General features: G+C 41.5%; 3 protein-coding genes across 18 annotated transcripts in view; 1 reads left to right on the plus strand and 2 right to left on the minus strand.

Annotated features, from left to right (window-relative positions):
• Nucleotides 1–2,698: 2,698 nt before the first annotated feature.
• On the minus strand, nucleotides 2,699–31,118 carry lost (methenyltetrahydrofolate synthase domain-containing protein lost). 9 transcript variants are annotated; one of them, XM_069324918.1, is made up of 12 exons: nucleotides 31,057–31,118; nucleotides 28,671–28,742; nucleotides 27,213–27,316; nucleotides 21,459–21,572; nucleotides 20,602–20,806; nucleotides 19,332–19,444; nucleotides 16,275–16,465; nucleotides 14,562–14,754; nucleotides 10,336–10,535; nucleotides 8,010–8,238; nucleotides 5,622–5,743; nucleotides 2,699–4,025 (listed from the first exon to the last, which is right to left on the minus strand). In XM_069324918.1, exons 2-12 carry the CDS (start codon nucleotides 28,711–28,713, stop codon nucleotides 3,791–3,793), a joined length of 1,749 nt encoding a protein of 582 aa, XP_069181019.1. In that variant the 5' UTR covers nucleotides 28,714–28,742; nucleotides 31,057–31,118; the 3' UTR covers nucleotides 2,699–3,790. The 9 variants fall into 9 exon arrangements, with proteins under 9 accessions (XP_069181019.1, XP_045599868.1, XP_045599873.1 ...); XM_045743912.2 differs by having other exon boundaries at nucleotides 10,336–10,547; XM_045743917.2 differs by having other exon boundaries at nucleotides 28,671–28,750; nucleotides 31,057–31,117.
• Nucleotides 29,227–30,871, minus strand: LOC123759148 (coiled-coil domain-containing protein 112). The gene has a single exon (XM_045744020.2). It carries the CDS (start codon nucleotides 30,739–30,741, stop codon nucleotides 29,227–29,229), a length of 1,515 nt encoding a protein of 504 aa, XP_045599976.2. The 5' UTR covers nucleotides 30,742–30,871.
• A 22,612-nt stretch (nucleotides 31,119–53,730) lies between the features above and the next one.
• Nucleotides 53,731–72,089, plus strand: part of norpA (no receptor potential A) — a 386,572-nt gene continuing 368,213 nt past the window's right edge. For 6 of the 8 annotated variants that reach the window (XR_006773000.2, XR_011228591.1, XM_045743918.2 and 3 more), the window contains exon 1: nucleotides 53,749–53,868. The gene's annotated coding sequence lies outside the window, so the exon portion shown is untranslated. Of the gene's footprint in view, nucleotides 53,869–72,089 lie in introns of all 8 variants that reach the window. The other 2 variants (XR_011228590.1, XM_045743920.2) reach the window with 1 other exon arrangement.

The following is a 72,089-nucleotide window of genomic DNA, read 5'->3' on the forward strand; positions in this document are numbered from 1 at the left end:
ATTTTTCCAAGTAAAAATGAAAGATGAAAAGTCTGGAACTTTAAACAATAATTTCTGTGGTCACAGTGCAGTGGATGCGAGCGTCAGTGTCAGTCTGGTTAAGTACTGTTGTGTTTGGCTAGTAACTGGATGGGTAATTATGGACATCCTTGTTCTTGGCTAATAGAACCTCAAGTCAAAATATGTAAATTTTATTAATAAACTGTCCCTAACACTGTAATGTATGTGCAGATATATTGTAGAGCACATTTTGCACTTTCACCAACTTTTTTAAATGATGCTGTGCACATTTGTATGTAAACACACAAACAAAAGTGTGTTTCTAAGCAAGCAAGAAAATCACAAAACATGCAATTCAGTTTTGCAGAAATATTGTTTATCTTTCCTTGTAGGTCACCGTTGCACTGGGTAATGTAAATAAACAAAACCAAAGTTTTTGGAAGCCTATATATATCTAAAAATTACACTTACAATTTTAGTAGAGTACTATGGTGATAGGTACCTTTAACTGTGGATTACTGGAAGGTACCAGATTCAAAGAGCATTTCATACACAGTGGAACCTCGGTTGACGAATGCCCCCCTTTATGAATTTTTTGGTTTACGTGCTCAATGTCTTCACAAAATTTGACTCGGTATTCGAGGTTTGCCTCGGTTCTCGAGTTTGTTGATGCATATATGGGTTGATGAGCACATGGTTCTGCCGAGTGCGGGCGAGGTGCGCCTCAGTTTACCAGTGTCTCCTGCCTAGTGACGGCCGCGCTTAAAATGTAAGGCTTTGTCTTCTACTTCTACAAATGTCTTCTACAAATTGTGAAGAATTTAATTGTTTTTGTGCTTTTTTGGTTTCTGAACATGAAAGTTATCATATATCACGCCATAAGTTTCTGAAAGCATTTCAGAGGCCATCATTTGTGAAAAAGCAAGGCTATCACATGAAGATCTTATAAAGCAAACCCCTGGAACGAGTGATGCAGAAATGAAAGCATTTAAGGGAGCAGGGAATGGTTTGAGAAATTTAGAAAAAGAATTGATGTTCATAGTATTGTGAGGCATGGGGAAAAACAAGTGTCTATAGACAGATTCTTAGTAAGATAAGCAAGCAGTGAGCCACAACCAGGTTCTAGTGGCATGCCTGCAAAATGTAGGAGAGTACGTACCCCAGAAATGTCATCACTGCCTGATGTTATAATGGAAGGAAAATTCCCTTCCAAACACTAATACCTCTCCTCCTTCCTCCCTCTTCACTGTCTTCCATACGCCAACAAGAATCCTCAATAAAGGTAAGATATACTGTAGTGCAAAATACGAGTAGTATTCTGTATAACATGTATTTTTAAGTTAATACTTTTGGGTGTGTGGAGTGGATTAATTCAATTTACATTAATTCTTAAGGGAAAATTCGTTTCACATTTTGAATTTTTGGTTGATGAATAGTCTCTGAGAACGGATTAAATTTGTAAACGAAGGTACCACTGTAAATGATTCTCATTTACGAATACAAGTACTGTATGGGACAAAATTAAAAATGAAGCAGGCTGACCTTTTTTTTTTTTGTCCTGTGCAAAAGTATATCTGGACCATAATTTACAAAAACAAAGAATTATAAAAATGGGTGTTTAAAGAAAATCAATAGAAAGCACCAAGCCTGGAAGACTATCTAACACCATCTGTGGCGCACAACAGTCAAAACGTTCTAGATATCACACAAGATGCCAATGCTATATCAAAAGGACATTAGACATTCAATGCCAAAAGTATCAGTCACCAAGGCTGGTAGCAATGGACTACTGACTCAGAAGGACAGTGGGAATGCAAGATTTCTCATCATCTTGAAAATTTAGCTATTCTATGAGGTGCACAAGTGTAAGTGGGACAATACAGGTCAGACAATAAGGTTCATGTCATTTTCCCCCCCAACAAGTTAATTATGTGTAGCCAATACATAGCCTAGCCAGAGCCACTTCCCCAACCTATCACAATGGTGAAAAGGTTATGAGAATAGGTCACATTTTATACTACAGTTTGTTATTTGCAACACACTACCATTTTACACCTCCAACAGTTGTGAACGTTAGTGTAAATGAAATGGTAGAAATCTAAAGAAAATAAACTGGCTTCAGGAGATGGAAGTGACATGACCAGCCTACTCAGCAGTGACATCTGCAAGTCCATTATAAATAACGCTAATATGGCTATGAACCCAACAAAATTGAACCATATTATACTTGTTGAAAATGAGGAGAGGTCAGTACAATACTGAATTTCATTCAATTACCATGAGATGGTAAGGGTTACAAGATTCCAAGACCATAAAAAAGTAACTGAGAGGCTTACATGGCTGCATAAAGCTGTCATGAAAATGTTTATTTCTGAGGGAAGGCAATGCATACAGATTTGATCAGGACAAATCATGAAGCCAATGCTATCAGAAGGCTATAAATAGAGCAGTAGAGTACGAGTGGCAGTGAAAACATTAAATGAAAAGACCTTTCATCACTATATGGGTCAGGGCCCTCCAAAGTGGCAAATCAGGACCAACACGGGGCACATTACTGAGAATCCCGTAAACAAATTATCATGGTAGCAAAAGAACAAATGGGAACGGGGGGTCACAACAGTGGTGTTATAAGAAAAGCATCCATGACCGAGACCTAAATGTCTGTGGATTTTTTTTTTTTTTTTTTTTTTTTTTGAGGTTTGCTCATTGCATGTTATAAGAGAACCCTAAATACTGTACAGGGCATTACAGTGTTAGCCGATTTAAAAGTTTAAAGACTAATTCAGCAATTGAATCAGGACAGAGATCTCGCAGTCCTTTAAAACACACTTGGGTAAAGTGGTCCAGTATTTATGTTACTACAGCAGCAAAATTTCATTATTCCTTTAACCAGAAACCTCCAAGACTTTTAAACAGTTATGGTCAATCAGGAATTAATAAATATCATTATCTAATCTTTTCAAGATGGCTTGTATAGTGTTGTTATTCTGCTTAATTTCAAGTAATAACTTCATCTAGATAGTTCTAAAAATTGTCATACCTTCAAGAGATGAGTATGTTTGGGTAAGGTAAATGCATTAGGAGTTTTATATTATTTTCTGCACGTATGACTTCTGCAGTGCGTGCATTGTTAACATGGCCAGTAATATAAGAAAAAATAAAAACAAGTAGTGAATAGGGAGTGTGAGCACATGTGTGAACTTTCATTTTGTGTGTGCTATACATTGTGTTAGTATATAGGCAAGTGTTTAAAGGTTCACAATATATTCTCTATATTCTCTGATATTCTTGCACTCCCATTCCTTTTCAGAGTTTAAGGTTAATGTCAGTTTTACAAAACTGAAGCAACCTCCCAAGGAAAGTTCATATATATATTCAACAATATATCTTGGTGCAAGTCACAGCTTAAATATAGTAAAAAGTAGAAATATACACTATTTACTAAAATTAATTGAAACTTCTTTATAACAAGTTTTTAAACTAGGATTTTTAGTTGCTAGTACAACTTTTATACTCTAAACTATAGCTTCTGACTATAAATGAATTCTACATTACTGGTGACATAACAAAGCCTCTCCAGTTCATAGTTTCTCTGTCATAAACTTAATGATTGTGTTTTTTACATTTATTGTATATATATATCTGATGCTCCTATTTTTAATGCATAGGTATTGGGTGAAACAAGATAATTTAACGCAGCTTCACACACACAACATTACTTACATTTATTTCCCCAATGCTATCAAACACACTGCCCTCCCTCCCTATCCCCAGGCCTGGCAGTCTTTCCTCACCCCATATCACCATCCTGTTCCTCCCCATCTAACACTTCAGCTTTGTCCTTAGCCCGTTCTACAACCACTGACTGGTCCTGAAGAGTTAGACCATCCAACTTCAATAAAACATCATCACACTCGTCTACTGGACCTGTAAAACGTAAGAAGGCAAACCCACTGCGCCCACGCCATGTGATGTCAACAGGCTGGACCTCGCGACTTTGGAGGGCATCCTTTAGCTCTCGTACTCTGCAATTATGAAACATTCGAAATGTTAGGGAACTCCAACTACATACACTGGGATTATTTCAATTAAATACTGCATTAATTTATTTTTGCTGATAAAAAGAGAAGGTAAAAATATAAATTAAAGTAACAAGCAAAAGAAAATAATAAGTACAAATTTTAACCCTCAAATTATGGCTGTACTCTATTCTTAACAGACCCCATAAGAACATTTTGAAGTACCATTTGGGTCCTACTTGGACACAAATGTTGAAAATTTCAATGTTCCATTGAAGACGAAGAATGGAAATCTTCAATCCATTCCAAAATCCATTTACATCAAACTCAAAGCCTTTCCAATTGCTATTTCATATTCAAAAGACTGACAAGAAGCACCTGTTTAACTACTAAATGGCCCACTAGGCCACTCTCATTGACTACCATCACCCGGCAACATCAACATCACAAAAAAGCAAACTAACCCAACTTCTTCAGCCTTACTTTAACACCTCGGTGGTCCAGCCTCTCCGTGTGTTCCTGACCGTTAATGTTCTGGGCTTCCCAGGGGGCTCACAGACCACTCACCGATGTTTAAAATGCTTACAATCACCTTACATTTTACTGGTGTCAAAATGTTTGTAAATGAATTTTCTACGAAATAGATACAAACACAAAAGTGTACTTATAGTAGATTTTGGTTCTCTTTGTTCGTTCTCGACTATAAACTTGGCGTGATCGTTGGGTCTGTAAAGCAATGCTTAAAATGTTTACAATTATTTTATTTTTTCTTAGTTCTTTTTTGGTAGTAACTATAAATTTGGTGTTAAAATATTTGCACACGAATTCTCTAGAGTAGATGCACAATAAGTGCATATGAATTCTCTAGAGTAGATGCACAATCAAGTGTATTAAAGTAGATTATGCATGACAGCAATGAACACACGAATGTTTATGAATAGCAATCAGATTGACACATTTTTGCATCATCGGAATATTTACTGTCAGAATATGGATGACACTAAAATGCATTATTAAAAAGTGTTACCTGGCCCATGTGGCAGGTTACAGAGACAGTCAGAAATCAAAACTGTTCTGCTTAGTGACTTGTGTTATAACCAAGAACTTAGTGCTTGGTTTGTGCTGAGGAATTATTTTACATTACAGAATGCTCAGCATATGTAAAACAAAAACCCTTTTTGCGCATCTGTTCTTTCAATGGCTGCCTGGTTAGTCCAAGTTTTCAACAGTGATAAGTCTGCTCATTAAGTTTTCCACTACATTTGCATTGCTTTGAATCTGTTACAAAAAATAAGTCTTTGTGTTGTACAAGTATTTATTAATATTAAATAACCACATGGGTTTTTCAGTTCTGTTTTAGTAGTGCACCACTGGTCATTTCTCTACCCTAGAGAATACCACAACATTTGTGACTATAATACTTGGCTCTATACCATTTAGAGGTGGTGGCCTGAAACTAAAATTTTTATCAGTATTATTTTTATCATTATTTTTTTATCAATATTATTTTTTTATTTATTTTTTTTTATTTATTTATACCATTCATATACAATATATACTGTAAACCAATAAGGAACAAAAAAGCATTCTCAAATGACTTGCCTGCAAGCAGGAGGGACCTTTCCAAGAAATACGGCGTAAGTAATAGGAAGACGAGGTTTTCTGGGTACCTGTGATTTACGAGGAACAATGCGCTCCTCAACTTCTTCGTCCTCACAGTAATACTGAGATGAGATTAAATATTATATAGAATTTATAAAAAATGGGTTCAGTGATTACAGATACCAAATAAAATTAAATAAAGAGACTTTTACTATCTTTATCCTAGGAGTGTTTTAACCCTTTTGCTGTGACACTTCCAATTCAGCCCCATAGATTTTCTGAATTTACCCGAGTGCCACCAACACTCTAGTTTCCTTGACGAGAACACGAAGCCGGCGGCTTGTCAAAGGTCCCCGCATTTGCCCATTTCATGGGTTTTACATAAGGCTAAACAACTCAATTTTATTCTAATGTCATTTTTAAATCCACAGTAATCAAATGACTTGCGCCTAACAACAGAACCATAAATAATTTCCAGTTTCTAATAGAAAAAATAATTTAAGTACATATAACTCAACACCAGACCATAGGAACTTCCAAAGACAGAATACAGTACTGTATTATTATAAAATAAAATGTTGAAAATAATGAAACACTTTTTTGGTACACCTTATCACAACCAGGGGGGCACCTAGTAATGCATTTACTAAAGAAGGCAACCAACTTTAATCCGTTCTGAATCAACACTTGACAAATCAGGCCCTTGAAACTTACACAGAGCCACCAAGAGCCAAGACCAGAACCTTACCACCTCATAGCGGCAAAAGGAGCATGGGAATCAACAGTCGATTCAAAACTGAGGAAACTGTTCAAAATGTCAGGGGCAAAGCAAAACAAACCATTGTTCATAAGAAATTAAAGTAATAAACAAGGAAAACAATAGAGGGCAACAGGATAACAACCACGGCCACAACTTGCTAAACCACAATGTGGCAGCTCAGATCACCTGGGATATGGGTCCACAACCCACCTTACTCACATGCTGCCCAGAAAAACCTGAAACCACACAGAAAATAAGCCAAATGGGCAGGAACAGGGATTTACTAAAGAACCGCCCAAAAAAGGATGTTTCATTATGTTCAATGTTATACTTGTAGGCTGGGCTTCCCAGTAGTTATCCTTAGCTTACTCCAATAGCACCTTAGAAAGAATGGCTTTGCTAAAAGAGAAAACTACATTAAATGTAAAATAAAGCTAAAAGAGGGCTTATCCAAGAGAAAAAGGGTAGAAAACCAGGGTCCAGGGAAGAGGAACAAGTGTCATGTAAACTGACTGAGGGGCACACGAGCAGAACGAGAATGCAGAACATTCAATATGGGGAGTGTTGTTAACGTGCTGTTGGACCAACAAAAACTTTAAATCCATATGATAGCCGAGAAGGTATTAGAAAAGAAGGATATCAGAGTGGCAAACCGATACATAAGCATCGGGAAGGCTAAACCAAAGAGCTGGGAAGGTTAGTGAGGAAGGTGGAAGTGCAATCATTTTTGTGATCTGGACTACCATCTGACGACAGGCAAATTGTGGCAAGGGTTCGTTCACCCATTGCCAACTATGTTTGTCTTGTTTACTGCTTTAATTTCTTTCTTAAGAACAGCAATTTGTTTTGTTTTATCTAAAATTTTGGGCAGTTTCCTTAGCAGTTGATCTTTGACAGCCATGCTCTTCTAGCCTCTGCAAGAGGGCCAGATTCTGGTCCTGGCTGTCGGTACGTCTGTGCAAATTTCATGAGTCAGGTATGGGTTGAGAGGCGCCCTGGAACTAGTGCCTAAACCCACAGAAACAACTAAGAAATTTGTTCTTCCTTTGATGATTATGCTTAGTGGTTGGATATATAACTATACTATACAGTATATCATATGAACACACAGTCTAGTTTTGAGTTAGTCCATATTTTTTATTAGAAAGTTAAGACTTTTTCAAAATGTTTTTTGTTAATAACACTGCTGTTTAATTTTTAAATAACCACCGAGTTTATTTTTTTACTACAACTGTAAGAAAACAAATATGAAAATTTAAGTTTTTAGCTGTACAGTATTTCCATCTTCAGTCAGGAGAGGGCTGAAAAAATGTCACAGCCAAAGGGTTAATCAGAAGACCGGTTTAGTTGTTTAAAAATTTATAGTGTAATTTTAAAAATTTTATGCAAAGTAAAATAACAGTGTCTTAGCTCTGCACATGGATACATAATCTAGGATAGTCTCAGAAGACTAAATTATAAGATACGTACTTTTCTGTCATAACATGAGCTCTTCTAACATAAATCCTTTAACTTGTTACTTAGCTACAATATTGAAATATTTGTTAAATTAGGTAGTTCAAATATGGTTTTATGAACAGTGATAAAGCTATTTGTCAATTATTAAAACGATTCAAATTGATACTCACTCCATCTCTGCCATCCTCATAGTTTTCCTTGCTCACAACTTTATCCTTGGCTCGTTCTACTACAACCAGCTGATCTTGCAGAGTTAGTCCTTCCAGCTTTAATAAAACATCTTCACATTCCTCAGTGGGACCAGTGAAACGCAGGAAGGCAAATCCATTGCGACCTCGCCATGTTATGTCAATTGGTCTCACATTTCGGCTCTGTAGTGCATCTTTAAGTTCACGTACTCTGTAAACAAATATTTGTGAAATTTTATATTGCTTACCCCATACATAACTTGGATGTGTGTTCAATGCAGCCGATCATGCATAGTAAGGCATCCAGGAGATGGGTGGCTTGCCTCAGAATACAAAGAGCCACATAAGGAGCACATGAGTGGTTAAGAATATACAGTATGATTACAGGAGCATAATGAGTTATGATGATGATCATGAGGATGTGGTGGGGCATTAATGGTGACAGAGTAATCGGAAGATGGGGTCACCACGACCATAACTCGCATCCTATAACTACCCTTAGGTAATTACCTATCAGTCACTACTGGAAAGTGAGATCTAGCTCAGGTTTTTGTAGATTTTATATTTTAGTTAAGTGACGAAAGTAGCTTCAGGTACTTCTCTCAATATATTCCACTTGCTGACCATCCATACAAGGCATAAGAATTTCACTACGGTTCAACATGTATCCAGTTTCCACAAATGGCTCCTATTCCTACTTCCACTCAATAATAATAATAAGACTCTTCTTGTCTACCTTGTCTAATAACCTCTTAGTGATCATTATTTTTGCTATTTCTTCACTTTTCTAATGTTGTAAGAGTAAGTTCCCTACCTGTTCTGATGGCTGAGCTTCTCAATTTTGTTACTAATGTAGTTGCAAGCTTTTGTATTGTCTTGGGTTTCCTTAAGTAATTCAAGAAGTGAGACTTCCATGCCAGTGTTGCATACTCCAGTAATAGTCCCACATTAGGTAGTACTGCATATATGGACTTGAAAGCCTCCTTTGTTTAGATTTTTAACCAAAACATAAAACACTTGAAATGTTGCCCAAAACGCTTTGCATAATAGTGGCCCCACTATTCAGTTCCACTTCCATATCCTTTTCTGTTAATGTTTCTTCAAGTTGCCTTTTCTTGATAGTACAGTATAGATTCCCGCAAGCCTCCCATCTTCGTTATTTTACACTTGTTTGTCTTGAATTCCAGCAGCCATTATCTGACCACCCCTTATGTTTGTTAAAGTCTTCTTGCAACATTAACAGTTCTCTTTAAGCCATTATTCTCCTCATTAGCTTTCCAACATCTACAAATATGTATAGGTACAAGCTCACTCTCTTTTTGGAAGGATATTAAATCCCTGAGGACTTTTTTCAAAATTTTCCATGGGCTGCGTATCTGTCCCTTTTCTTTAGTCGTAGAACAACATATGCCATTTTCTAAACTTTTGGGGGCTTTCTGTTGTTAGGTTGAAAGCTCTATATAGTAAGTAGCACAGAATCCCTGTAGTAACATGGTGACACATAGTCCAGTTCCACTGCTTTTGTTGTACCTAGTTCCTCCAGGTGCCTTTTTACCTATTCTACAGTAACTTCTATTCTATCTAATATTGCTTATAGCCATCTGTCACCACCTCTCCTTGGATTTCAATCTGGTTCCAGTTTGTAGACCTGAAACCTCTTGACGAGTTCTTCACACACATTTTGTGTGTGTGAAGAATTCAACAAGACAATGACATATCCGTCATTTTCCATGAGTGTTACTCCCGCTTTCTGCAGACTGATCAAGTTGTTTCACTGATAGTTTCCTCTGTTTACGGGAATGCAATAGCTTAGGCTGATCCTGTTTAAGTCACAATGCTGTTTTCAAACTGTTGATCTGCAGCTTGTCTGATGTATTCATTTATGGCTTTCATTTTTGCCTTCCTATTTGATTCTGTACCCAATTCCCTATACTTTTTCCAGGCAATATCTTTTACTTTACCTCCTTTCAATGTCTGTTAAACCATGGGTTTAATGGATTCAGTTACAGAATACAGTTGGGTTGTACAAGGAAGTACTGAAGTAGCAGACAAGTGGATCAGCTACCTTCAGCAATACACCAGAACAAGCTGAATGCATGAAAATATAAGTCCAAAAATATAGCCTACTGATGGAGAGACTGGTTTCTAGTATTACAGAAATATGCTCACTTAATAAAGAAGTTCGTACAAGAATCACCATACTGATTGGCAGAATGCCACTGATACTTAAACTAAATAACTTTGATTTCAGAAACTTTAAAAGTTTCTGTTCTAATGTATAGCAACCATATATACTGTTCATATTTACCTGCAAGCTGGAGGAACTTTGCCCAGGAATACAGCGTAAGTTACGGGAAGGCGAGGTTTTCTGGGCCGTTGAGATCTGCCACCTCCCATCTGCTCCTGACCCTCATCATCCAAGTCTGCAGACCCTAGACGATCATGCTCATTGGTAGCCTCTACAGTCCTTCTCACAATCCGATTCTTCTTGCTCACATTAATTGTGACCTTTGTTGGATACTAAATATGAATGAACAATCAAGTAATCAGATCACAACAAATCCAAGCTATTACGTTTACAATGTGCTTTAACCACCTTCCATCCAGTGGGGGCATTCATACAGGATTAGCATTAGCTTATTCTGACCAGTCCTCTATACACAAAGCAGAACAAAAATTTAACTTTAATTTCTAAATAGAAAATTTTATTTATGTTCATTTTGAGGTCATCACATCAAAAATTGAATTTATATATTTAAGCTAACGTTATATTTAAGCTAATGTTATATTTAACACAGACATGCATCACAGACATGCAGACAAGCACATAAATATACAAACATGCCTATTTTACACATATTCACAAGAGCTTAATGTGGAGCTCAATGGTCAAGTCACCAGTCATCAACCAGCAAGTATCTCTCATGCACCACACATGGCTCAGCTCTCGCCTCAAGTGTAGCATAATACTAAATCAAGTATAATATCAAATTCTTAAAATAATTTAGTTTAACATACACACCATGTATGGTACTGTAATGGGCCTGTATGGTACGGTATTGTTTAGCTGTTAAGAGCTTTTATCATACCAGATACACAAGGCTAGTGTAAAGGAAAAAGGGAGGGGGTGAGGTTAGTGAGGTAAAGGTGGGAGGGGTGAGGTTAGTGAGGTAAAGGTGGGAGGGGGTGAGGTTAGTGAGGTACAGGTGGGAGGGGGTGAGGTCAGTGAGGTAAAGGTGGGAGGGGTGAGGTCAGTGAGGTAAAGCTGGGAGGGGGTGAGGTCAGTGAGGTAAAGGTGGGAGGGGTGAGGTCAGTGAGGTAAAGGTGGGAGGGGGTGAGGTCAGTGAGGTAAAGGTGGGAGGGGGTGAGGTCAGTGAGGTAAAGGTGGGAGGGGGTGAGGTCAGTGAGGTAAAGGTGGGAGGGGTGAGGTCAGTGAGGTAAAGGTGGGAGGGGGTGAGGTCAGCTAGGTATAGGTGGGAGGGGTGAGGTCAGTGAGGTAAAGGTGGGAGGAGTAAGGTCAGCGAAGTAACATTAATGAGGGTGCTACTGGACAACTTTCATGACAGCCAGGACAGGGTAAACTACCATACTGGAATAACACAGATCTTTTCAGATAACCCTTTTAAGTAATACTGATCCTATGTTGGAACTTATAAATATAAAGCCTTCACAAGGGCAATTTAGCATAACAATAACAACCAAATAAAACTACTGGTCTGTCACCGGTCTGTCCACCTGGTGAATACCCCCCCCCCCTGACTGTCAGCAGATAGCAGTACCCACACAGTACCGGTCTTATGATCGAAGCCACATCACACCCATCCCGACTGGTCCCAGTGGTGGTTGGTGCCCGGTGAAATCTAGCCTGTCCTGACAAGTTTCTGTGATGGTTGCTAGGGCATTATGTTTTATTTGAAATACTTATGTATGAGAAGTCTTTTGTGTATCTTGCCACTTTAAACTGGTTGGTGACCCAGTCAGGTGCACACTGCCAACCTGTCCTAACTCTACATGATGCTGTCCAATGGTACCAGGATCTTACTTAAGGTATCGTTCAAGTGTGGTAGCTCAGACAATTATCTCAAGTGGCTGAGGACTGCTGACCTTACCTTACAGAATATGGCTCCCAAAAGACAAACAATTTAACATAAACGGAAAATGCAGCATCAAAAGCAGGACCTTGCACATAAGCACTAGCTATACTACATTGAGCACTACATTATTTATACACCAAAAGCATTATCTCCACAATAAAATGAAAATCATTACCAATTAAGCCCAATTTTGACTATTTTATCCACTTCTCTCCTTTCTGGTTACAATTTTAAACATAAAAGTAATACCTCAAGTATTACTCCTGAGAGTTCCTTCTCTTACAACCTGGCAGAGATCCAGACTTACTTTGTGATATCTGATCATCCAGCTTCTTGTAGGACAAACTCCCAGACAAACTCCCAGACAACCACAAATTGACTGGTCAGGCAAATTATAAAGAAACTTGTCAAGCCCACTTGCTTGACTAAAGAAATCTTGAAGCCATTCTTGAAGCTCTCCACTGATGTACAAGCTAGGTTTTCTACCTTAATAAGACCTCTTCTATACAAGTACTTTTCTTTGTCCACAACTTAAGCACAAAAACAGTACAATATAATAAAATACATCTCATAAATACAATTTGCATCTTATATGTGCAATTAACTTTTCAAGGAGTTAGTACATGCTCATGTATGTACCTGGACGAGGTTCTGGACGTTCTTCTACTCCCCAAGCCCAGCCCGGGGCCAGGCTTGATTTGTGTGAGCTTGGTCTAACGAGATGTTGCTTGAAGTGGCCCGCAGGCCTACAAAGCCACTATAGCATGGTTAGTCCAGCACTTCTTGCATAAAACTACCCAGCTTTTTCTTGAAGACTTTCACTTTTGTTCCGGCAATATTTCTTATACAATAATTACTGGGAGGACACTGAACAACCGTGAGCCATTGATGTTCACGTGGTGTTCTCTGATTGTGCTTATGGCACCTCTATTATTCACTGGCTCTATTCTGCATTTCCTTCCATATTGTTCACTCTAGTATGTTATTTTACTGTGCAAATTTGGCACCTGGCCCTCTAGTGTTTACCCTGTACATGTATATATTTTTTTATACCAATCTCATCTCATTTCTAGAGTACATTTTGAGAGCTTTAAGACTATCCCAATAGTTTAGGTGCTTTATCGTGCTTATGCATGCCATATCTGTTCTCTGCATTCCCTCTATTTCAGCACTCTCTCCTGCTCTGAAGGGGAAAGTGAGTATCGAGCAGTACTCAAAACGGGATCGCACCAGTGATTTGAATAGTATGAGCATTGTGATGGGATCCCTGGATTTGATGGTTCTCGGAATCCATCCTATCGATTTTCTAGCTGACGCTATATTTACTTGATTACGTTCCTTAAAGCCAGTGAGAACCCCACAGCCAGCAGGGAAGTGATAGCAACACTGGGCCAGTCCTGCCAACCTCACTATGCCCACCCCTGCCTCTCCCCTCCCTCTTAAACATTAGGTCATCAGGCATCATTATTCCGAGATCCTTTATATGATGCTATGCACATTTTTTATTGGATTTTGTTCACTGTATTTTCTTTAAGGTCTTCATTTTTAAAATACCCTAAATACCCTAAGGACCTGGAATTTAGTTGAACATCATGTTACTTTTTGCTACCCAATCAAAAATTTTATTAAATATCAGCTTGTAGTTTTTTAATGTCTTCTAGAAAAGTTACTTTCATGCTGATTTTTGTGCCATCTGCAAAAGATGACATGAAGGTGTGACTTGTATTTTTTTTCAATATCTGATATGAAATAAGGGAAAGCAGTGGTACAAGGACTGTGCCCTAAGGTACAGAGCTTTTTAATGTGCTTGGACTCAATTTTATTTGATTGACTGTAACTCTGAGTTCTCTTTGACAGAAAATTTAATATCAATCATCTTACTTTACCTGTTATTTCTACTGACCTCATTATGTGGGCTATCACTCCACGGTCACATTTATCAAATGCCTTTGCAAAGTCTGTGTATATCAGATCTGCATTCTGTTTTTCTTCTAATGCATCAGTGATTTTGTCATAGTTATGAATCATCTGGCAATAAGCTCATTCATGTTGTAAATGATTTAGCAACATACTCATACAGTAAGTTATGAAAAACTTGGCAACACTGTCAAGTAATTACCTAAGTGTAGTTGCAGGATGAGTGTTATGTACATCACTATTTATGAATCGCCTCTTTTGTCAAAATTAACTTTGAACATTTCACAGGGATTTAGGAGTGTCTCCTCTCCCTAATACCCATCTGGGCTACAAAGACCATGCACAAATTCAAATCTGAATTATTCAGCTCGTGCTGGGATGCCAACCTATTTACCAACCTACACTCACTATCAATGTGGTTACAGAAATCACAAATAAGATTCGAAAGTCTCTCTTTCTCAGATCATGTTTACAACCCGATATTGCCTAAACAAAACTTTGTTTACATTAATAATTCTCTCACCTGAATATTTTTTTGTCCTTTGTCTTCACTTTCTGATATATATCTGCCCCTTGCTCGACCAGCTCCTCTACCTCTGCCACCAACACGTGCTCCACGGACCCCTCGACCACCACTGCGCCCACGACTACTAGCTCTCAGTTCTTCAACAGAAGGAAGGTCTACTCCATTTGCTAAAGTCACATCTTTTCCTGCACTGAATAAACAAAAATTAGCGAGATATTTTTCAGCATGTATATAGTTATTATTATTATTATATACTAGTTACTACTCCAGATGTTTTGATTGTCTATCTCCAGTAGAGAGATTTGTAAATAAAAATTAAATAACAAATCTTAGGATAAGTAAAATCCAAACCCATGTCTTGCAAACTTAAAAATGATCTAACAAAGTACTTTTTGCGAGTAGTTAAAAAGTAAAGGTTGAAAAGCTGAATAAAAATATTCTCCATTCGATATTGTGATATATATTTACACATAAAAGAAAACTGTCTCATTCCAACAGATAAGCAAGACAAACTCATATTTTTACATTGGGTGAAAGTGAATTCTTTCTTAAAACTTTATTAGACTTTTAAATTAACCCTTCGACTGCGACTATAGAAAAATGATCATAAATACCCGCCTCAACGAAAATAATAAAAGAATTTCCAACAAATAATTTTTCAATATGGAATTATAAATTTGTATGCAACATGTAAGAAAAACCCAAAAATAAGTGAATATTTATCGTTTCACTGGGTGGAGGGACTCTGGAAGGGTGTGTGGTGGCGGTGTCTGGTGCCCGACTCTGCTGACACTTTCTGTGTTGTCCTTGGATGTTTCACTGATTGTTTATCACTTGTTTCTCTTTATTTACAATAGTATGTGTGTTGAATAACTTGATAGATCATGTAATTCACATAACAATTCTTTTAGTGGACGATTGGTTTACCTGGTATAGTCTATCACAACCATAGTGAAAAGAATATGAACAATGGTGCCAATTAGGCCATATGTCATTGCCCAGAGCCCAACATCATTGAATATTATGTTCATATTCTTTTCACTACTCTATACTGGTTGTTATGGAGTATACCAGGTAAACCAATCATCAATTGAAACATTATCATGTGTTATGTGAGTTATCAAGTTATTCAACATACATATTCTTGTAAATAAAGAGAAGCAAGTGATAAACAATCAGTGAAACATTCAAGAACAACACAGAAAGCGTCAGCAAAGTTGAGCACTGAACATTGACAGGCGCCAGACACAGGCGCCACGTAACCTTTCAGAGCGCCTCCACCAAGAAAATAATATTAATTTATTTTTGTATTTTTCTTACATTCTGAAAAAACTCCATCTGCACACCATCACTGCAAGGGCAGTGATGGGTGGGCAATGATGGTGGGCATATAGGTGGTGAGGTGGTGGTACTGGTTGCCTCACAGATATTAACATTCTGGCCATGTCTGCTGCCCATTAAAATAAAATAAAATATGTTCTCACAACCAAGAATACTTTACAGTTATAACCATATAACAATAATGGTTACCAATGGGCTACAGTGCCCAATAATAAAAGGAACCTTATTATTATAACCATATAGGCACTGACGGTTTCACACCAGTATTGTACAATAAGGCTCTCTAGAGATATCACACAGAAACTTGTCAAGTTAAAAAACTATAAGATATTTCTACGGGGTTAACCAAACACAGCATTATGTACATACTCGCACTCCTGTTCACGCAGGACCCTCAGGATGGGAACTTGTCGAAATTTCTCTGGCGTTAGAAGATGCCAGTAGATGCCTTCTGGCTTTGGTAGATTGTGATTAACTTGGATCACTTCGCATGGAGTAACAATGAAATCAATTGGAACATCGTGAGGACCAAACAGACGGTCAGGAAGTTCATCAAATACCTAAGAAACATATAAAATAACATTAATAAAATTAAAAAAAAAAAGTTATTAGTGTCATCAGTGGTTACATTTTTGTTATAAAAGAATGTCTGATGATTCAAAATATTTTACCTTTTTGTGCCAATCTTTTTCAAGTGTTTTATGTAAACATGGGAAACTGGCTTAGGCAGTCACAGTGAGACTGCAGGATGGAATCTGCATCAAGTCAATAGTGCCAGTTCTGAATACAGTATATATATATATCAGTGGTTATAGTATCTTCATAAGAATAATTAGTAAATCTACAATAAAATATTTGGTAAAATATCTGCACAGATATCAATATACTGTGTAATTGTCTATTATCAGCTACTTTACATTATAAATTAAAAGCCTATAATAAATGTGGTGATGTTCGTCCTTCGGATGAGAAGATGACCATGACTTCAATATATCAGGTCGAAGGTCGGTGGCTGTGTGTCATATGATGGAGGATGAGACCAATCTGGGTCCGGAAGGCTCGCCCACACTTGGGGAAGGTACATTTGTGGGAGGGTGCTACTGCAGAGATTGAGGTTGCCTCTGCAGTCCATCTATTTTCTGCCACATGGGCCCCTGTAGTGACTTTGCTCTTCAAAGTTGGACGGTACCCAGCAAGCGACTCCCAAGTATTGGTGTTATGTCCAGGTCTTTGAGGGTCACCTTGAGACAGTCCTTGAATCATTTCTTCTTTCCCCAACAGAACACGTGCCCTGGCACAATTCTCCATACAGCTCCTGTTTAGGCAATTGGCTGTCAGGCATTCTGACAATGTGGCCTGCCCATCTGGCTTGCGTTTTCTGTAGGAGGGTGTAGATGCTGCGAATACCAGCCCCTTTCAGGACCTTAGTGTCTGGGATTTTGTCCTGCCACCTGATATAGAGATGAACAGGAAGTCTCATATGACAGTTTCCTTCACCTTTACCTTTGTAACTGCCTGGAGGAGCCTGAGGTTGAACAGTCCACCGTTAGTCCTGTATCTGATGGGTATTCCATCCTCGCAATCACGGATGGCATCAGTGAGCATGGCCGAGAATACCATGCTGAACAATGTTGGGGCAAGAAAGCAGCCCTGCTTCACACCTTTCGTCACTGGGATGTCTTTTGACTCGTCTACATCATCCAGTACTTTCGCCATCATGCCATCGTGGAACCGCTAGACAATCGCAGTGAATTTGCCAGGACAGCCAAACTTCTGCATTATTTTCCACAAGCCATCTCTGCTGACAGTATTGAAGGCCATGGTCAGGTAGACGAAAGTCACAAAGAGGTCACTATGTTGCTGTTGACATTTTTCTTGGAGCCGGTAAGCAGCAATTATCATATTGACAGTTTCGCGTTCTGAACAGAAGCCGTGTTGGCTTTCTGGGAGGATACCCTGCTCAAGGAGTTGAAGAAGACAGTTGAGCAGAATACGAGCCATGACATGGTAAAAGAATTGCAACCAGAAGTTCTACTGAACTTACTTGGATCCTGCAGCCTCTCTAAGACACAAACCAGAATTTCACACAATTCCCCCATGCACTCCAGCTATGTCAATAGGCCGTTCTACCTCTTTGCCCTTACTTCATTACACAGAAATCACACTAGCGTGATGCATCAAATGAACAAATCCACTTGTGGATTTGTTCATTTGATGCACCACGCTATTGTGATTTCAGTGTGTAAGGAGTGAAATACCCCGGTGACTATCACAAGACCGACAGTTGCCTTTCCTATTGTGGATGTGAACTATGCTGGCATCTTTTAACTGTTGTGTGACCTTCCCTTCATTGCATATAGACTGGAAGAGCTTTGTCAGTTTATGCATCCTGGCTGGGCCTCCTGTTTTGTACACTTCAGTAGGGATTGCATCTGATCCTAATGCTTTGCCACAGAAAAGCTGCTTGATGGTCTACCTGATTACTACTACTTGTGGGAAGTTTATTAAGGTCCTGATTGATCTCCATTTGAGGTAGGCAGGCAATGGCCTCATAGTTAATTGAGGCAGGACGGTTAATGACCTGATCAAAGTGTTCAACCGATCTGACCAAGATCTGCTTATTCTTTGTCAGCAGTTGAGCGAGTCCCATCTGCACTGAAGATAGAAGCAGAGCCAGGTCTGTTGTACATTTATAGCCTTCAGAGCATCATAGAAATGCTTGGTGTCATGACACTGTGTGTAACCTTGAATTTCATCTGCCTTCTTGCTAAACCTGCATCTCACAGTTTCCTTTGCACCATTCTTTGAGTACTGGCAAAGGCATCTTTTTTTTCCCCCCTTATGATGTAGGATTGTTCTGACGTGCACGAAACAGGTGATCATTTTATTGCAATACCTGTATCTTGTTGTTTTCGATGAACCAGGCCTGGTTTCTGCAGGTTGCTGGTCCATGGTGCTCAAGGGCAATAGAGTAGACGGCATCTCTGAAAGCTGCCCACCTCACCTAAATGCTGTCCAGGCCATTCTGCGTTGTCTAGCATCCTGATTTCCAGTCAGTGAAAAAACCCTCAGCAACTTTGCTGCTAATAATAATAATTGTAGATGTCATGTAACTCACTAGCTTACTTATACCTTAATGCCAACATAGATCACTTCTCCTGTCTCATCTTACCAGACAGTTTCACAACACAGTCTCTGCCTCTGCAGCCTGCACTCCTAAATGTTATTGCACACATTTCACATTACTAATATCATTGCCCCTCTGACTGCATTACTTTTATATTGTCTTGATCATCCTGTTGTTTTACCTCCACCGCTACCTCAACAACACAACAGCCAGGATGGAAACATAAGCAGAGAAATTCCTGATTATGAGAGAGAAATTACTAAAAGGAGACTTGAGTTATACTAAATTTAGAACCATACCTGACAATCATGAACAGTGGTGACAATAGGAGTATCATCATCCACTGCCTTCACTGCTCTCATCATGGCATACTCTAAGTCAGCAAAGCCTTCACCTTTGCCAATTCTTCTTCCTAGAATAAACCCCAAAACTAAATAAGCAATCTTTAAATACGTCAGTCACCTTACAAAACCATACTATAAACATGTACAGTTCTCACAAAAACTAAAATTTAACTACAGTCTGACTTTAAACTACCACATAATATAAGGAGCCTTAAACATAATTAATATACAATAATAATTTTTTTTAATATTCATTAAAATACAAGATAATGTATTTTGCAGGCGATGAGTCACAATAACGTGGCTAAAGTAAGTTGACCAGACCACACACTAGAAGGTGAAGGGACGACGACGTTTCGGTCCGTTCTGGACCATTCTCAAGTATTGCACAATCGACTTGAGAATGGTCCAGGACGTTGCACAATCGACTTGAGAATGGTCCAGGACGTTGCACAATCGACTTGAGAATGGTCCAGGACGGACCGAAACGTCGTCGTCCCTTCACCTTCTAGTGTGTGGTCTGGTCAACAAATGTATTTTGACTGAATTCAATAATCCATAATTCAATCCAGCATGTGACCAAGATGATGATAGGTTATGAAATTTCTTGTCATTATTTCCTCTCTCACTAAAAAATCTTCCTGGTATGTATGGGTGTTGCTGTATTCATAATGTTTATTTTAATTTTATTCACTTGGTTCCTTTGGTATGAAATGTTGGGATGTCTGTTAAAACATTCCTTCTTGTTGAGTGAAGTTTTGCAGTTTTGGGTGGAAAACTTTGTGATTTTTAGAGTGATATTTACTTGTATTTAGAATATTTCTGTAGTTTCTTAGGTGTTTATATTTGCATATTTCATTAGTTCCCTCTGATATCCCATATTTACATATAGTCAATGCATACGTATATTTAATACACACCTCTATTTTTATTAAACTGGATACAGTACTCAACTGTAAAAATAGTTCTTCATTTATTTCCCTTCTATTCCTTAATTTCATTGCAATTCATAGTACTATACCTTTCTCATATGCTTTCATTCATAGTGTTGTATGGCACAGGACCTGGAAATGCCAACTATTTCCAGAATTTTTTAAATTAAGCCTAACATCAACACTAATATTAAGAAAATAGCTGCATTACGCCATGTATTTGCATGCATGTACTGTATAATACAACAATATCTTGCAAACACAACACTGTAGGTTACTGTAGTATGTTTTACCTGTGCGAGATACCGCCACTGACCCAATAACAATGAGATCAACCTTAATGCCCATATCAAGACCCACAGGCTTGGAGTGTTTCTTCATTCCTTCCGTTTGGGCCATAACTCGGAGATTTTCTTTGTTTTCAGAGGAATTTCCATCCATACGGTTAAAAAGGCCACTTCGTAATCGTGGAGTGGGGACAAGCAGCACTTTCCCAGCCTTGAAACAATACAAAATATACAGTAAAATTAAAATCTTAAATATTTTGATAATGTGCACATTGAAGAACTGTCTGGTAATTACATATGTAACATATGGGTAGTAGATATTTTGTCATGTCATATTTTCAGTCAGTCAGGCTATGTACTCTAGGATCTCTCTCCCTGACACTAGATCTGTCACCACCATTTAAGTCTATTTTCATTACCCACTCCAGGATATAATTTTTATCTCTAGTACAATCCTAATCATCAATTACCTTAAGTTTCCATATATTTTTTTGGTTAGCCAACATCAGGTGACAAATTAAACCAATAATAGTAACAAATTGCATGTTGACAAAGTGTACATTTTAAATATATTTAAAGTTAAATTTATGTTATTTCAATACATTATAGCTACACAACATATGTCCAGGTATATGCATTTTAAACTTGAAGAAAGTGTTGAAGCACTTTCAAGACTTTAAAGTAAGTGATTGTCATTATATTCAAGAAAAATAACCTACTTCACTACTAGTACAGTACTAATGGGAAAACATTATCCAAAACCAGCACTGTATGCTACATGATGTCAGGGAATGCAAAAATTTTCTCCAATCTGTCCTAAAATCAAAGTTCAAAAGAAATAAGTCTGTAAATGAAACACTTACCTCTAGAGTTAGGAACCTCACTTCTTCCTGAGGTTTATCTGGATTCACTTTTATAGTATGAGCAGAAGTGAAACATGGAAGATCACAAACTCGATGACCAGCCTCACCAGCACCCTGCAAATATACTATATTTTGTATCGAAACTAATGCTAGTATAATTATAACAAGCCAACCAACAGTCCTTTATGAAGAAAAGTGAACCATACAATGTTCAAAAAACTTCAAACCCAATCTTCAGTGTAAAAAAAAAAAAAGTTGGATGTAATCAAACGTCATTTTCTGGGTGGAACCTCTTTGGCTCCCTGCAGCTTATCCAGGCTGATATGGATATATTAGACTTTGGCATCAGTCACTGTGAATGGAGTTCTTAGGCCTACTGGGGGACCACAAGCCAGAACCTGGCCCCCTCAGAGAGGCACAAGGAGCAATGGCCTATAGAACTGCTCTTGTAATTTGGAGCATTCTATGTCTGCCATCAACTGGGTCAGGCACCCAGAAAGGTAAGCATCCCAAAACAAACCCCCAAATCTGGTTAAAACTACTACTGAAAGTCAAACGAGTGGACAGAACTCCCCAAGACAAACGAGCAGACGAGCATGACGTCACCATGTGCCGCGCTGCCGTCTGTGCAGCTACCCCCTCCCCGGGAGGGGGAAGGAAGAGCCCCAGACCCCTCACGCTGGCTACCCACACCCCAGTTCTGAAGTTGGATGTCAAAAACACTCGAAAAACCACGGACCGGAGGGAGGGAGGGTTGCCGGGGAGCCTCTGGGTCTCACCCAGAAAATGGTGTTTCATTACATTCAATGCTGGTTTTCTTTAGAGAGCCCTTTTGGCTTCCAGAGCTACATAGCAAAAGATGTAAAACAAAAGGGACTTACCCAGGAGACAGTCGGCACTCACTCCTCAACGCAAAGTCGAGACAACTGGCTGCATCCGCCGACCAAGGCGACACAGGCCCAACTAGGCCCAGGCACATTGACTAGGTAGTGCACAGCCAGGACCCCGTTTGACCGCCAAAAACCCTGTGCCCGAATGTCAGCCTAAGACATGTTACCGAAGACGGCAGCAAGAGCAGCAAATTTACGAACATCGTAGGCACGGAAATAGACCACAAGCTGGCTAGACCGAATAACCCTGCGGATGACCTGGGAGGCTCGAACCCTGGAATAGGGAAGAAGGGAAACTGGATCAATCCAAATCGCGTCCCAGAGACAGAAGTCGTGGCATGCAAATAACGGCAGAGAGCAGCAACCGAACACAACACATGATGTACCCCTGGCCTGACCAACCAAATATCAACAACCCAGACCTCTGCGCCGGAGGAGAACATGAAGCTCTCTAACCTGACCCCAGAGGCCAATGCCAACGGGAAAAGAGCCTTGGAGAAACAATATGGAACCAAAGGGGCCACTACAAACTGAGGGGGAAGAGAGATAAGAGAGCACCCTGTCCAACGACCAGGACGGCTCAAGCGGTGCACAAACAGGCCAAAGGTGAAACAACGCCCAAGACGGCTTGCGAAATGATGCAGAAATGACATTGAGGCCAAAAGCAAGCTGCAGCTGCTCTGCCAGTGCTGCACGATACGAGGCAACAGTATTCAGCAAAAGATGACGGTCCTGAAACAGCCACAAGAGAAAGGACAACCTTAACAGAAAGTAAAGTAACCCTACGAAGAGAAAAAAAAAAAAAAATACGGAAGGACCGCCAGGAAACTTCATACAGCCGACGAGACGAAGCACGCAGGTGGGACACCATTAACGATGCCACCTGATCCCCATACAGATGGTGATAGATCCCGAGTCAGAAATACCAGACCCGAAGACTCAAGGAGAAGATCGAACCAGCTACGTAACGAACCGGACCAATCTGCCGAAAAAGGCGGAGCCGCGGGAAAACCCCTGGGTTCGGACACGGAGCAAGCAGTGCCTGAAACCAGGGCTGGGCCGGCCACCAAGGGGCCAAGGGGACTACTCTCCCCTGGGAAGTCTCCAAGCGAGCCAGGACCTGGAGCAACAGCTGAACTGGGTGAAAGAGGCACAGGTAACCCCACCTCAACCAGTCCTGCCGAAAGGCATTGACCCTGACAGCCTCGCAGTCGGGGAAGGGTGCCACCCATCACCACCGCAGGCCATCGGAAACAACCCGAAAATCCCACAAATCGTCAGACCAGGTTTGAGCGAACAGCGCGAGCCCCCCCGACCCTTCCACATCACCCCGTCAATGAGGCAAACTGCTAAAGGGCCGACGCCTCTTGCGAAAACCCGTCTACGCACAGAGCAATCACCGTGCCGACCAGACGAAGTCGGGTCCAAAGGCGGCGCCAGCCCAGAAGCTGGCACCAGTGGCCTACAATGACAAAAGGAACCCCGAGTCCAAGCATGACCCCTTCGGCAGGACCCCCCCCCCCGAAGAGCCCCAAAGGACCAACAAGTCCGACATCAGACAACAACTAGAAAAGGCTATCTTCTTCTCTTGAGGTTATCTTGAGAAGATTTCGGGGCTTTAGTTTCCCCGCGGCCCAGTCCTCGACCAGGCCTCTACCCCCAGGAAGCAGCCCATGACAACTGACTAACTCCCAGGTACCTATTTACTGCTAGGTAACAGGGGCATCAGGGTGAAAGAAACTCTGCCCACAGTTTTTCGCCGGCACCCGGGATTGAACCCGGGACCACAGGATCACGCATCCAGTGTTCTGTCCGCTCAGCCACCGGCTGCCTGCAGAAACTGCCCAACTGCAGACTGCAAACAGCAAGGGACAAAAAGACAACGAAAACGTAAGAACCAGGGCCAAAACAGATTCCAACAAGGAAGCGAGCACCACTTGCCGACACGCCAGACGCGAAGCGAAAAAATGTGACACCACATCCCACAGGATCGGCGCAAACAGCTTCAGCAGCAGCAGACGATGAACGCGCCGCTGAGGCCAACCCGCACACCCAGGAACAGCCCCAAGCGCTTCCACATCCTCCTCAAGCTAATCCAAAGACAGATCCAAGAGGGGAAAAGAATCGCAGGACAGAAGCCAGCAGGCCACGAGCGCGCAAGTCCTCAGCCACAAGTGCAGCCGAAAGGGAGGGAACCTGCACATAAAGCTAAATCATGCCAACGTCCCCCTGAAAGACAGAGATGAACTAAACACACATTGAGGTGCTCAAATTCGTCCTCCGGGTAAACCTGGACCACCGTTAACGCCTCATGCCACTTAAGCGTACTGGTACAGCAGAAAGTACTCTGAGCACCCAAAGACAACACAAGGCAGTCCATTATCCAGGACAACTCTGAACCCTCATAACAAACCCAGTATGGAGGCGAAGATCCAAACCTGAAAGAAGACGGATCCATTATAGAGGCATAATCCGGGTCACGCAGGGGGTAAGTCGCAATGGCCGCCCATACCTCAGAAGGCGAGACGCGGGAAGCCGAAAACCTCCGGAAAAATGGAACCGACGGACCCGAACCCGGGGAGGAGCCAACACCAAATCCAACTCGTACAGAGAGGGAGTAAAAGAAAACCCCAATCCTTGTAACAGTAAGCCCTGCTCCTGCTTGATACCTGCTTGATGGGGTTCTGGGAGTTCTTCTACTCCCCAAGTCCGGCCCGAGGCCAGGCTCGACTTGTGAGAGTTTGGTCACCAGGCTGTTGCTTGGAGCGGCCCGCAGGCCCACATAACCACCACAACCCGGCTGATCAGGAACTTCTCTTAGAAAACAGTCCAGTTTTCTCTTGAAGATGTCCACGGTTGTTCCGGCAATATTTCTTATAGTCGCTGGGAGGACGTTGAACAACCGCGGACCTCTGATGTTTATACAGTGTTCTCTGATTGTGCCTATGACACCTCTGCTCTTCACTGGTTCAATCTTGCATTTTCTTCCATATCGTTCACTCCAGTACGTTGTTATTTTACTGTGTAGATTTGGGACTTGACCCTCCAGTACTTTCCATGTGTATATTATTTGGCATCTCTCTCGTCTCCTTTCTAGAGAGTACATTTGGAGAGCTTTGAGACGATCCCAATAATTTAGATGTTTTATCTCGTCTATGCGTGCCGTATATGTTCTCTGTATTCCCTCTATTTCAGCAATCTCTCCTGCTCTGAAGGGGGAAGTGAGTACTGAGCAGTACTCAAGACGGGACAACACAAGTGACTTGAAGAGTACAACCATTGTGATGAGTTCCCTGGATTTGAAAGTTCTTGTAATCCATCCTATCATTTTTCTGGCTGCCGCAATATTTGCTTCTTGAGTTTATCTTGAGATGAGATAATTTCGGAAGCGAAATATGCTTGGTTATGCTCCCTAAACGTTAGATCGCTCGGAGGGTAGGAAAACCCAGGTGGGGGTCCAATGGGGCCCAAGGTCCCAAGTCAGCCTTTCCCCAACCCCGGGAACCTCCACACCAGGACCCGGGGCAGAGTCGTCCTCCAAAGCCTCGGCCTCGCAAGAAAAATCTGAGGCCGCTGTCATAGGTGAAAACTAGCTGTGCAGTACCCCGTGCCCCTACCAGTGACGAAAACTACCCCTACCCAGAGACAAACAAGGGTAAGAAAAACCCCAGCTGACCCCAAGGGCGGCCAAGTACCGAGCAGTAAATGGCACAGTGGAGGTAGATCCCGAGGTGACTTGTGGAAGGAGACCCCAAGCCCCAAGGGCAGTACTTACAGGGCACCTAGGGAAGGGAACCCTAGGCGCATGCAGCCTGAGTACCATGGAATACATCTCCTGGCTCATGCACCACCTGTAGAGACAGCCCACATCACAAGGCACAGAACTGAAACAAAAACCGGAGCCAGAGGCACGACTGCACCAGACTTCCATCAGCCAAGAACTGTAGGTTGGGTCGCCGGTAGATGGGTCTCGGGCTCCCCCTTCCCACTCCCAGGGAGGGAGGGGGGTTGCACAGACAGCAGCGACATCATGACGTCATGCTAGTTTGCTAATTTTCATTTGGAGAGTTCTGTCCACCTGTTCGGCTTTAGGTCGCAATACTTTTACCTGAATAGGGGTTTGTTTTGGGGCACCTATCTTTCTGGGTGCCTGTCCCGGTCAATGGCAGACATGGAATGCTCCCAACCACAGGGGGGCGGGGGGTGTCTCTATAGGCCATTGCTCCTCGTGCCTCTCTAGAGGGGACCAGGTTCTGGCTCGTGGTCCCCGGTAGGCAAGAACTCCATGCATTGACTGATGCCAGAAAGATATACATATCCATTCAACCTGGATAGCTCCGGGGAGCCGACGGGGCTCCCCCCAGAAAAGCAGTGGTTCAACTACCACTGCCATCAAAGTGAAAGGGGCAGCCCCAAAGGACAAACATACCCAAAATATCATTGTCCCCAAACTTTGAAACCCTATGATGTTATGAAACCAGTAGCCTCACTAAATACTATACAGGGAAAATACCTAGTCATTTCATTGTCAAGATTTCAAATTAGAAACTGTAAACAGCAAACAAAATTAGCTACAAAAGAAGATAATTTTGTCAAATATGAATGTGAAGTTAGTTAGATATTCATGAGGTGCTATATTTACATCAATTGGCAGAAAAAAGGGATATGCAATTATAAGTATATTTAAAACATTTACATTACTGTTCTACATTCTGAATTTATATATTTCTATCACAACACAACACCAATGTCTCAATGCAAAATAATATATGAATTATCTTTATCTAATCAACAATAATGCAAAATAAATATTACACAGGATAAAAAGAATGTCAAGGACAAATTAAATTGTTGCCCATCTTACCTTAAAGTTTGGAATGCGGTTGCTGACAGGTCGTGGAAAAGTTGCTAGATCTTGGTCCTCAATGAAGGACCATACCTTATCACGGATATCATGTTTCGTCAAAGCTGAAAAAATTAAACAAGGACTGTTGCGATACTGTAATTAAATACAAATATTGATAACATATGGTTTCCCCCAGTGTTGGGACAGGAAGCCTGTTAGGCTTACCAAGGTCCCCTTAGGCCAATGACTGACATTCCCCAGGATACAAACCCCAACAGTTGCCTAACTCCTGGATATCTATTTACTCCTTTGCAAACAGATCCATCAGGTGAAAGAGAGCATATCCAAATGTTTTCATCCAATCTAGAACCTTTCAATTTTGAACAAAATGTGCAGAGACATGGGAATGAATTTCAACAACTGAAATATGTGTGAAAACTTTTCAGGAGTTTAACAAAAAAAAAGCATCATTAAACATGTCGATGAATATGTAATGCAGCTTTTACTTTATTAATTGGAGTAGAATAGAATACTGATGGTAAGAAACCAAGGAAAATTACTTTTATCCATGAATGGTATCCTCTACATTAAAGAATGTTGAAGACAGCAAGAGCTTCTATCCTAAGCAAGAATGTAATTGTGAATACAATTTGGGGTAAAGAGCTCCATTGTGCAGCTGTTTGTAATATGAGAGGATTTTACAACTCATCACCCATAAAGAGATGAAATAGGAAAAAATAGCTAATAATTTTATTGTTAACACCAACACTTCTATTACAATTCAATATCCAATATTGAAATTGTTAAATATTTCCAAAATGACTTGCCTCCAATGTGTTATATTGTTATATATAGCAGTTACTGTACAAAAGGTATTGTTACTATCAATATAATTAAATACAGTGTGTAAATTAATTGTAAAACAACCTCCATTGACTCTGATATTGACATTTTGTGCTCTTTGTAATCCTTTTGCATTAACACTCACAGGATAAGCACGGGTTGCTTATATACTAGCTCACTGGAGCAACAATTAAATTAAGAGTACAGTAGTTAAATCGTTCATGACTAACAGTGAACAATGCTCCAGGAAACACACATGAATTTTAGAGGCTCATCACCTGCTATTCCATAAATAATTCCTGATTTGTAAGAAGGCCAAGTTTTTAGTGCACTTAATACTTAAAAAGAGCCTGAAGAGGGCAAGGAGAAAATGTGTGTTCTTAAAGCATGTACACATAAATTAGTAAAGTAAATTGGAGGAGCAGAAATAGAGGAAAAAAAGGAAACAAAGACCATTTAAAGTGTCATGCTCTCCTTATTTCTTTTACTTTCCTTAGTGAATGACTTACAGATTTTATTGCCAATTCTAATAACTATAAATTAATGTATAAGCCAAATAAAATTGCATTAAAAAAAAATCTGATTACATAACATCTTACAGGAAACAATAATACTGTACTGTACTGTACTTACTAGGTATGTCTGCAACCTCTATACCACCTTTTGATGTATACATGACTGCAGCTGCAAGACTTTATATGCAACCTGTTCAGCTTGGAAGGAGAAAGCTGAATTAGATAGAGAAAAGAACGGTAAAAATTATCCTCATCAATTTAAGTAAAAATCACTAATAATTACAAAATCATGTTTATGAATTCCTAAGTAAACATATAGTACTGTATATCCTAAATACAATTTAATATATACACAGTATGCTGATACATACCTACACTCTCCACAGCACATATGGAGGCTGTGTCATTTTAACCACAAATATGTAGTAAAACAAGTGTTCATGTATTTAATTTGGTATAGAATTTTCTTGCAAAGCCTGGGCATGCAATTTTTTATACTGCAGTACACACTAATATACAATATACAACTTTAAATTTAATAAGTTCAGTCATTATATATATATATATGTACAGCACTTCATTATTTAAGTAAACCTAAGGACTGAATTTTTCATGAAATATCTACATTTTGTTTAGTATCGTGTAATAATGTATCCATAATTATTTTTCTTCTTTCAAGTTTCTTTCCTCCACTTGGGGGTTGCTAATCGTGGTATGTTAGCAAGGCTGATGATAGAACTCGCCTCCACACGTGGGGACACTCGGTAAATTGTGTGACTTAACGTTGGTTGATAAAGATGACTTCTACTTTTGTCTACATTGATTTGCACACTTGATTTAATTTTATCAAGTCTCTTCTTTTGCTCTTCTTTTACCTTGATTTGCAATTCTTTCAATTCTTTTTTATTCTTTATATATTGTTCATCTCTCCTCCTAAATTCCCTTCTGTGACTTTCACTATACAGCTGTGCTTTTAACTTTTCTCCTTCCTGTTTTTCCCTAATTTTTTCCTTTGCCTGCTGCTGTTTTTTCTTATGGTACACCTCAAGTTGTACAGCAATAATCTGCCTTTCTTCATTGGTAAAGCATCCACTCTTTTGCGAACAGGCTTTGGTAAAATTCTTCTTTCCTCCAGGTTTCTCTAAACATTCTTCGGCCTTTTGAGTCATAGATTCTTGTTCCTTTTTTATTTTTTGCCATTTACCAAGTTTCTCAAATCTCATTTCCTGTTCTCGCTTTAATTTTTCTTCTTTAGCATTTTTTGCAAGTAATCTTTTCTTTTCAGTTTCTTCTTTTTCCTTCAGAGCATCTTCCTGAGAATGTTTCTTGACTCTCTCTCTTTCGTTTCTCCATTCCAACAACTGATATTTCACATTTTCTCTTTTCTCTAAATAACTTCCATACCCAGAAGCATGTTCCAATATATCTGCCTCAGTTTTATAAGGAAAAATTCTCTTCCATTCTTCCAAGCGTCTTTGACTCGACCTATATCTCTTATATACTTTAACAAACTGAAAATGGTCTTTCTCCTCCCAGGTGTATTTAAAATAAGGAATGACTGGGTTTTTTATTTGTTCAATTTGGTCAGAGTTAGTTTCAAACAGGTCACTTCTTTCAATTTCTTTCTTAGGTGTTGTATGGCTGCTAATGTCAAAACTATTGCTAACTTTACTTTTTAATGTTCTTTCACTTTTTCTTTTTTCTTTTGCAACTGATCCAAATTCTTGACTGAGAACACTTCTCAGTGCAACAACATCCTTCTCAAGCTCGGCTTCCTCCTGTTCCAGATTATTATATGCCTTCTTCCCTTCTTCTTGCATGTGCTTAAACAACCTCTTAATCAGTGCCACCTGGCTGATTAACAACTCAATTTCTTGAATCCTTGGCACACTCACCAGCTCACAACTGTCACATGAAGCTTGCACCACCTGTGTCACTCTAGCCTCCAGGGCACCCACCTCATCCTGCAAATTGTGCAATCTACCTTTCGTAACTTGGCTAGGGTTGTCGTCGAAGCCTAGATCAAAGGCAGATAGGGTGCCCGAGGCCTGGCAAGTCCATTTAGTGCGGTGAACGCCCACACTGTCACCCCCGTATACCATGGTCTCCCCTCGCACTGCCTTCCTCCACAAGCTGTTCACCTCACTCCTCAAGCGAGACACCGCCCCAGTCTCCACCTCACACGCCATATCCACCGGGAAGAAGGGAGGTAAAACACGACAGCCCCTTCCTCTACCTGCGGGGGATTCGATTTCAAATATTTCCAACTTTATTTACATTTTATCAGAGAAAACGGGACCGTCCGAGGTGGTGGCATCCCCCAGGCAGGCCCAAGAGTCCCTCCTTATTACGCCGCCGCCACCACACCTCCTACCCAATATCCCGCACCATATCCCATCCCCACCCAGTCACTGACCCATGCCCAACCCGCCTGGCGTAATGGCCAGGGGTGATAAACCGTCAGCTGCGAACTAGGACGCGGAAAAGATCTGAAAATAGCTCACCCACGTCTCCCTGGTGCCTCCTGATCAGCTGCCAGCAGTCATGTGCGGCGCCAGGGAGCGGGTATCCAAACACAGAAATAGAAACTTACAACATCTGTCAATTTCAACCTTACGTTTCGGGTATTGCTCACATTTGCCGATTATATACCGCTATTAGGCAAATTGATCGAGGTTTGAGTTAGAATGAACGAGTCAAAGGGTCTGAAGACTTAATCCCATAGATATACTCCGAAGGAATGTATAAAAAGCTGCGTTTTGCTATTAAAACGTAAAAGTTGTAAATTTCTAAGGTTCCACTCAGACTGGCAACATGTTAACCTTAGACATATATATTCAGAGAGACTCAAAATGTGTCATAAACCGTAAGAGTGAGGCCTAAGATGTGGTACTGCCACATTCCACACATATATATCCACTGCTGACTTTCCATACCTGACACTGCACTCGCCGCCCGCGCTCTACTCCACGCTAAACTCCACCAATGAAATCTTTCATAATTCATTGTAATGCAGCGGCTATAATAATAATACGCACGTAGCTTTAAGCTTCCACCATGTATAGCAAACTTAACCAAACATATATAAGTTCTTTATATTCATACCAGCGTATGCATGTGTGGCTAATTTGCTTATACTATCCATAAAACTTAACGTGAATTCATATATGATCGGATTGCAAAATTCCAATCGAGACCAAAGCTATGCAATAGAAACATATATATAATTTAAGTATTGACTGACGGTCACTGATCGTAACTCAGTGAAAGTTTGTGTTCAAAATCTGAAGTAATTAAGACTATCTGAAATGGTGACTCCAGCCTCGTTTTACGCTCTTCTTGCCCAATATTGCCCTCATAAAAAAAATATTATTCAGAAACTATATACACTGTTCAAGAGATCACATTCTCAGTCAGTTCCTATATTGTTCGTAGGATTTCGATTTAGCTCATTTATTATGCATCCTATTACCTGCCCCGTGGGTTGAAGTCAGTACTTAACACCCGGAAATTGCTTTAATGCAAGAAGCCTGCCATTCAAAACAATCGGAGTTTTCAAAGCGGCAGGTCAGGAGTCATCAACTCATTCCTTGTAGCAGGTCTGGAGTCATCAACTCATTCCTTGTGGCAGGTCTGGAGTCAACTCATTCCTTGCGGCAGGTCTGGAGTCATCAACTCATTCCTTGTGGCAGGTCTGGAGTCATCAACTCATACCTTGCGGCAGGTCTGGAGTCATCAACTCATACCTTGCGGCAGGTCTGGAGTCATTAACTCATTCCTTGTGGCAGGTCTGGAGTCATCAACTCATTCCTTGCGGCAGGTCTGGAGTCATCAACTCATTCCTTGTGGCAGGTCTGGAGTCATCAACTCATACCTTGCGGCAGGTCTGGAGTCATCAACTCATACCTTGCGGCAGGTCTGGAGTCATCAACTCATACCTTGCGGCAGGTCTGGAGTCATCAACTCATACCTTGCGGCAGGTCTGGGGTCATCAACTCATACCTTGCGGCAGGTCTGGAGTCATCAACTGCATGACGTACACTTGTAAATAATGCCTCTCATATGTTGTGTTGATATTCCTTTATAGTGTGCCCCCTGAGTCATTAGGAAGACATGCATGGTTGGAATATGCTCGGTGAACTTGTGTATTTGTCGTGTTATTTATTTTGTACATAATAAATTCCTGGTTTTTAAATTTGGCTACTGATCATGGTAATTTTTCAATTATATGAATTCGAAACAATAACAACATTGAATTAATTTTAAAGGCATACAGATAATAACAAATATATATACATATTTTTTAATGTGTGTGTGTGTGTATTTTTTTACTATTTGTGTCTGCAGAATCGAGCTATTAGATCTTGGACCCCGCCTTTCTTACCAATCTATGTTTCCTCTATTATATCTACTATTTATTTTTGTATTTATATACATACAAGAAGGTGCATTAGGCTCATGAGAGTACATAACATTGATGTTTTTACATTCTTACAAAGCCACTAACACGCATAGTGTTACGGCAGGTCCTTAATCTAACAGACGATTTTAAGTAGGTCATTTGTAGCAAAATTTGAAGAATATTAACAGGTACATTGTAAGAAAATTTGAAGAATATTAACAGGTACATTGTAAGAAAATTTGAAGAAAATAATAGGTACATTGTAGTAAAATATGAGGATTATCAACAGGTGCATTGTAGCATAATTTGAGGATTATTAATAGGTACATTGAAGTCAAATTCATAACAACCATCTTCTTGAGGTTTTCTTGAGATGATTTCGGGGCTTCAGTGTTCCGCTGTCCGCTCGGCCGACTGGCTCCCATGATATAAGTTAATAGCAGTAATTACAATATTGTAATTAAATTGTATGGCTTAGGCACATATATATATATATATATATATATATATATATATATATATATATATATATATATATATATATATATATATATATATATATATATATATATATATATATATATATATATATATATATATATTTATTTCTGTATGTGTGTAATTACCTAAGTGTAGTTACGGGGTGAGATCTAAGCTCTTGGTGTCCTGTCTTCACAGTGTACTAGCCTAGTCCTGCTTTCCTGAGGGAGGGCGGAGGGGGAAGGGAGCGGTTGAGCTTCGGCTCATTGGTCCCGCCTGCCAGTCATCAATTAACTGGTGTGTATGTACATAGAAAGCTAACTTTCTCTAATCTTATCATTAAGTCTTCTTAATTCATAACGAATTCAAACGAAATTGTTACATTGGTTATATAATATTGATAATAGTAATAAGTAATGGTAATGTCTTCTCACAGATACAATATCATAGGGTAAAAACCCCACACTTGTGTATTTGTGAAATATAGGTAACTAATTTACACCAAGTCTTTCACACTCTCCTGAGTGCTTTGTTTAGGTCTGAGTGTGTGTGTGTGGTACTTGCTTCTCAACGTCTAATGACTACATCTCAACAGCCTCATTAGACGTGGAGATGCAGTCCATAAGGGATATTGTATTCCTGGAACAATTTCACAATTTCATATATTTGTTTTAAAAATTCCTTAGCGTGAGGTATGTCCCGGAGGAAGAGGCAGTCGAGGCAAATTACTTAAACAAATTCAAATGCCAATATAACTTAGCCATTGATGTTAGGCGAGGGGGGGGAAGGGGGGGAGAGCTCAGCCTCCACAGCTAATGATGAGTTTAGTAAGACCAGTTTACACAGACACTATCACCAGTATCTTATCTAAGTAGCCTCGTCAGCGCATCGTTACATTTTGACGATAAATTATATCTAAATTTATCTCTCACTGTCCTGGACTCATGTAGAGATTCCCACCTGTCAACTGGGTGTCTGCCTATATGCTGCCCTAGACACCTGTGTATAGTGGGTCTCACCTGTCAACGTTTTGTTTTACCTCACGTGCAGTTCTGGACACGTGTACTGAGGTTCACTTCGGTTCTGTCCACTGCGCAGCCCGTCATCATGCCAGGCTCATTAAAGCTGCGGCCGTCACCCCCCCCCCCCATGACGCATTCAGCAGTTTTAAAGTACTGTGTATTAAAAAAGGTTTGTTATCATATATAAGTTGACATGTTATATTAAAGGTTTATGTATAGTTGCGTATGTATAGTTAGGTATTTAGGTTTTGTTGGTGATTATTTGTATTTGAAGCAAGTGGTTAAAGGTTAAAGCATTTACCAACTCGTCCTCAGACAACCCGTCCTCAGACCAAGCCCATTCCATCCAGCAGTCGACCCCCAAAGTAGCATTCGTAAATTTTAACATGCTGTTCATTCAAAACAGGAATTTTCTCAAATATAAATTAATTTTAGTAGTAGTAGTAGTAGTAGTAGGCATCCATCAGTCACAGGAGACTATGAAGTTGTGCTCTGGTTGTCGGTCTGGAGTGGCCTCTCCAGGGCGCAAAGTTAGGGTAGGTTGATATGGAGGAGAATCTGTTACCCATGCAGCAGGTCCCCCCTCTCCACGGCGCCGAATGCCTTCAATGTAAAGGCAAACGCCAATACGATTGGTTCCAGCGCCGTCGCAGGAACTGAAAGCTCCGGGGTTGACTTCGAAGTTGGTGAAAAAAGGCACAGGGACACCAAACCCGGAGACCGCCGTGGTCGGGGCCGGAGAAGAACCACCTCATCAAGGGTATGAACGACCCCAGCCTCCCTGGGCCGCACGACCCCTTGGACGGTGGACGTCCCGGTCCCGCACCTACGGGTTCCAGAGATCGTTACAGCTCTCTTTCACCCGAGTCCAGCTTCCTTCAGGCCGGCTTTTAGTATATTGTGCATATATTTATGCCCGAAACCCGAAATTTATGCCCGAAACGCTTTGCGTAATAGTGGCTTTAGGCATTGTATGTACTAGCTATACCTAAGTAAACAATCCTTGTAAATATTTATTGTATGTATGTACCTTACCTAAATAAAATTGTATTGTATTGTATTGTATATAGGCATAGGTTAGGTTAGGTGTTGAGGTTCTGTTGGCGATTATTTGTATTTGTAGTACGTGGGTGAAGCATTTATTTGCTTCATCTTCAGAAGGGTCACCCTTCTGAAGATGTATTATTAAATACGAAAGTACTTAAGGAAATTCCTGTTTCAGTTCTTCCTTCGTGGTCTGACACTCATATTTTTCATCACGTGTTAATTTTCATGATTTACACACACACACACACTATATATATATATATATATATATATATATATATATATATATATATATATATATATATATATATATATATATATATATATAATGTGTGTGTGTGTCACCTCACACACACATTATATAAACACTTACCTCAACATACTTGTGAGCAACATTGATCATCTAAGCATGAGTTCAATGTTGCCATGACGGTGGTGTCTTAAAACAAATAGTTAGTAGTTATTGTCGTTGTTATTACTATAATTATTATTATGGGTTGCAATGAAAAATGTGCGCGCGCACACACACACTCACACACACAGGAGGCACTGAACTACAGGCCAGTGTCCCTAACTTGCATACCATGCAAGCTAATGGAGAAAATTGTGCGAAAAAAGCTAATCGAACATCTGGAGCGAAGGAACTTTGTGACACAACACCAACATGGTTTCAGGGATGGCAAGTCATGCCTCACTGGATTATTTGAATTCTACGATCAGGCAACAAGAATCAGACAAGAAAGAGAGGGGTGGGCAAACTGCATATTTTAGGATTGCCAGAAAGCCTTTGACACAGTGCCACACCAGAGACTAGTGCGAAAGCTGGAGATGCAGGTAGGAGTGAAAGGTAAGGTACTCCGTTGGATAAGGGAGTACCTAAGTAACAGAAAGCAGTGAGTCACTGTGAAAGGTGAGGTCTCAGATTGCTGAGACGTCACCAGTGGGGTCCCGCAGGGTTCAGTCTTTGGACCCATACTGTTTTGTTTATATGTAAATGATCTTCCAGACGGTATAGAATCATTCCTCTCATTGTTTGCTGATGATGCAAAAATTATGAGGAGGATTAAGTCGGAGGAAGAGAGTATGAGACTACAAGATAACCTAGACAGACTGCATGAATGGTCCAAAAAATGGCTACTAAAGTTCAACCTGAGTAAATGTAAGGTAATGAAACTATAGGCAGTGGAAACAGGAGGCCAGACACAAGATACAGAATGGGAGACGAAGTCTTTCATGAAACGGACAGAGAAAAGGATCTAGGAATTGATATCATACCAACCCTGTCTCCTGAAGCCCACATCAAAAGAATAACATCAGCGGCGTATACGAGGCTGACTAACATCAGAACTGCCTTCAGGTACTTGTATAGGGAATCATTCAGAACCTTGTATTCCACATATGTAAGACCAATCATGAAGTATGCGGCCCCAGCATGGAGCCCGTACGTTGTCAAGCACAAGGCGAAGCTTGAAAAAGTTCAGAGATATGCCACCATGCTAGTCCCAGAACTAAGAGGCATGAGTTAGGAAGAAAGGCTGCGAGAAATGCACCTCACGACACTAGAAGACAGAAGAGTAAGGGGAGACATGATCGCTACCTACAAAATTCTCAGAGGAATTGACAGGGTAGATAAGGATAAACTATTTAACAGTGGTGGTACGCCAACAAGGGACACGGGTGGAAACTGAGTACCCAAATGAGCCACAGGGACGTTAGAAAGAACTTTTTCAGTGTCAGAGTAGTTAACAGATGGAATGGCATTAGGCAGTGATGTGGTGGAGGCTGACTCCATACACAGTTTCAAATGTAGATATGATAGAGCCCAGTAGGCTCAGGAATCTGTACACCAGTTGATGGACAGTTGAGAGGCGGGACCAAAGAGCCAGAGCTCAACCCTCGCAAGCACAATTAGGTGAGTACACACACACACACACACACACACACACACACACACACACACACACACACACACACACACACACACACACACACACACCAGGTTCTCGATAACTAGAAGTTGGGACCCAAGAGTTAAAGCTAGAAAGAGTGGTTTCAGTAATTCTGGCGTGTTTAGTGATCATGGGTATTAGCATGCAGGCGTTCACACAGTTGAGGATGTAAGAGGTCAGTATTAAAATCACCTGCACAGTATTAGTTAATTTTCGTAAAGTTCCTTGTATAACATTTAACTCATCGATTAAAGTTAAATTCAGCTTCATCTGTGTTATGAATTCTGTACACTGCTCCCACTGTAAAGTTTGTCCTCCAACATTTTTGAGCGGGGCAAAGACATACTTCAGAATTTAGAGGTTCAGAAACAATTGTATCAGTCGGATTGATCAGATCCGAACAGTCGGATCAGGCGGACACAAGGAGGGACAACAGGACCCGAGTTCAATTCACATAAATACACCGAGATTAATGTTGTGAACTGAGCATTTTAATGAACAAGTTTAGGTACACATAACAATGTGCTGCTATCCTATTGTATATGAAGAATATCAGAGTGTAGATCTAACTAGTTATGAGTTCATCTAATATCCCCCATCTCACAGGATGGTTAGTTATGAGCGATAAGACCTACCATTAGTGTAAAGTGATTAGCTGTAAATATATAGTTATTGAAGTAGAACATTCTCTGTAACCAGCTGACATTATAATTATAAGGTGTGAAGGATAGACGAAATCGTTAATATAATAATCTCCGTTGAGGTCTGATAAAGACCTTTTGTGCCCTAAGTAATCCCTTTTTTGCGCTACCGCTCACAGATGAGTATGGGGTGCACAATAAACTCGCAATCTCCACCTGCAACAATTAAATCAACATGGACTCAGGAGAGAATATGAAATACGAACCGAATCTATTAGAATATAAGAATATCTTTCAGTATTCGTGAGTGTACGAAGTAGTTACAGAGCTCAAAGTACCTCTTGCTATATGGTCTGAAATCATTGATAACAAGGCAATCATAGATATAGTGTTAAAGAACATGTCCCAGCTCTTGCTCACATAGTTTATAATTGGAATGTTCACCATTGGGGGATTCATTGCCTGCAGGCCACCTGCCATAGATATCGATATCCCAGCCTAATTCTAATTTGCAATGTCACATTCTAGTGGATGTTTTGTACTGTCTGTACATGTAGTTCTCGGTTCTAAACATATAACTCTTTATACTCCTGAATTTGCCTCAAGACCACCATTTATACTGTATATAGTCGTCGATGGGGACAGGAAGCCTGCGACTTGTTAAACGTATCTCCCTTTTTACCTGAGAACTTTTTACAATTAGATTTTTAACTGTAGTAACGTATTTTCATTTATGACTTCGGCGGGTAAGCAGTTCCAAGGGTTTTATAATCCTATGGGTGACAAAGCATCTGTTTTCTAGCCTACTTTGTGGCTTGTTGAGCTTGAAGCTGTTGCCTCTTGTATGTGTTACATGGGACCTTTTAAAAGAAGTGGTCTGGATTAATATTCTCCAGTTTGTTTACTGTTTCATAAGTTTGTATGAGAGCCGTCCTGTCATGTCTGCATGCTGCAGCAGTGTTAGTCATGTGACTCTCGCCTTTCCTGATATGGGAATCAATTTCGCTTTGTGATGATTTTTTGTTGCTCTGCGTTGTACTTTCTCTAAAGGAGACGTCCTTCTGAAGATGAGGTCTCCATGCTTCTGGCATCCACAATTTCTTGAAGCAGTGTCGTTTTTACAAGAGATTGGAATGCCTAGATTTAACTCAGTTTCAGTCTTATCACATGCAGCTTTAGCTGCTTTATTCCGTATCCTCATGCTGGACATTGCCTATGTCAGATGGTATTCATACAAATCAGAAATTTTCGATTTGTGTATTAATTATGTTGTATATAATGGAAGTTACAAGATTCTTAGTATCTACTTTGTTGCTGGGTTTTCAAGTGCTTGAAAAGCTGGTTTTGAATCACAGTTTTTTTCAGTGCTTCGATCTGGCAAGATCTCCTGTACGGAGAGCTGAGGCAGGGAAAGCGTCCAACAGGCAAGCCCCAGCTACGGTACAAAGACGTATGCAAGAGGGACCTGAAAGCCATGGACGTCGATCTTGCTATATGGGAGACACTGGCTGCAGACCGTTCAGCCTGGAGGCAGTCTGTTCAAGGAGGTCTCTCCAAGTTCGAGGAGTCACTTGCCAAGGAATCGGAGGCAAAGAGACAGAGAAGGAAAGCCGGTCGCCGGGAAGACAGACCAGAATCGGACTTCGTTTGTGCTCGGTGTGGGATGGACTGCCACTCTGGGATTGGCCTCATCAGTCACACCAGATGCTGCACCAGGATTGACAACTAGGGCGCAACTCCATAGTCTCCCGAGACTGAAGGATGCCTACTAGTGGCAAGTTATAGCTGCCCGAAACGCTTTGCGTAATAGTGGCTTTAGGCATTGTATGTACTAGCTCTATCTATTAACCCAACAAACTTTGTAAAATCTCTTGTATGTATGTACCTTACCTAAATAAACATTTATTTATATATTTATTTATTATTTATAGTGCAGCTAACTAAGTCTGTATGTGTCGAGCTAATCCAGTTATTATTATTATTATTTTCTACCACAGACGTGGCCACACATTTACAATGCTAACCAGCATATATACATTTTCTTCTGTCCTCCATGGACAGGGTGAGAGATCTGTTAAACATATAGTTCAGGGGTTTATTGAACAATCAACCACAGGTGATACTGCTTTTAAAATGCTAAGCTAACCTACATATGTAAATACATAGATACACAGATTTACGTCTGCCCTACATAAAGTGTTCGATGTGTCTTACATAGTGTCATTAATGTAGCTAAGCCAGTTGTTCGGTCCCACTGAGCTGAAGTAGCTGGGGTCATGGATCCACAAGTCACTCATCACATCACCGCGTTTTCTCTGGATACCGTTGTCACTTGTAGAAAATAGTTAAAAGTCTCTTTTGAAGACATACATTCACAATGAAATTTGAACGTCTCCAAACTTGACACATTAATTCTATATCATACTTAATTGCGCTCAACTCATTAAGACGATTGTAACATGTTCGTGTCTGAAGCTAGACACAAACACAACAAAATTATTCATGATGGTAAGAGTCCAATTTCATGTGGATTCCGTCTCATGGTTGGTCTCCGAATGCATAATAGAGCTGATGAGTTAGCCGAACACTCTGCCTTCAAAGAAGGAGTTGAGTATAACTTTGGATTCTCTGTAAGCAACTCAAGAGCAATAATAACGCAAGAATTTCAGCAAAACCTTGAAGATATGAGGCAAAGTGAAAGAATGATAGATGGAACTTCTATAGTGTACTAGCAGTTCCATCTATTACTGCTATAGTGTACTAGCAGTTTCATTTATCACTGCTATAGTGTACTAGCAGTTCCATCTACCACCACACTATCGTGCAAGTAAACCCCGCGTCATCTATGGATCTTCCAATAAAATCAGCAGACTCCTAGATGTTAGTACTGCTCGGCTTAGACTCGGTTATAACTATATCTGGCAATGTGCTTTACCTGCTGATGTAGACTGACCAAATGTAAACAACATTTCCAAATGTCAACAAAATTATTCGCACACCCTTCGTTACTATGTGAAGGAGTGCGAAAACCCCGAATTTAGAGACAACTGTATGACAAATGTTCAAGAAATGTGTACGTATTTAATTTAAAATGATCTGCTACCAGACATTTTAGCCGAATAACCTCAGCTTGCTAACTGTAGGTTCTAAATGTGAGTGGCTAACCTTTCCACCGCTGCCCGCTGAATGTACTCACCTAATTGTACTCGTTGAGCATGTGGGGATTGATCTTCGGCTCTTTGGTCCCGCCTCTTAGTCAGTTGGTGTACAGGTTCATGAGCCTATTGGGTTCTAGCATATCTATATTTGAAACTGTTTGGAGTCTGCCTCCACCACATCACTGCCTAATGCATTCCATTTTTTGTAACTACTCTGACACTGAAACATTCTTTCTAACGGCTCTGTGGCTCATTTGGGTTCTAAGTTTCCGTCTGTCTCCCCTTGTTCGTGTACCAGTCGTGTTAAATAGTTTCTCTCTATCTTCCCTGAGAATTTTGTAGGTGGTAATCATGTCTTCCCTAACTATTCTCTCTTCCAGTGACATAACGGCTTATTTCCAGCAGTCTTTCTTCGTAGCTCATACTTCTGAGCTCATAGACTAGTTCTGAAGAAATTCTTCCCTGTAACTCGGTCCATATAAAAAAAATTCTTGATGGTATTGTCTGTTTTGTCGTGTCATTCGTTAACACTAACTTTACCAGCCGATTTCTCTCCTTACTTTGTGTCCCAGCCTGAATATCTTCTCTACCTGTTGCCTTCGAATGTCTCCTGTACCCGCCGGGATCCCTGCATCTCCTAATCCCAGTTCCTCTGCATTACTATGCCAGTGTATCCTGTACTACTGTATCTGTGTAATTCTGTATCCCTGTTTCATTGCATCCATATTCCTTTGCATCCTGTAGCTCGATATCTATGCATTACTGCATGTCTGTACTAATATATTGCTGTATATTTCTGCTGCTGTGTCTGTAAAGCTATATCCTACCTCTGTAGCCATATTTGAAATTTGTGTCTCTACCAATGTATCCCTGTACTTATATGACTGTATTCATGTGTTCACTACTGAATATCTGTATAGTTGACTGTACCCCTAAAGTTCTATATACAAACCCGTGCTGCTATCACTGTATCCTTGTATTACTTTCACTCTCATTTTATCCTACTACTCCTGTGGATGTTTCTGTGAGCCGATAGAGCTGTATCCCTGAATCCTCGTATCTTTACAGATGCTTCCTTGCAGCTGTGCAGCAGTAGCGAACTACTGACTCCTGTTAACAGGCTTAGAGCTTTCCCATCCCGTAGCTCACGGTAAGCCTCTCTTGACTGGTTCCTCCCTGCTACACCTCCCGTAAACCAGTTATCCCTGTTCCGCTAAGATATATCCCTGTGTAGTTACTGCTGTATCCCTGTATCGCAACCTGTGTAACCCTGAGTAACTTTACATAGCACAGTGTACACCTTCACCATGTCTGTGTACTGTGTTGTGAGCACGGTCTCCTCCCTGGGGGAGACCCTGTGGTTGTCTGGGGGAGTGTTGGGGGAGGGTGGTGGAGGCGCTGACCTACGGTGACTGCTGGAGAGTGTTGGGGGAGGGTGGTGGAGGCGCTGACCTACGGTGACTGCTGGGGAGTGTTGGGGGAGGGTGGTGGAGGTGCTGACCTACGGTGACTGCTGGAGAGTGTTGGGGGAGGGTGTGGAGGTGCTGACCTACGGTGACTGCTGGAGAGTGTTGGGGGAGGGTGGTGGAGGCGCTGACCTACGGTGACTGCTGGAGAGTGTTGGGGGAGGGTGGTGGAGGCGCTGACCTACGGTGACTGCTGGAGAGTGAGGTCTAGTTCTTGGTGCCCGGCACGCTAGTCTTGTTGTACCTGTTGTGTTACATTATAACTTTCCTGTTGGGGATAATTCTTTGTAGTATCTGGCTTTATAGTTGTGGATGGAGGTGGCTCCCACACCTTCTTTCAGTGTATTTCATGTGTTGACCGCTCGTACAGGTTACGGGTATTTACTTACTTTTGAACACCTTTGCATTTCCAATTTCCACTAGTGTCCTCTTGTTCTACTTTCTCTCGATTTAAAATTGAGAGAAACTTGTCCACCTTGTCTATTCCCTTTGGTATCTTGTATGCTTGGGATTATATCCTCTTTGTTTCTTCTGTGTAGGAGTGTGAGATCTAGTTTTCTTGACGTATCGTCGTTGCTTAACCTTCTTAGGTTCTGCAATTAATATTGTTGCAAACCTTTGCTCTTTTTGAATATAGTTTGTGTTTCATAAGGTATTAGACTCCAAGCAGAAGCCGTGGATTCTGGTATTGGTCTGACATATTATATATATATAATCTTACTAGATTAGTCATTATTTAGGGTTTTAAGTGCTGTTGGTCAGCGTTCCACATGCTGCTGATGTTACCCTGTATGTGTGCGCCTCAGGTGTTAGTGAGGGCCACTCACTAGTAAGGGCTAACTCAGTGTTAGTTATATCCACTCCAAATCTTTTTAATTTTCCTATTCCTGCAGATGCCGTCTCTTCACGGAGTAGGTTCCTTCTAGTCTCCATTCTCCCCTTTCCTATCGTCATTACCTCACAATTTATTTTACACGGGTGGGTACAGGAACAGACGACTTCTGACTCCTGGAACAAAGCTTTATCTTCCCATAGCTCATGGTAAGCCTTTCCTTACAACTTTTCCCTGGAACACGACTCACTAATTGGTTAAAACCAGGTACCCAATTGCTGCCGAGTGAGCAGGGGCGAGCAGTCAAGAACTGGGGCCCAGGGAATCCTGCTTGACAGGACTCAAACCCAGACCAAGTCGGTGTCGAGGCGCGGGACCTGTGTTGCCACCACCAGGGACTTCATGGGCTTGATCTCTTATAACCAGTTGTCCGTCCACTCCCGGCGTTCTTCAAGGTCTTCCTGTAATTCTCTGCCGTCCTTCTCAGTTTTATATTGATCTTTTGCTTTGCATCCTCACGTTCCTCTGCAAACATAAATGCGCGATCTCACGCCCTCAGGTAAGTTATTCATGTAAATTGAAACAGCAATGGTCCCAGGAATGAGATACTGGGGAACCCCACTTGTCACATTCCTCCAGCTCAACCCCTCCTCTCTGACTGTGACCCTTGGTTTTCTGTCAGTCAGATACTCCTTTACCCTGTTCAGTGTTATCCCAGCCGATATCTCATCTGTAACAACAGCCTTTCACGAGGAAGAGCATCAAGTGGTAGTGTGGTTGGAGGCAGAGGAAGACAGCGGTCAAATATTACAGCAATAACCAACACAAGACCAGGACAGTTATTCTTACTAATCTACAAGTTTTGTGCTGACGGACTAAGATAAGCACAAGGGGGAGGGAGAGCGGGCTCTTTATTCCTAGACCAACATAAAAAAACTTATGTATTAGATGGAAGAATAGGTTTCAACTGATCCCAAGAATGATCTCAACCAACAAATTCACACTTAACATAGAAAAGACCTACTACATCCTATTTGGATACAACTCAAAAAAATGCAATTCAGCTTCAGGTAGACAATGTTAACATCAGCAATATCAAATGAGGAAAGTTCTTTGGTCTATACTTAGACAAGAGACTCAACTTCAGCACCCACATACAACACATAACCAAGAAAGTCTCAAAAAACGGTTGGTATACTTTCCAAAATCATATTATGTTCCTAACTCTGCTCTCCTCTCATTATACTATGCGCTAATCTATCCCTATCTTGCACACGGTATCTGTGCATGGGTCTCAACCACTGCAAACTACCTCAAGCCCACTATACCCAGCAAAAATCTGCTATCAGAAAATAACAAACTCTGTTTTCAGATAACACTCTCTCCCCACCCCCCCGTCCTGTTTAAATCCCTGAACATGCTAAACATAAACTCAACACATTCTCTTGTGCCATATACATGTACAAAACCATGTTCTTAAATGCACATCCTGATCTGAAACTCTCCCTTGACAGATGTAATAGAACCCATAATCACCACATCAGAAAAAAATATCTCTTTGATATCCTAGAGTCAAACTTAATCTGTGTAAACATTATGCAAATAAAGGGACCTAGTCTATGGAAGTCACTCCCTAACGAATTAAAAAGATGTCCAACCTACGTCTTAAAAAATAAAACCAAAAAGTACTTAATTTCATCCTCATAGTTTCCTACCTAGTCCCTTAAACTCGCACTGTATCTTGTGCTACTCACTTCAATATATGTACCCGAGCCAATCAACTTCACCATTGTAAATCACTGCTATTATCTTATATCATGGCTGTTACATTGAACGCATATCTTACTACATTATACCTAGAAATAATCCTCAAATTATGCTACAATGTACCTGTTGACAAGCCTCAAATTTTACTATACAGGACGGTATCCCAGTTATGGCGCTAGCCTAACAATTACAAAAATTATTTTCATCCCATATATTAAATTTGTAATTGACTAATCTGCTCCCGTGTGTGGTCTACGACCTTAAAAAGATGACTGAAAGCTTTATATATGAATGCAGAAGACAGGAGGATAATTTGTACAACAGACTCCTGATAGGAGGAACTTGAGTCAGCGGTCGTGTTACTGCATTAAGGCTTTACTCAATATCTTGAGACAACACCGGGACCTCCTGTGCCGTGGGGGGATGGCCTCCCTCCACATTGGAATCTTTACCTTTCATCTCAAGTAGCTGATCAAAGATCAGCTGGGCCAGCAGTGGTCAAGCTTGAAGTAGTTGTTGTTGATCGCTTTAGATTCAGCTACTCGGAACAAACGTTCACTGTAGCACGGGCTATGGTGAGCCCGTAGTGGACTTTTGGGCTTGAAGTTCGGCGGAGATATAATAAAAACATTAATAGAATCGTTGTGTGTTCCCTGTGCAGAATTCTATCATGCTAGCCCCTGAATGTGTGATAAAACATCATGTCTTGGCCAAAGCAAGTTCTCTCTCTAAAAAAAATTATTAACCATTCCCAAGTGCGAATTGAAATCAAATTAAAATGTCGACGTTTCGGTTTGCCCTGGACCCTTACACGTCTGACATCAGGTACCTGCATAAATATGTCGTCAACATACCTGCAGTATATGGCGGGTTTCAAGTCCATGTCAACTAAGACCCTCTGCTCTATGGTACCCATGTAGAAGTTCGCAAACAGGACACCTAGGGGAGAACCCATGGCGACCCCTCTACTTGTTTTTACATGTGCCCATCGGGACTCAAGAAGGATGCCTCTTTAGTGAAGGCTTGGAGTAACTTTCTCATTATGCTCTCTGGTATGTCAAGAGCAGTACAGGCCGGATCACGATACACTGTCCTTTGTGGACTTTAAACCCACCATATACTGCAGGTATGTTGACGACATTTTTATGCAGGTACCTGATGTCAGACGTCTGTAGCAGCTGAAGGAGGCATTTGAGCAAAATTCGGTGTTAAGTTTCACTTACAAGATGGAAAGTAATGGGAAGCTGCCCTTTCTAGATGTAAAGGTCACGGAAAGGAATGGAGGCTTCCACACTGCAGTCTACACTAAGGCAACATAGGAATGTGCCTTAATGCCAATAGTGACTGCCCAGACATGTACAAGAGGAGTGTTGTCAACGCTTACGTCGACCGTGCTCCCAGTCACAGGTCTGAATGGAAACAAGTCGATGAAGAACTCTGAAGGGTAAGGCAATATTGTCAAGTCAATGTCCTAGTAAACAATGGCTTCTCTAACGGTTATGTTGAAGAAGTCATAAAAAAAAAGGTGAAACGCCATGCAACCTCTGAAGAGTCAACTAGTACAGCACTTTTACCCCTATTAGACTGTTTTGCAGGAACTTCTTTTCGACAGCTCATAAAACGGAGGAAAGTGTCCTGAAAGATATTATTAATAGGAACGTTATCCCTACAGACAAAAATCAGAAGATACAATTGACAATTTACTACAAAAACAAGAAAACGGTCAACCTACTCATAAAAAACTCCCCAGACACCAAGCAGAACGCCTTGAAAGAAACCAACGTCGTCTATGCCTTCACATGCCCACTTGGGGACTGTCAGCCCCAAAGATCTCAGTATTTAAGCAAGATAACAATGTCTCTTTCTAGGCGATTAACAGTACACAAATAACAGGGCTCTATCAAGGAAAATATAATCTCCTCTCACAACCAGACCATCACCAGAGAAATCTTAACATGCAACACAGAAATCATTGATAAATACAGCGATAGCAGGAGACTCGACATCAGCGAGGCCCTATACACATGAAAAAGTCAACACCAGTAATCAACAGCCAATTAACAACACTATAGTCTGCCCACTTCAAGACCCTGAACCAACATAGAAACAGCAAGAGAAAATATGGGCCAATAGGCCTACTGTAGTTTATTTCATTCTTATGTTCTCTGATGCAATTCATACCCATTGATTTGTGTCACATCACCCAAAAACATTTGTGTCATATCACCTCACCCAAAACGAATATAAGCATGAAATGATGTATAAACCTGTCTTTGAAAATGTGAGAAGTCCTTGCGAAAACGCTTTTAGGCGTCAGACCATAAATAAAATAAATGAGAAACTGAACTTTTAGAGTTAATTTTAAATTACCGCCGACAGTGAAGAAAAAAGTAAGAAATATTGAGAAGATTCGTGTTAGAATCATTAATCTTATCCTTTCGGTCATATTCAATAACATATGTTTACATGAAAGACTGCTACCAAAATATACTATAGTTTTTTTTATTTCTTTTTGGTTTTGTGTGTATATAAATTATATATATATATATATATATATATATATATATATATATATATATATATATACACACACACATATACATATATATACACACGCATATACATACACACACATATACATATATATACACACACATATACATATATACACACACATATATGTGTGTATATACATATACACACATATATGTGTGTATATACATATACACACATATATGTGTGTATATACATATACACACATATATGTGTGTATATGTATATATACATATACACACGTACTAAACTAGGCTTCGGAAAACTTAGGTTTGTGTGTTTCCGTCTTTCTCGGGCTCTGCACAAAATCACTAATATAAAAACGTGGATTTTTTTGTGTGCACCAATCTATATTTTGTACCTGTGCCCATAGAAACTATAATATTTTGTGTGACAGGTTGATGGGTTGCTCTGACTTAGGCGACTTGTGGGTCGCATCCCGGAAAAGGTCAGTTGTTGGCCTTGAGGGACTTGAGGCTATGAGGCGTTCTGTCCACTGTCACCTTCATGTGTCTCTAGTTTGTTTACTGTAGTTAGCACATACGCTTCCTGAGCGGGATAAGCCTTACCTAAGACCGAGACAACCTTAGGGCGAGGAAACCCTTACCCATGGAAAAGAGGAACTTTACCTAAATGTGACAAAGTCTTGTGTAAGAGTGATGGAAGCCTTACCTACAGACAAGAGAAGTCTTACCTACGGGCGAGGGAAGCCTTACTTGCGGCCGAGGGAAGCCTTACCTACACAGGTAAAATATGCGGAAGGTTTACCTCCTCCCTCTACATTTCAGCAGGTCTTATAATGCAAATCTCAAGTATTTTCTAGACTCCTTAGAGTTGTGGTGTAAGTTTATGAAGCGCAACAATGCGTGTTCCGACGTTTAGGCTGCGCTCCACACCTGAAATAGTCGTACATATATGTTTGGACGAGAGATACCAGAACAATTTCCAGAGTCCTCATGAATTTCTGATTTCGGTCATCAAATATATGCAAAATTCTGTCTTCCTCGTACCAGGGATTGGATGTAAGAATTCCACATATTTGGAGGCACAAAACAGGGAGAGGGAACGCACCTGAATACATAGCTCCCCCACGCACTACCAGATTCCAGAATTCTAAAATAACAAGATTTCTACACTTTAAGAAGGAGCAGAATACTCATATCAATCTTTTCAGACGCGCTGCACATCAGAGCTGGGTTCCTATGACCAACTAGTGCTGTTTCTTTAGATGAGCATAGAACTTTTTTTTTTAACCAACTATTTATAATACAATAAAGCTAAAACTTTTTATTCTCTCTTTCGAACAAAAGGTTTACTTGTCAGTTTACAAGCAGACTTTTTATTGGAACCGTAATTCACTATCAGACTACCACAAACATCCAGTAATAGTGAGAATGAGTTTGGTGTCTTGCGATACTCACTTCACTCTGAGGACAGGCTTCTTCCATATATTCTAACATCAGCAAACCTAACCCAAAATCCCCCCCGTATGAACACTTCTTGCAACTGTTAGTGATTTGCTACATAACTTTACGAATTTCTATATAAATACTATAGCTGATACTATTAGCCATTATTATTATTATTTTGCATTATCATGTCATTATTATTATTATTATAATTATAGAGACGGTATCAATACATACAGGTATCCATATGAAAAATGGAAAAGCACTCAAAATACTATTGGATATACTTATGTATAATAAATATTAGAAATTGAAGAATTAATAACAATTCGAGCAAAGTTATTTTCAAAATGCATTAAAGCGAATAAGAAAGGTGAAACGCAAAGACATTGATGAAACAATACATCGGTGAAACAAATACATTGGTGAAACAAAGACATAATCATGCTTCTCCCCATTTAAGAAAATGGGGAATGTAGACAAATTTATTTGCAAAAAAACTGAAAAAAATGAGGAAGATGGAGCAATACAGATGTTCTATTTCTTTCTGACAGTGATTCAGAATACCTGCTAGTATAAAACACCTGCAACACATCTGAAACGAAACATCTACCACACATCCGAAACGACAGCCTATTTTCCCAGTTATGCCCTCTGTAAAAATGAAACCGTTTGCCTAACCAGAAACGGGTGTTGCCGTCTTGCAATGCTTTTCAAACTCACGCAACCCACCTATCTCGTCGAGGCCGATGCACAGAAAGCGTCAGTATTACGGTGCTTTCGTGTTTATAATACGCCGTAGTTTTGAATGATTGGTCTATTCCGTACAAAAATGCGACGATTAATTAAGAGGACAGGTTGATATTAACTCATGCTCAACAAGTAAACAGTGGGTAGGTAATTGTTTCGGAAATCAATGATTCCTGAAACAAGAATCGTGGCGTTGTTAGTACTGTATTGTTATTGTATTTTATTGTTGGTATTCTGTAGTTTATATATTGTATCGCGTCATGTACATCAGTTACAAGTTCCCAGAGGTACTTGTAGCCTAGCCTAAGCCTTCGCGTGGTAATGTATAGATGTCTGCCGACTTCATTGGATGATCCATAGAAGTGCGGTTCTTCCTGAGGATTCAGAGGGGATATAATCACTACATTCAAGATCCTGAGGGGAGGAATGTTGATAAAGGAACTATTTAAATTATAAAAAGGCAGGACAGACATCAGTAGAAGCTGAAAAACGCAATCTAGTCTTTGAGAAGTAAGGAAGTTCTCGTTCCCTGTACAGGTGATCGGCAATTGGAATGCATTTATGGACGATGTTGTCGTAACCAATAGTAACCACAACTTTAAGATAAAATATGATGCCGCAAGCACAGGTAGTTAAAAGCACAAGTACACACCCATTGATATATGTACACACCACTGCACACAAGCACACACATGTTAATCTGTGGATCCTGAAAGAGGCATTGAACCATCTTGCAATACGTTTCAACTCTGCATTCGCTTGCAGTATAAACAAAATGCCAAACAAGTAATGTGATGCCTATATACAAGAAAGGAGGAAGACTGGTGCCACAGACCAGTGTCTCTAACAAGCATTCCTTGTAAAGTCCTTAAGAAACCGAGGCGAATCATAAAACAAAAAATACAGAACAAATGTGCTTTGTCTCCAGGCCCCAACATAGCTTTAATGATGGGAAACCATGTCTAACAGATCTCTTATAACCAAATAATGATAAAAAGGAGAGAGGAGGGCGGACTCTGTTTCTCGACTGCCAGAAACTTATGCTTCAATCTTACACAAAAATTTCATTCTCACATATCAGAGCAAATGGGGGAGGACTTTTGACAAGCCGCCGGCTTACTGTCCTCGTCGTGGCCACTAGTGTCAGTGGCCCCCTCGGGTAAAACGGCTGTTATTCAGACTTAAGGACAAAGCTAGCGTGACTGGAAGAGTTATAAAAGGGGTGAGGGAATCTCTCTCGGGTGTCAATACTTCAACGTAATGCAAGTACCAAAAATTCCCAACAGAATCTGACTACCTAATTTAAGTTTGTACTGAATAGTTAGTTCTTTCTGGTTATGAAATAATATTTTCTGAATTAAAAGGTAATAAATATGAATACGCAATACGCTAAAATTGACGAATGCATCTCTGGGTTCGTCTGCCGCCTGGACGAGCCTAGCCTAAGGACATGTTGCCTCAGGCTGGGTTGGTCAGCCGGCGGCCAAACCCAAAGACGCATTCGTCAATTTCAAAGTACTGCGAATTCAAAAATAGTTTTTTTTTTTGGGGAATATATGGTAAGATTACACATTAGAATGTGTTAAATAGTTAAGCCTGGCATAAATTAGGTGATGTTGGCAATTATCAGTATTTGCCGTACCTGAATAAACCATTTATAGAGCCGAGATTCGAGCAGAGGACGCGAACGAAGCACTGCTCCAGAAAAGTATATACGTCATCAGTCAACCTGTCATCAGGGTGGAGATCCGCTCAAGGGAATTGATTGGTGACGACCTCTGAATTTCTGCTATTATCAACTGTCTATCCCTGTACGGGATAGATTACGGGATAAGATTACTTTAGGTTAAGCGGTGGTTAGTCTAGGGTTACGTAAAATTTAATTCCTCAAAGAAAGCGTTTTAAGCATATATTTTTTACATTTTAAACCAACAATTTATGTTATCTTAAAGTTATAAATTTTAAAATAATCTCCGTCTACAACAAAGGTTGTTACGGCCTCACTTAGCCAGTAACCGGGTTCCTTTCCATTTAACTTTCTATAGGGCCTTGTGCCTCTTCTTCCCAGATCCAACCCCCGAGTCAGGGTTAAGTTATTAAGGACGGAGCTGTAATAGACATCCAATGGGAATGGATTGCCAAACCATTCACACAAACCACTGTCACACAAAACCATTACCACATGTACTTCACTCTAATGTACAACTATATTCACTATTACATATATCCAGCACAGATAACACCCTATGTCACTGTCACACAGGAGACTACAAATGAACTGCGATCTTACATCCTGGCGAGTCTTCCTTCGTATAACACTCTAGGTTCCTTCCCTGAACCTTTCTTCCGAGGTACTCATGCCCGCGAGTCAACTTTTCTCGCCAATTCATGGGCCAGTCCTCCATAATATCATCACAGTGTCGAAACACTACTTAGAAACTCCAGCAACACACTGGCTGGCTACTTCTAAATGCTTCACCTCTAACAAGCCTTAACATAGAGGATAGACTGAGGCTAATTCCATCTATTAACACAACTGGGCCACCCTGGGATGCGTCGTTCCAACCACCAATAGCTCGCTGGATACCACAGACAATTAATTCACAGTCCTCCAGGGGACCAAGCCCTACTTGGTTCCACTGAAACAAGTCTTGCGTTCAGAATTGCCCTTGCTAGCCACTCCTGGTGGAGTGCCTGGTGTCGTCCAAGGTACCGCCCACATCACTTCTGAGGAACATTTGTATAGTAAGAAGGAAACTACACAGGTGTCAGTAAGATCATTCCACCGGGAACAGAACATAGGGTCAGGTGCGGTCAACAGATGGCGGTAGCATCGGCATAAGGTTACTTTATCAATTTACATGTAGACTTACTGGAACCGTAATATGCTTTCAGACCATCACAAATATCTAGATAACTTCCAGGGGGTTTTAGTGTGTGTGTGGGTGGGGATGGGGGGGTTCTCATGGTAATGGATTTGCTGTGAGGTTGGGCTGGATCAGTTGAGTCGCGTATAAAGTGGTTTTTACTTATAAACAGGGAGTTTAGCGGCTGGATTAGCGAGCATTTCGACTTTGTTGATGAAGACATATTTTTCAACTTGTCATTTTACTTGATTTTCTTATTATCCTATAGAATTCCATTCATCTGTTTATAAGTACAGTAATGGAGTTTTCTTTATTGTTTTCTGCTTCACTTTATCACAAAATATAATAATAATAAAAAGATACAGCAAATTTAGCGATGTGAAAACTTCGAACTTCGCAGAAAAACATTGACTTCACGGAAAAAAACATATATTTTACGTTAACTGGATTATGCTTTGATTTATAATGACACAAGCAAGGCGGTGATGCTGTCTCTCCACACCAGACAGCTTGCTCGTCGGGCGGGAGAAGCCTCGCCATTTATGGGATAATTCACATTTCCTACCTTCGGCTAGCATGGCCGGATGAGTCTCTAGAACTTTCAAGGATAACAACATATTTTTGATGCCCCCAGCCCGCATTAATTCCCCCTAGTAGGCTATTAATAACACTTAAAACGCATTACAGAGATGAAAAACCACGCTATTAGTTTAACGCGAACACGTTTATATCAACGAAATAAATGATAAAATATGAATCCATGAGTTATGTCAATGTTTCGAAGATAAGAGACTCGAGGTGGAGCAAACGAGGCAGGCTTGAGCGGCGCATGCGCACTGTGGCCGCAGGAAAGCGCGGGAGAGTGCGTGTGTCGTCTGCTCGGCTGCCAGTGGTCGATTGGATGTGAAAGTGAGGGGATCACTCTGTAAATTCTTCGCCACCCTGACGCTTCTCAACTTGATCTAAGGAAAAGGTAAGTACTGACGACTCGCAGGCCGAAGTGAGCCGTGGCGACGGGCTGGGAAAGTTAGTGAATGGTGCGTCGGGAAGTGTAAGGGGTACCGCCAGGGGGTTGAACGATGGGGTGAGTAAAAAAAAAGGGAGTGAGGTTGGCGGTGGGAGGAAGATGAGGCGGGGTGGAGGTGCTATTGCTACAGATGTGTCGCCCACCCCTCAACACCCACTCGTCGCTACACACACACACACACGTGTCTCCCAGTCGTCGCCACACATGTGTCTCTCACTCTCTACACCCACTCAGCACTACACATGTGTCTTCAACTCTCCGCACGCACTTATCGCTATACATGTGTCTTCCACCCTCCACACCCAGTCATCGCTACACATGTGTCTCCACTCCGACCCTCCACACCTACTCAACGTTACACATGTGTCTTCAACTCTCCGCACGCACTCATCGCTACACATGTGTCTCCCACTTTCCACACCCACTCAGCGCTATACATGTGTCTTCCACCCTCCACACCCACTCAGCGCTACACATGTGTCTTCCCACACACACAGGACTACACGTCCCCCACACACCACACACAGGACTACACGTCCCCCACACACCACACACAGGGCTACACGTCCCCCACACACCACACACAGGACTACACGTCCCCCACACACCACACACAGGGCTACACGTCCCCCACACACCACACACAGGACTACACGTCCCCCACACACCACACACAGGACTACACGTCCCCCACACACCACACACAGGGCTACACGTCCCCCACACACAGGACTACACGTCCCCCACACACCACACACAGGACTACACGTCCCCCACACACAGGGCTACACGTCCCCCACACACCACACACAGGACTACACGTCCCCCACACACCACACACAGGGCTACACGTCCCCCACACACCACACACAGGACTACACGTCCCCCACACACCACACACAGGGCTACACGTCCCCCACACACCACACACAGGACTACACGTCCCCCACACACCACACACAGGGCTACACGTCCCCCACACACCACACACAGGACTACACGTCCCCCACACACCACACACAGGGCTACACGTCCCCCACACACCACACACAGGACTACACGTCCCCCACACAGTACCTCTAAAAACAATAATAATGTGTTGGCAGGTGGTGACACCGGTGTACATCCCTCAGTCTTACCACACCTGCCTCGCCAGTGTTGGCAGGTGGTGACACCGGTGTACATCCCTCAGTCTTACCACACCTGCCTCGCCAGTGTTGGCAGGTGGTGACACCGGTGTACATCCCTCAGTCTTACCACACCTGCCTCGCCAGTGTTGGCAGGTGGTGACACCGGTGTACATCCCTCAGTCTTACCACACCTGCCTCGCCAGTGTTGGCAGGTGGTGACACCGGTGTACATCGCTCAGTCTTGCCACACCTGCCTCGCCAGTGTTGGCAGGTGGTGACACCGGTGTACATCGCTCAGTCTTGCCACACCTGCCTCGTCAGTGTTGGCAGGTGGTGACACCGGTGTACATCGCTCAGTCTTGCCACACCTGCCTCGCCAACACCGGCCTCATCACAGTGATGATCTCCGTAATACTCTGCGATCGTCACTTGGTCATCGGTCTATCGGCGAACATTAGTGTGTGTGATTAATTATTGGGATGAGGAGCGGGGGTGCTGTGGTATGTTGGCCAGCCAGGAGTGGGTGAGGTGATGTGGCGTTGTTGCTTGTCTAGTACCTCTCCCTGCCTTCACTCCTTCCTTCCTTTCCCCTCCTTCCTTCCTTCCTTAAACACTATAAAACACTTACACAGGTACGTACGTTCCATATTTTTCTTCCCGGCCACGCACACACACGTACCCTTGCCGCCACGCACTCATATGTTCCTGGTGGCATGGTCGTGGCCACACACCATCTCATCCGTGCCCACAGCCCCACTTACATGAAGCCTTCCCATAGCTATGTTATTTATTATATATATATATATATATATATATATATATATATATATATATATATATATATATATATATATATATATATATATACACAAGAAGGTACATAGGGATTATGGTAGTAAATATCATTGATGTTTTCACATTCTCGTAAAGCCTCTTGCAAGCATAGCGTAATTATTCTCTAAACTAAGTATCCATGTAAGTGTTAATATGGCCACTAACCCATTTCCGTGTCAGACATGAGAGTATGTTTGCTGTATAGTCATCATAGCCTAATTGTATTTTCTTATGGTTATACACACACACGTGTTTTCAAAGATACTCAGGCGTATCTGTTATTTCTTATGGTTATACATACATGTATTTTTATAGCCACGCACGTATGTATGCTATCCTAGTTATGCAGCCACAGATGCACATAATGAACGCATTCCTAGCCTATCATACATATACAGTCGCACTCTCTCTCTCTTTCCCAACCCTTCAGACGCGCGCACGTAAACAAACACACATCAGCTGACTTTTGCGAAACGCCACATGCAGCATTCTGAATTAGCATAACAATTAGAGCCACCAATACGTTTTCCAGCCACCTGGTAAACAACATACCACCATGAATTACCCCAGGCTGCCCTTGTACACCTTTTCACCGATATTCAATACACGGTCTACATTGTATAATTTGTATCTGGCGTCATCCCTCCCTCCCTCTCTCAATCCCTGTATGCATAAGGGTGCTAAGGATCCCCCGGGTCGAGGTGTTTGCTATGCTGGTTAGACCCTGGTAGGAATATTAATGTACACACTCATAACCTTAATTTCTATATGGGTGTCATATTTTCATAATTGCCATGTGCAACATTCCTAGCAAGAAATTATCACGTGAAGATATATAACCTTGATACGTTCACACATTGGATGACACACACACACACACACACACACACACAGATTGAAACAGAGGATGATAGTAGGAGGCTACAAGATGACCTGGATAGACTGAGTGAATGGTCCAACAAATGGCTGTTGAAGTTCAACCCGAGTAAATGCAAAGTAATGAAACTAGGCAGTGGAAACAGGAGGCCAGGCACAGGATACAGAATAGGAGATGAAGTACTTAATGAAACAGACAGAGAGAAAGATCTAGGAGTTGATATCACACCAAACCTGTCTCCTGAAGCCCACATAAAGAGAATAACGTCTGTGGCATATGCGAGGCTAGCTAACATCAGAACGGCGTTCAGGAACCTGTGTAAGGAATCATTCAGAATCTTGTACACCACATATGTAAGACCAATCCTGGAGTATGCGGCCCCAGCATGGAGCCCGTACCTTGTCAAGCACAAGACGAAGCTGGAAAAAGTCCAAAGGTATGCTACTAGACTAGTCCCAGAACTAAGAGGCATGAGTTATGAGGAAAGGCTGCGGGAAATGCACCTCACGACACTGGAAGACAGAAGAGTAAGGGGGGACATGATCACAACCTACAAAATCCTCAGGGGAATCGACCGGGTAAACAAGGATGAACTTTTCAACACTAGTGGGACGCGAACAAGGGGACACAGGTGGAAGCTGAGTACCCAAATGAGCCACAGAGACGTTAGAAAGAACTTTTTCAGTGTCAGAGTAGTTAGCAAATGGAATGCATTAGGAAGTGATGTGGTGGAGGCTGACTCCATTCACAGTTTCAAATGTAGATATGATAGAGCCCAATAGGCTCAGGAATCTGTACACCAGTTGATTGACGGTTGAGAGGCGGGACCAAAGAGCCAGAGCTCAACCCCCGCAAGCACAATTAGGTGAGTACACACACACACACACACACTCGGTACAGCACGCTGGACGCGTGATCCTGTGGTCCCGGGTTCGATTCCCGGCGCCGACGAGAAACAATGGGCAGGGTTTCTTTCACCCTGATGCCCCTGTTACCTAACAGTAAATAGGTACCTGGGAGTTAGTTAGCTGTCATGGGCTGCTTCTTGGTGTGTGTGTGTGTGTGTGTGTGGTGTGAAGAGAGAAAAAAAGTAGTTAGTAACAGTTGATTGACAGTTAAGAGGCAGACCGAAAGAGCAGAGCTCAACCCCCGCAAGCACAACTATGTGAATACACACACACACACACAGAAGATAGCCACAAACTGTTACAAGTGGTGTAGCAAGTGGCTATTGAAATTCAGTACAGGCTTAGGCAAGGTAAGCTAATGAGGATGGCAAGTGGCGAGAGGAGACCAGAGGAGCAGTATAGTTTGTGAAACCTACCCCGAGGTGAACATCATATGACCTGCACGTCAGCAGTAATACATCACTGGTATATACCGTGTTGGTGTATGTATGGAATCACACACAACACTCACCTAGTTGTGCTTCGGCTCTTTGGTGCCGCCTCTCAACTGTCAGTCAACTGGTGTACAGATTCCGGAGCCTATTAGGCTCTGGCGTATCTATATTTGAAATGGTATATGAAGTCTGCCTTCTCCACATCACTGCCTAATTCATTCCATTTGTTAACTACCTTGACACTGACAACAATTGTTTATACTGTATTTGTGGCTCAACTCAGTTTCCACTTGTGTCCTCTTCTTCGTTTTCCACCAATGCTTCTGTATGACTTTTTTTTTTTTTTTTTTTTTTTTTTTTTTTGAGATATATACAAGAGTTGTTACATTCTTGTACAGCCACTAGTACGCGTAGCGTTTCGGGCAGGTCCTTAATCCTATGGTCCCTGGAATACGATCCCCTGCCGCGAAGAATCGTTTTTTCATCCAAGTACACATTTTACTGTTGCGTTAAACAGAGGCTACAGTTAAGGAATTGCGCCCAGTAAATCCTCCCCGGCCAGGATACGAACCCATGACATAGCGCTCGCGGAACGCCAGGCGAGTGTCTTACCACTACACCACGGAGACTAACCATCCTGTGCGATGGGGATTTTTTAGCACCACGTAGCTAGCTTTTTGACACACTGTACTCCCCCTTCATATAGTCTAGGGTAGCTGCACAAATGCAGATGTACCTAATGAGTTAATACAAAAAAAATCCACCTGCGTTCCACACTAGATCAGGATCTGTGCCTGCGCGGAACTAGCACATCGTAAAGCACAAAAAACAATTTAACAAGTTCAGAGGTTCCACAAGGCTGTTATAAAAAAATACCTCACGATTTAAAACAAGGAGAACCGAAGAAGAACGGAACACAACATACAAGGTAGCCAGAGACATAGAAAGTAGACAAGAGCAGGTTTTAGCATGGATGGAAGAGGACGAGAAGATACAAGTGGAGATTGTAAATACATGCGAGTCGAAGGGACATATGGAAATATTCGATCAGCTTACAAGTTCTCAGCAAGCAAATGCGTCAAGGGAAGAGGTGGTGGAGGCCAACTCCAGTCATAGCTTCAAATGAAGGTATGCCAAAAGCCCCAGGAAGGTGGGGAAGTCGTTGTCCCACACAACCTATAGCTAAAAAGGCTGGAGCCATGAGCTGGAGCTCAATCCCCTCAAGCGGAAACATAATGTAAAGATATAGACCCAGCCAAGAGTAAATATTAAGATATTGAGCCAAAGGAGATGACACATTATGCCATAAATGTGGCACATGTATCACCATGAAATGTCGTGTTAAGAGAAGAAAGGAAATTGAATTCAAAGTATTGTGACAAAGAAATGATCTGAGAAGAGTTATTGCAAGACTAAATGCTAGGCTATACTAAAGCCTTGTGCCTTTTTGTTGTATAAATATTGTTTGTAATTATGTGTAAACTAACTTAACTGTAAATGTACAACCATTTACGAATAATGTTTTAATTGTTGTAAAAGCTTATCGTGCATTAAGTTTTAATATTTATCATATGCAAAATAGAATATTAAACTATATTCTTGCCACGGGAAAAGCACTGGGGAGGATCACATTCTTATCTTGGTATTATCGTGGACATAATCGGAAGCCAAGTATTGATCTGTGATAATAATGCGAGGCACAACGTTGACAAACGGTCACCTGCAAAACTCAATAACATCGGCTTATTTCTGTGCAAACGTCAGTGAAGTGTATCCCATGAAAGGTAATCACAGGTGAATTGCTGATACGTAATCTCCATGAACAGTGAAAATTCGCAAAATATTTGCACTATTGTCATCAATACAGTTAAGTCAGCGAAATATTGCCTTAGCATTCAGAGTTGCAAGCTGCAGGAATTAAGGTGATTCTGTGGTAGGAGGCAGAAGTAGTGCTAGTTAAACTAGTAATAGTTGGTAAGAGGTTGGAGTGGAAATAGTGCTAGTAAGTTCAGCAGCATTGAGGACAAGAATATTAGTGCATCGAAGTGTTAAATCAAGAGGACTAAAATAGAGCGTGAAAGGAAGCTATAATCTGAACGTAAGAGTAAAGCAGATCAGTATTACGTCACATCTTCAATACTGACTGTTTAGGAAGAGTGATCATGGGTACAAATCTTTCTGGCAAATATAATGTACAAAAGTCAGATATAAAGGAGCGTCAACCATGTCTCTTCGCTCCACATAGAAGACAAAGGGTACTGCTGGTAATGATACGGGCGACTCTCACACACTCTCTCTCTCTCTCTCTCTCTCTCTCTCTCTCTCTCTCTCTCTCTCTCTCTCTCTCTCTCTCTCTCTCTCTCTCTCTCTCTCTCTCTCTCTCTCTCTCTGTCTCTCTCTCTCTCTCTGTCTCTCTCTCTCTCTCTGTCTCTCTCTCTCTCTCTCTCTCTCTCTCTCTCTCTCTCTCTCTCTCTCTCTCTCTCTCTCTCTCTCTCTCTCTCTCTCTCTCTCTCTCTCTCTCTCTCTCTCCCCTTCCTTTTCTACCTCTGCTTTATGGTAGGTGCAGTTTGCATGAAGATTTTCTCCTCCCGATGACTGCACGCGAGATAATGTTGGGAGTCGAGTCACTCAAAGATGTGCATCAATGTTTATGATTTGGCAAGGCTTGAATGTTGTTTTCTCCACTCCTGTTTCCCTAGTTTCCTCTCTTTTCTTCCTTCCATTCCATCCCCGGATCGCCATTTTTAATTCCTAGTTCCCCCTTAATTCATTCTTTACTACAGTAAATACATTGTATCAGATCTCTAATTATGGCCATGGAGGTCAGGAGAAAATGTATATTTGCTGTTAGCATGGTAAATGAATGGTCACGTCTTTAGTAGAAAGTAAAGCAAGCAAAATACAATAATTTCACCTTGACCAGACCACACACTAGAAGGTGAAGGGACGACGACGTTTCGGTCCGTCCTGGACCATTCTCAAGTCGATTGTCAAGAATGGTCCAGGACGGACCGAAACGTCGTCGTCCCTTCACCTTCTAGTGTGTGGTCTGGTCAACTTACTTTATTGTGACTCATCGCCTGCAATAATTTCACCCTTCTCTATCATCCTTCCTCCTCTCCTCTTTCTTCTCTCTTTCTCTCCTCACAATCGCCCGGGCTTGACCAATAACAGGGTAGCAAAATTTGGTTGGTGATTGTATCCCGGTTGAGCGAGGGACGGCCGTCAAAACTGATGCTGACAAGTCTCCAAAATTGGTCGCTGAATGGTTTAATTGGTTGTTTGCAGCGCGGCCACGTGCTGTTGCAAAACCCCTATTTTCACCACATGGGACTCTACTCGCAATGACGGAAAAAATACAAAGAGTCGACGGGTTGGGAAATATCTCAATCGTGTTGGAAATTCTTTAAGCGTAGCAAATACGATCACATTTTTTTTTATACAAGTGTGACGAGATCCTGTTGTTGTGTAATTTAATCCACCGTCGGCGTTGGTGCTGTCTCACTGTTTTCAGACAGGACACGTAGCGTGCATCTGGTTCGTCCGTCTATACATAAGAACATAATAAAAACATAATGAAGGTAACTGCAGAAGGCCTGTTGGCCTATACGAGGCAGCTCCTATATTTATAGATGTGCTGTTGATTTTTTTGAGTGTTGTTTATATATATATATATAAATATATTAAGAACATAATGAAAGTAACTGCAGAAGGCCTGTTGGCCTATACGAGGCAGCTGCTATATGTATAGATATGCTGTTGATATTCTGTATATCAGTGGGAATAAATTGGATACAATGGGAGATATACGTTGGAGAAAGCTGCTTGGAACAGCTTTGTCGCAGTGGCTCAGGGCTTCTTGTACAATCACAAGGCCGGAAGCTATGTGGCGCTGATTAAGACTGATGAAGAGCCACGCCGGACTGGTCTACAGGATGTCTCTCAAAGTCCATACACATACCCTTGTTGGTCCTCTTGAACAAGTCCAGGAGAAGATGGCGGCGGCGCACTCGGAGGAGGAAGGCGAGCACTTCCACCAGGATATACTCAACGCCACATATCTACTGAGAACAGTATAACCGCAGCATGATGGCAGACAACACTTGGACGAGGAGTCCTCAAAGTGGTTTACCGTATAATCTCCAAAACTTCTAAATCTTTTGTGGTAACTGTTGTATTGCTTAAGTATAAAGTATATGTTAATTTTGATATGTTGTTTTTTCCAACTTTATATAAACGAAAAGACACAAATTCGCACATTTTCTCATTAGAAATAGGTATATCTTAAAATATCACTGTCCTGGCAATAAAGGTAAAGTTTGAGGGGGGAATAATAGTAATTTTCTATACATTTGAGGCATAAACAATTGTAAAATAACACTACCAAGAGGCAAAAATGATTACATTGTCGTGTACGTTTATTTGAAGGAGGTAACAGACCCATAACTTAATAAGAGGTGTAAGTTAAGGGGGACCTGTTAAAGCCATTAAGGAGCGAGGTGTTACTCATACTCCTGAAGTTCTCAAACCTTTACATTGGGAAGTCAGATCTATTATTTGGGGCGCTTTCAGAATCATAACTTAGGGAGATGTAGAGCCCAGGGGCCAGATTCACGAAAGCACTTACGAACCTGTACATCTTTTCTCAATCTTTGGCGACTTTGTTTACAATTATTAAACAGTTAATGACCTCCGAAGCACCAGGAGGCTGTTTATAACAATAACAACAGTTAAATGGGAAGTTTTCATGCTTGTAAACTGTTTAATAAATGTAACCAAAGCCGTCAAAGATTGAGGAAAGATGTAAACATTCGTAAGTGCTTGCGTAAGTCCTTTCGTGAATCTGGCCCCTGGCGGACAGATCCATAACTTTAGACTTGGTTATCTTTGGCGGACAGCCCAGATACTGCAGGAAATTGAATCATTCCACCTTTCTAAATGGCCTTCTTTTATGCATGTGGTTTCGGCAGAAGTAAGTGGATCGTAGTTTGTCAAATATTCACGAGGCAACTTGGTAAAGTTAAGATCCTGTCGATATTAGGTTAAGTATTCCATAATGTGAAGGCTGTCTGGATACGGAAAGTTTCCTTTTATAACTGATAAGTTTTATGTGTTAAGCTATTGTTTGTTCCAGTCTTATGAACGTTGTTTGGCTGTTAACATTGTCTGCTGCTTCTTGTTCATATGTGTAACATTGTCTGCTGCTTCTTGTTCATATGTGTAACATTGTCTGCTGCTTCTTGTTCATATGTGTAACATTGTCTGCTGCTTCTTGTTCATATGTGTAACATTGTCTGCTGCTTCTTGTTCATATGTGTAACATTGTCTGCTGCTTCTTGTTCATATGTGTAACATTGTCTGCTGCTTCTTGTTCATATGTGTTAACATTGTCTGCTGCTTCTTGTTCATATGTGTAACATTGTCTGCTGCTTCTTGTTCATGTGTGTAACATTGTCTGCTGCTTCTTGTTCATATGTGTAACATTGTCTGCTGCTTCTTGTTCATGTGTGTAACATTGTCTGCTGCTTATGGTTCATATGTGGAGTATAAAGTTTAAGTAGGTGTAGCAAGAAAATTATTTTACCTGAATTTACCTGAGCATCATCATTTTTAGTGACCTCGAATGAGACAGGAAGCCGGCGGCGTGTCAAGAAGTCCCCTCTATTATTTAGGAAGCCGGCGGCTTGTCAAGAGGTCCTCCTATTATTTCGGATGCCGGCGGATTGTCAAGAGGTCCTCCTATTATTTAGGAAGCCGGCGGATTGTCAAGAGGTCCTCCTATTATTTAGGAAGCCAGCGGCTTGTCAAGAGGTTCTCCTATTATTTAGGAAGCCGGCGGCTTGTCAGAGGTTACCCCACTTATTCCCGGGATTTTTTCAAGCTGAATTTTTAAACTTAAAGAGTTGGCATCAACAGTTTGGGTGGGTATGGGATTCCCTGGGTTATTTCCATATGAGTGAAAAGAACATTAGTTGTTCTGTCCTACACTAGAGCTATTGTCTCGTGGCTATTTTTCGTCAAATGGAAATAATTCAGAAGACTTGAATTTGCTATTCCATAAAAATAATAATAACCATATCTGTAATTATGTTTCCAAGGTATGCTCTCCCTCCACATTTGTCAAGGAAGGCAGGCAAGTGTCTGAGGTTATTATCGATCATTGTAGTCAAGAAATGTAGGCAAGTTAAATACGTCAAATACCCCCCTTCATTTGTTTCAATGAAGGCAGGCAAGTGTCTGAGGTTATTATCGATCATTGTAGTCAAGAAATGTAGGCAAGTTAAATACGTCAAATACCCCCCTTCATTTGTTTCAATGAAGGCAGGCAAGTGTATGAGGTAATTACCAGTGTATGTGTATGACATAACTTTGGTGTCAAATGAACTGCACGTTTGCCCTCCTCGCCTTGAGTGTGGTGGTAAACCACCTAGCTCCATCCTACTTTTTTAAACACATTTAGGTACATGTGCATTTGTGCAGCTGCCCTAGACTATATGAAGGAGAGTACAGTGTGTGTCACAAAACTAGCTACGTGATGCTAAAATCCTAATCACAGGATGGTTAGTCATACAGGGCCATATGTTCAGTAGCATTTACTGGCAAATTTTGAGTGCATTATGAGTATATCCTCAAGTACACGAGAGTGAATAAAGTAATTGCAAAGCTCCAGGTACCTCATGCCAACGAATCCGAATGGTGTAATAACTGGGCATCCCGTGATGTAGCGTGGGAGATCATGCCGCAGTTCCTGCTCACAGAGTTTGCACCTGGAGTGCTGAACACCGGGGATACCTTTGGCGTCCCCGGACGGGAAACTCATTATACCGCTCTTCCCAGTACCTTCCCCGACTCTCCACTCCTTATATCACCTCTATATTAACCTCATACCAGTTTGGGGCGCTCGTCCTGTATTCACATAATTTCAGACGCTAATTTACCTGGGATGGGGTTCAGGGAGTTCTACTCCCCAACCATGGCCTCGTGAGTATGGCACATGGCCATAATATGCAGGCGAAGAGTCACAATAACGTGGCTAAAGTATGTTGACCAGACCACACACTAGATGTTGAAGGGACGACGACGTTTCGGTCCGTCCTGGACCATTCTCAAGTCGATTCAATCGACTTGCGAATGGTCCAGGACGGACCGAAACGTCGTTGTCCCTTCAACTTCTAGTGGGTGGTCATAATATGGCCACACTGACGGGGGTGTACACACTGACGGGGGTGTACACACTGACGGGGGTGTACACACTCACGGGGGTGTACACACTCACGGGGGTGTACACACTCACGGGGGTGTACACACTCACGGGGGTGTACACACTCACGAGGGAAAGTGTGTCACGACTTACACGTAAAGCGCTGAGACAGTTGCAGGAGGCTAACACAGTGGCGACAGCTTGTCTCTGAAGCTAGACACAGATATAATGAAATAATCAATGACGGAGTTAGAGTTTGTCTCCTGTGAATTCCTTCCCAATATTGGTCTCCGAATGCATGATAGAACTAATGACTTAGCCAAAACGTTTGCTCATAAAGAGGGAATTGATTGCCATGTTGGACAGCCCTCCTGCCAAACACACACCGAAACTACAACGTTGGTACAACGTTCGAACAAGTTTTAACACCTCCTAACCAGTTATAACAACCACTATAGCAAGTTGTAACAACGTTCTAATACGTCATTAACACGTTAAGCCAAGATTTAACAACTTTATTACAAGTTGTAACAAGCGGAAAATAGAGACAGTTTCGGTTTGTGTTTCCAGGGGCTTGAGCAGCTTGAGGGGCAGTACTGATGTTCCTGGATTAATTAATTAAGGAGCAAGGTGTTACTCTTAACACCTTGCAGTACTGATGTTACCTTAATTATGTATTAAGATGGTGTGTGCAGGATGGGTATACATAGCAAGGTTTATGAATAAACGTGACAACCTTTGCTGGTGTGCTGAGCCCTGAAGTTATTTGGCTCATAAAGATGACTAAACCCTCACTGGCTTTATCAATTGGCCTCAAACGTGGCCAAACTTGCAGGGTGTGTGAGCGCACTTGTCTGGTTGTTCTCACCTAGATGTGCTTGCAGGGTCGAGCTTTAGTTCCCGAGACCGGCATTTGCAGCCATGTGTTTTTGCGTGTATTGAGCTATCGCTCCTGGGCCTCGCCTTTTGGTTGTCTGGTTGTCGTTTATCATTAACACTATAGATAAAGTAAGCTTCTACTTACTACTGCTTCTACCCCATAATAGTCATCTACGCCCCATGAGCCATCTACTGCCTCTACCCCATAATAGTTATCTACTGCCTCTACCCCATAATAGTCATCTACGCCCCATGAGCCATCTACTGCCTCTACCCCATAATAGTCATCTACGCCCCATGAGCCATCTACTGCCTCTACCCCATAATAGTCATCTACGCCCCATGAGCCATCTACTGCCTCTACCCCATAATAGGTAAATACTGCCTCTCTCCAATAATAACTGACTTTTACTTCCTCTCTAACACAATACTCAGTAGCCGAGTAGCGATACTCGGCTACTGCCTCATCCCCCATAAAATCACCAACAATATACTCAACCATCCAACTACACAATTCCCAGATGAGCCGCAGAGACGTTAGAAAGAACTTTTTCAGTGTCAGAGTAGTTAATAAATTGAATGCACTAGGCAGTGATGTGGTGGAGGCTGACTCCATACACAGTTTTAAATGTAGATATAATAGAACCCAGTAGGCTCAGGAACCTGTACACCAGTTGATTGACAGTTGAGAGGCGGGACCAAAGAGACAAAGCTCAACCCCCCGCAAGCACAATTAGGTGAGTACAATCAACCACTGCAAGAATATGTCATTTAATCAACAAAATCTGTACTTAAACGGCTCATTCTTCCTTTTTGCATAAATAAATTTTTTGCATACATATAAATGAATGAATAAATAAAACCACAAAGCCACTACACCATCCATACTCTATCCACATTCACTCATTCTCTCCCTCTGGATTTCCATATTGTACCTGGATGGAGTTCTGGGAGTTCTATTCCCCAAGACCGGCCCGGGGCCAGGGTTGGCTTGTGAGAACTTGGTCCAACAGGGTGTTGCTTGCCCACATATCCACCACAGCCCGGTTGGTCCGGCACTTCTTGACGAAAACTCTAGTTTTCTCTTAAAGATGTCCACGGTTGTTCCGGCAATATTTCTCCAGTAAACCCTTCTTTCTATACTATTTATATCTATCTCCAGCGAGTCCCTCCTTCCCCCTAGTGTTCGTATCTATAAGAGAGAATGTCTAAGGTTTTTTCTGAGCGTAAATAAAGTAAAATTAAATGACTTATTGCATACTTTAAATCAACAGCTATTAGATAATAATAGAACTTATTTTTTTTTTTTAATTTTGCCCCGAGGGGCGAGTTTATTGGGCAGCGCCACTCATCTTGTGAGTGGACACACCGCCATAGTGACAGTATTGGGCAGCGCCACTCATCTTGTGAGTGGACACACCGCCATAGTGACAGTATTGGGCAGCGCCACTCATCCTGTGAGTGGACACACCGCCATAGTGACAGTATTGGGCAGCGCCACTCATCTTGTGAGTGGACACACCGCCATAGTGACAGTATTGGGCAGCGCCACTCATCTTGTGAGTGGACACACCGCCATAGTGACAGTATTGGGCAGCGCCACTCATCTTGTGAGTGGACACACCGCCATAGTGACAGTATTGGGCAGCGCCACTCATCTTGTGAGTGGACACACCGCCATAGTGACAGTATTGGGCAGCGCCACTCATCTTGTGAGTGGACACACCGCCATAGTGACAGTATTGGGCAGCGCCACTCATCTTGTGAGTGGATACACCGCCATAGTGACAGTATTGGGCAGCGCCACTCATCTTGTGAGTGGACACACCGCCATAGTGACAGTATTGGGCAGCGCCACTCATCTTGTGAGTGGACACACCGCCATAGTGACAGTATTGGGCAGCGCCACTCATCTTGTGAGTGGACACACCGCCATAGCAGTATGTACAACACTCCCCAATAGGAAGAAAACCCGCTGTACTTAATTTATGTTTCACTACTGAACCATTCAAGAAGGAATGTGTGACTGGAAGTCTTCTTGCACAGAAAATAGTGCTGATGCCTTTCAAACCTTAGGCTAGTAATCCAAATATTTATTATCTTGTTAGTTATCTATTATGAGAATACACTACTTCTTAGCTTGAACTCTAATACTAAAGATGTCCTAATGCTTTTAGTGGACTAAGCAACTCCGCTACTTCCGTATAAGCAAATCGTTAGCATAGTTTGCTATTGCTAACATCTTGTGGCTATTGTTATGGTCCTGTTCATCTTTGACTACACTACACTGGAATTAGAACCAAGGCAATTATTTTAAAGCTTATGAAAGAGTATGAGGCTAGTGGAGAGCATGTGTATATATATTCCCGCCTGGCCTTGACGTCACGCGGTCACGTTTTTTGTTTACATCGCCATATGGGGAGTTGATGTCCTTCACTTGTGAATGATAAGCCTTGAGTATAATAATTACATCACATTTGAACAGTTTTCAAATTGTGGATAGCCATAATGTTGATCAGGACCGGGGGGGTATTTGAAAATGTCGAGATAACAGTATTTGCTATTCCTTCTTCAGTCCGGCGCGCAGACTGACGCCTATCCTACACCTGCTGGAACTAGCCTAGCTCTCTCGGTCTAATTTTAGATCACATCAATTGTTCTGGTTTGACTGGACAAGCACTGCGGTAAGACCTTGGTGTCAATGCATGCTTCATGCGTAGGAAAGTAAAGTGTTCTTGTGAGGAGTTATCTAGAGGAGAGTGCTATGAGTTTGATTAAACAGACCATTCTCCTCAAATGATAGTACTTATAGCAACTATTTGGTCTAACGTACAAAAATGTACTGTTGGAGCCCACCTAACAAAATTGGAAATATAACTAAAAACCTAACCTAATCATAAACGTAAGAAATATTGAGAAGATTCGTGTTAGAGTCGAAGACATGGCAGGATGTGCAGAATACCCACGTTGAAAAACAGAGGTGCAACTAGTACTCTGAGAGAGAACTCTATCAACATCAGAGGTCCGAGACTGTTCAACACGCTTCCACTACACATAAGGGGCATAACTGGCCGACCCCTCACAGTGTTCAAGAGAGAACTGGATAAGCACCTCCAAAGGATACCTGATCAACCAGGCTGTGACTCGTACGTCAGGCTGCGAGCAGCCGCGTCCAACAGCCTGGTTGATCAGTCCGGCAACCAGGAGGCCTGGTCGACGACCGGGCCGCGGGGACGCTAAGCCCCGGAAGCACCTCAAGGTAACCTCAAGGTAAGGTAGAATCATTAATCTTACCCTTTCGGTCATATTCGAAAGATTAATGATTCTAACACGAATCTTCTCAATATTTCTTACGTTTTTCTTCATTGACAGGGGTAATTGAAAAATTAACTCTAAAAAGTTCATTTTTTTTTATTTATGGTCTGACGCCTAAAAGCGTTTCGCAAGGGCTTCTCACATTTTCAAAGACAGGTTTACACATATCATTTCATGCTTATATTCGTTGTGGGTGAAGTGATATGACAAATGTTTTTGGGTGAGGTGACACAAATCAATGGTTATGAATTGCATCAGAGAACATAAGAATGAAAGTAACTACAGAAGGCCTATTGGCCCATATTTTCTCTTGCTGTTTCTATGTTGGTTCAGGGTCTTGAAGTGGGTTGAATATAGTTATGCGTTAATTGGCTGTTGATTTTTTGATGTGTAGTGCCTCAGCGAGGCCCTACATGGTCCTTAGCGCCAGCTTAAGGGTTGGAATCCCTCGTCTCCTTTCCGGGTCACGAGGTATCGTCAGCAAGACAGTACATTGACAGTAAGCATCATGTCAGGTGGACAGGCTATTGACTGTCATCCCACTTAATACATTTTTGAAATACATCATAAATACAATACAATTAGTGATACATACCTCAAGAACACCATTATATTCATGACACATGTCTCATGAGCACCGTCATATTCGTGACGCATATCTTAAGAATACAATTATACTCTTAAGGTATACCTCTGGCTGTCATACTGTCATAGCTGCCCCTCTTGTTCTTGGTCAGCTGCCACAATGAATTAACCCTTCTTGTTAATTTTCAAAATGTTTATTTTGTAATGTGTGGATATATTGCCTTTTTGTTATACATTACATTTATTAATTTCCTTCAAATGTATTATTATTTGTGTATTCTCATATAATTATAATCGTTATCACTCATTATATAATTATATGTCTTCTTATATTAAATATAATATATAAGCCACAAAACAAATCAAGTTGTGTGAAATAATTCAAGCCAATGAACAAATCCACAAGGGCCGTGACGAGGATTCGAACCTGCGTCCGGGAGTTAGTTCTCCAAGGTTGGAAGAGAAATAAGAGAGGCATTAGCAAGAGAGCGCCTCTCAGCTCCTCACGAGGAGGATCCTCGTACACACAAGAGTCTTCCGCTGAACGGTGTGGAATGTTGCCCGGAAGGTCGTTTAGAGCAGGGCGGGTCGTTGTAATGTGAGGTGACCTTCTCGCCTCTCAGTCCTGGCCTCTCCAGTGGAAGCGACCAATCCCTTGAGAATACCCCCCATGTGTTAGTACACATTAAGGCACTGTACCCCCATGTGTTAGTACAGATTAAGGCACTGTACCCCCATGTGTTAGTACAGATTAAGGCACTGTACCCCCATGTGTTAGTACACATTAAGGCACTGTACCCCCATGTGTTAGTACAGATTAAGGCACTGTACCCCCATGTGTTAGAACACATTAAGGCACTGTACCCCCATGTGTTAGTACAGATTAAGGCACTGTACCCCCAGGTGTTAGTACACATTAAGGCACTGTACCCCCATGTGTTAGTACACATTAAGGCACTGTACCCCCCATGTGTTAGTACAGATTAAGGCACTGTACCCCCATGTGTTAGTACACATTAAGGCACTGTACCCCCATGTGTTAGTACACATTAAGGCACTGTACCCCCATGTGTTAGTACACATTAAGGCACTGTACCCCCATGTGTTAGTACACATTAAGGCACTGTACCCCCATGTGTTAGTACACATTAAGGCACTGTACCCCCATGTGTTAGTACAGATTAAGGCACTGTACCCCCCATGTGTTAGTACAGATTAAGGCACTGTACCCCCATGTGTTAGTACAGATTAAGGCACTGTACCCCCATGTGTTAGTACAGATTAAGGCACTGTACCCCCATGTGTTAGTACAGATTAAGGCACTGTACCCCCATGTGTTAGTACACATTAAGGCACTGTACCCCCATGTGTTAGTACACATTAAGGCACTGTACCCCCATGTGTTAGTACAGATTAAGGCACTGTACCCCCCATGTGTTAGTACAGATTAAGGCACTGTACCCCCATGTGTTAGTACAGATTAAGGCACTGTACCCCCATGTGTTAGTACACATTAAGGCACTGTACCCCCATGTGTTAGTACACATTAAGGCACTGTACCCCCATGTGTTAGTACACATTAAGGCACTGTACCCCCATGTGTTAGTACACATTAAGGCACTGTACCCCCATGTGTTAGTACACATTAAGGCACTGTACCCCCATGTGTTAGTACAGATTAAGGCACTGTACCCCCATGTGTTAGTACACATTAAGGCACTGTACCCCCATGTGTTAGTACACATTAAGGCACTGTACCCCCATGTGTTAGTACACATTAAGGCACTGTACCCCCATGTGTTAGTACACATTAAGGCACTGTACCCCCATGTGTTAGTACACATTAAGGCACTGTACCCCCATGTGTTAGTACACATTAAGGCACTGTTCCCCCATGTGTTAGTACACATTAAGGCACTGTACCCCCATGTGTTAGTACACATTAAGGCACTGTACCCCCATGTGTTAGTACAGATTAAGGCACTGTACCCCCCATGTGTTAGT

The sequence above is a fragment of the Procambarus clarkii genome, chromosome 15, assembly GCF_040958095.1.
Source record: "Procambarus clarkii isolate CNS0578487 chromosome 15, FALCON_Pclarkii_2.0, whole genome shotgun sequence".
Classification (NCBI taxonomy): domain Eukaryota; kingdom Metazoa; phylum Arthropoda; class Malacostraca; order Decapoda; family Cambaridae; genus Procambarus; species Procambarus clarkii.

Coding starts and splice junctions, on each gene's coding strand:
- lost (XM_045743912.2), bottom strand. CDS start 28,713: ATGTATACATCAAAAGGTGGTATAGAGGTTGCAGACATACCTA. Junction 5,744..8,009: donor ATGAGGATGGCAGAGATGGA/GTGAGTATCAAT, acceptor ATCTCATCTCAG/TATTACTGTGAGGACGAAGA. Junction 4,026..5,621: donor AAGGTCCCTCCTGCTTGCAG/GCAAGTCATTTG, acceptor TCATAATTGCAG/AGTACGAGAGCTAAAGGATG.
- LOC123759148 (XM_045744020.2), bottom strand. CDS start 30,741: ATGGCGTGTGAGGTGGAGACTGGGGCGGTGTCTCGCTTGAGGAGTGAG.